This window comes from Trachurus japonicus, chromosome 11 (genome assembly GCF_045865225.1).
Source record: "Trachurus japonicus isolate A0001 chromosome 11, Traja_1.0".
Classification (NCBI taxonomy): Eukaryota; Metazoa; Chordata; class Actinopteri; order Carangiformes; family Carangidae; genus Trachurus; species Trachurus japonicus.
In genome coordinates, this window is record NC_140917.1 from 9,677,488 (window position 1) to 9,749,576 (window position 72,089).

Genomic DNA, 72,089 nt, shown 5'->3' on the forward strand with positions numbered 1-72,089 from the left:
GGCTTTTGAAATTGTAAATTACAGCTTCAAGTCACGACTTACGACTTTGTAGCGTTCCAGGCAACCCACTCGTGTTTTTCCGACCTGTTTTACCTGTGAAAGTCACTATAACGGCCACTCGTAACTTCCGACCGGTGAACTCGTACCAGATCGAACTGGTACGACTTCACAGGTCGGAAAAACGCGAATTACGGGTTGCCTTGAACGCACCATAACTTCTTGTCAGCCGATGGAGTTAGCAGCCCCCGCCCTCGTCATGGATCTATTGGTCCTCGTCCCTATCGTCACCACATTCACGGCGTCCCTTGGCTGCACACACAGCCCTTCATGCCGTTCTCTCTCCTCATTGGATAAAACTTGTAGGATACGAGAAAAGTTTTCTCCTCGGCTCAGAGCAGAGCAGAGGGACTGACAGACCCGTGTTTCGGTCCAAACACTCTATGTAAGTGATTGCTGTCGGAAGATATAACTATTTAAGACTTATATTAACACAAAAATATTGCTTACTTCTGCTTTAATGTAATACATTGTTATTGTTTATTTGTGAAGTGTGCTGGCTGGGTTGTGTTTTACTACTGTTGCAAATCATATTTCCTTTATAGGCTAATAAAGCCTTTCTTATCTAATCTAATTCAGACTGCTTTTCACAAACCAGACTTCAGAAAGACAACTGTAACTAAACTAATCCACACTTCAGAATCTAAAACCTGGCTATGGTGCAATAAATCAATTACTAAATGAATCACATCCAACCACTCAGTTGAGTTTTCCTCCAGCAGAAAATGTAGTTCCATTTACAGAAGATATTTCTCAGACAGATCTGATTAGAATAAAATAAAATATTTTTCTGTTCTGAGTGATGTTTTCCTGTTCCTAATGTTTTTGATGTAGTTTTGTTAACTAACAATACAATATGTGAATCTTGGGTAAAGGAGCAGAACAGACTCAGAATCAACAAAACGTCCATCAGCAGTAGACGTTGACTTCAGTCCGAAACCTTTTCAGCTTTACAACTGTGGGAAACTCCCGACCTTCACTGTTAATGATCCACCTTTTAATCCATTATCAACATGTTCAGTGGTGACGCCATTGCTTGGTTATCATTGTGCAATTACTGCCTGACAAAATTACAGTAAATTACCGGGAAGACTTTTATTAGTTATTACGCTAGCCTGTTTTTCCTGTCTTTTTGTTTTGTCTTGTTGATTGCTTAATCATTTGACATCTGCAAGTTGATAATTTAATTAAAACATAATTATCTAGACAAAAACAAATTGAAATGTCAGAAGAGAAGATTAATTGCTGCGGTTGAATTGATCAGAAACAAAGATAATGTGACAGGTGCTACTGTAGATCAGCAGCCAAAGAGGTGCAAAAATAGTGTTCATGTGTCATGTCAAGTTTTTGAATTTCCTGAATTTTTGCTGCACTTTGCTGCACTTATGTTTATTTTCTCAGAGCATGTCAGTGGGTTCTTTTGACAAAAAAGTTGGGTTTTTTTTGTTTGTTTTTAGCCAAATTGATAACAGTTTTGTCTCTGTTTTGAATCTGAAGGTCTGGAGAAAGCTTCACAGTAGGTAGTATTTTTGAGAGTAAGACTGCATTTGTTTAAATGATTTAAAGCTCCCATATTACTGACCAACACCGAAAGTTCCCTTTAAGTTTAAGGAAAATTTACGGGAAATCACGCTTTGGCTGCCAGACTCATCACTAATCAATCCAAATCATGAATGAACTTTTAAACAGCACTGGCCCCGGGGAGAGTATTTGCGGGAGTGTTTTCAAAGTAATTGTTTTCCTCATTTTAACTTTGGCGCAGACAATACAGAGTAAATATTCTGCAGAACAAAGGCAACTACAGTGGAAATACAGTAATGAGGGACTTTTTAAAAAAAATTTTTTACTTTGTATGGGCTCTGGCTCTGATTCACAGTTCTGTTGTAAAAGAGGCCATTAGTGCTTTCCTGTTTACAAGCATTATGTTACGTCCAGGTTAGAGTCAGGTTCAGTGCATTTGCTTTATTTCCCAGCAGCTCAGAAATGTTTTTTAAAAAAACAATGAAAACATGAAGACATAGGTTACACTCCATGTGAGGTGTCACGTACGGGTGTGTGTGTGTGTGTGTGTGTGGCGGAAGGGATTTCGTAAAGTGACCTGGATATCGGGTTGTATTGACGCAATGGCTGGCGGCCACTGTTGCCAAACAAGGCTGTGACTGATTGAGACCTGTTTAAGAGTGGATGATGAAGGAAATATAAAACAAAGAATAGTATGTATAAGGTGAGTCAGGAGAATATGTCACATCTTAACTGGCCTAATTCATAGGGGCATTGGTGCATTTGCACAGTGGTTCTCAGGACAGCATGCACTTGCGTAAAATGCATTTACTGATTACTCTTGCGGTGAATTCCACCTAAAATGACTGTATAGCATATCACATGTCTGTGTTTCATTATTCACAAATGGTCAAGTCATTCTTGATCCCCAATTGCACAACTGAACACAACGACTACAGTATCTGCCGAGTGGTGTGTCCTACAGTATTTCTAACGTCCCCCAAAGCATTGAGATGAACCACTCACTGATTGTTTCGAGTGTGTCAAAGTAGGGGTACGGTATCTTTTTGTTTATGTTTTCTGACATTATTACTGTAGTTGTATGTAAATCAATCACAGTTTATTTTTCTCTTATTAAAGGTGGTTCAAAATGTATTTTCTACAACCTTGTTAAACTGTCAGGTTTCTGTTGATGGGGAAAAACTCAATTTTTTTCTCTTTTTTGCATGCATTGCCTTATTATATTGTGATGATTGTAGTGTAGGGATTAATGGTCTGCCCTCTACCCAGCAGCAGAGGTTACCTCAACTGTTGACTTCCATTGTAGTTCCTTGTTGTGAATAAAATCCTCACCTGTTTTGGTTGGCTCCTTGGTAATTGTGCATTGTTCTTTTATTTGTCACTTCCCAGCATCTGTAGATGCCTTCAGGGAGCGAGGGAACACTGGAATTTTTACATTAGCAAGAGGGTTTGTAATTATATCCAAAGCTGTGAGACTCGGTGAGAGCTTTGCATATTTGCCCCAAGAATGTTTAAACATGACAATACAAACCGTTAAATGATGCAACTAATGACGTGATGAACGGTAAACAGAGTCAGCCATAGTGAATGAGCTGACCTCTTTAATTTGAGTGACTCAAAATGTACAGTGTTTAAACAGTGATGTAAGTGATCGTGACATGTTGAAGAAATGTTTTTGATTACGCTCACAGATAAAACGCTTCTCACGTTCAAAGTCACCTCCTTAGAAAGTGCTCAGGACCCAGTGACATCAACGCGACTGTATGTTTACAATGTCGGTCATTCCAAAAGCATTTACTCTGCTAGAAAAAACAACAAATACCTGTGTGCAAAGCCAAAACAGCAGCGTGCGTCAGTGACGAGCTGCATGTGTAAACACCTTGTAGGAACTCAAAACGTAATAACGGCCAATAATGCAATAACTGTCAATAACGTAATAATGTTGGCCATTTTAAATGTAGTAAAGCCAATAATGTAATAACTTGCCAATAATGTAATAAAATGTTACACACAAAAAGTTATTGTTAACACTGTGTGGGAACTGTATTATTTTTTGTTTACTGTTGTATATGTTTCTCTTTGAATTGTAATTTTGTGAAGCACTTTCTGAATTTTCTGTGAAAGGCACTATTATAAATGTATTACTATTATTATTATTATTATTATTATTACTATTATTACGTTATTGACTCAAGCATCTTATTAACATTGAATGTTACATTATTGGCCGTTAGTACATTTTGGGTTGCTATTCACCTGACACCTGACGCAACAGGGAGTTAGAAGCCAGGCAAATCACTGCTGCTGCAATTTGCTTAACAAGTATAGGAAAAATAAATTACTTCCAGTCAATGTTCTTCAGTTCTCTGTGGCTTTTATTTGCAAGACAATAAATTGAAACAAGGCTTTGATGTACATCTTGGAAACCTCCACTGTTGTTTCATTGCTTAGTTTTATTTAGTCTGCTGATTATCACAACAGCTATTATCATCTAGGAGGTAAATACCAAATTCCGGTGTGGTTTTTATTTATACAAAGTGTAAAATGAGCAAGACAAATTGGGAGATTAGGCGGCGGTGGTGGAAAAGGTTTGAAAATTGGTTTCCCATAAGGATGCAGTTAGAGCTTTACCCTTAACACGTGTGGTGAAATCCTACAGTAAGTCTCTTTTATACAAGTCAGCACCTCTAAAACAATTGTGCTTTTCCATCAGCATTTAATGACCTTCTTCTCACAGTTAGGCACCTACAGCACACAGATTTGCAGAGACACAAATGATTATGTTAGACATTTTAGGAATATTAAGCACAAGTTTCACTTCCAAATAGCGTGAGTGGTCGTGGGTTTAAAAGTTAAAATGTTTTGTAAGCCTGCCTCGGACTAATAAGCCTCTCCACAACAACTTTGTTGAGGAAAATGTTTTCATGCCGAGGGTATAAAAATTTCAAGCTAAATCATTTCCCTTTACAGCAGAATCACTAGGAGGGAGAAGAAAGCACAACATCCGTCATCTGTTTCTATTGTATTACAAAAGAACAGGGACTGATTTGTTACATTGACACTAGGTGCTGTTATTATTATGATGCTACATAATAAATATGAAAAATTGTATAAAAATATACACCTAGATGATCAGCTGAGACAGAAGGAGAGCAACAGAGATGTGAAAACTTGAGAAAAGTATTGCTGTGCATGTGTGTGTGTGTGTGTGTGTGTGTGTGTGCACCAGGGTTAGAAATTTACAGTTTTTCTTTTAAGGAGTCATTTCTGTTCTTTATGGGAAAGCATTTCTCTTTTTTGTTTATAATTTGTGACATTAATATATTAGTCTGTTTTTGTTCGTTGACATTTCCCAGCATGTTTGGTTTTTACCAAGTTGCTATTGACGCATTCTTTTGTATTGGTGAATATTTCATTCAGTCCAATGCGTCACATGCACGTTCTATCCCGTTTCAGGTCAAACCGCCAGATCACGTTAACATTTAATACCTCACTGGAATCGTTTAAGTTGTCTTGAAGTCTTGTGAAACCTAGTAAACACTAAAACATTTCCAGAAAGTTTCGCAAAAAAATGCTCTGATTTTCAGTTCTGTGACAAGATTTTTCTGGACACTGGTGTTCAAATGGATGTTGTCTTAGAGGAATCTTTCTTTTTTGTTATTTGTTTCTTGCCCAGAGAGGTGTAAATACCAAGCACCAAGCTGTGTGTGCATGTGTTATAGATTAAGCTAGGAGCTAAGGAGATGTTGAGCACAGCACAAACACTGAAAACTGAGGGAAACCGATGTGGTTCTGTCTGAGGGCAAAGACATCTCTACCTACAGTATACCAGCACGGCTAAAGCCAAACATTTTGTTGCCTTTGCCTTTGGACCGAACCAAGCTAGCTGTTTCCTTATGTTTCCAGTCTTTATGCTGAGCTAACTATCGACCAGTGGCTGCTGACTGACTGAGAATGGTCTCAAACTCATCTTACTAAGGAGAGCTGAGTGTTTTTCCCAAACTTCCAAACTGTTTACAGAACCTTAACAGAACTTAAAATAAAGTGTGTTTTAACATTTTAAGTACAAATGACTAAACATTTCTTTTCAGGCAGCAACTGACTTCTAATTGTTTCCACACGGCATGAAAATGTCATTTAAAGGCTGGATTGGAAAGTCATCACTGTGGATCTTCTATCTATCATAATCCTCGAGATCTATGAAGCAAGTTTCAACGGGTGACTAATTGATCTTTATGAGTAAGAAAGGGCATATTATTTTTCACTCCACAAGGCAGGGTCAGTAAGGATAGGATGTACATGTCATTTATATTTATGGAGCAAAAACACTGGTATAGTTCTTTATGTGTGCATGAAAATGTACTGCATATACTATAAAACTGTGGTGGCAGCTGTTAGAAAAGTCCCACATCCTGCATCATTCCTGTTGTAACTTATTCTTTCTCAGATTTCTTGGATAGTATTGGATATTCCTATGTTAATCTTTAGACTACTACTTGCCGCTAGTAAACCACTCTTTCAATCTTTTCAAATTTCAAAAATGCACTCCCCTTCCCAAGCGCTTCCCAGCAGTTCCTCAGGAGTGGAACGATGCGCTGGCTGTCCAGCGGGCATGTGGTGAAAATGCAGGACTTCTATAAAAACAAAAAAACGGCTATGTCTTGTAGGTGTGTTTGTCTCTCTCTATGTGCGTCTAGTCGTCACTCTCAAAGGGGTCCAGGCGGGTTTTGAGGCTCAGGGTGCTGGTGTAGGTGAGGTTGGTGGATCGGTACAGGTCCAGGCCCGTCAGGATCTCCACATCTCTGACTCTGGCCGTGTGGAGCTTCAGCAGGTCTTCAACCCACTGTGACTCATCCTCAGCGCTCTGCGGAGACACAGACAGGATGTGGTTATTCACTGTGGATTCAATCATTGAGCTTTAATTGATAGAGACATGACAAGGGGCATACAGCACAATGACTCTCTGAGAACTTTGTTAAAAAGGCCCAGATGGACCAGCGCCACTGAAATGTTTGTGACTGCTTCAGCGAACACTCTCCAAACTGTTTCTAAGAATCTAAATAACTCGGAAAACCAGAATGTTTTGGAATTGACAAACATCACGTACAGTGCCACATGCTGCACGTCACAGCTCTGGAAACACTGTTATAAGTGACAGAGTTGTGTTAGAGGCAAATTCATGCAAAACCGCTGATACGCGTTCCTGTCAGGGGCAGTTTTTCAGAAAGCGGTCTCTGCATTTGCCTCTAAAACAACTCTGTCTGGTAACGTTCTGTTATTATCTCATAGCGTGGTGAATGTGCAGGTCACAACTTGTCCACCAGAGCGTTTTGGAGTTGTTGGATTGTGTATTTGATGAGTTTGATGAGGGAAACCAAGAAATCCCATTAGCCTCCATATAGCGTAGCTCTGAGCAGCTTGCAGCTCGCAGCCCCAAGGACAGCTGAATAACCTCTATAACAATTAGTCACTCCCCCAAGTGAATCATAACAAGAAAAACAAACCATTCTTCAGTGCAATACCTCAATGCAGATTTTACTTCATTCAAGACCAGTTTGTCGGTCTGTACAGTTTCATAATCAAGTAAAAGAGATGTCATCTTGTTGACAGATCTCTGCTACAGTTTCACCTTAGGGATAGGATGACACTGTGGAAGCACTGGAGTTGTGCATGAAATCCGAGAAGCTGCAAGAAACTTCGCCATTTACTGTTCATCAAAATGTTAATTAGTCTAATAAATCATGTGGTCAGATCAAAGACCACTGGCGGATATTCATAAGAGTTCCCCGTCAACAAGATCTGCTCTGGTGTGATTCAAATTAATTCAAGAATGAGCACAAAAGCATCAACAAAGGTGACGTGATCATCTGTACAGCTGCAAATAATCATTCATCCACCAAACCATCTCCTTGTGTATCTGAGACATGAGCAGATAATTATTAGATACTTATAACATACCGGCGGTAGATGAATAAACATATTTTAATTTGGTGCTCTGAATGATAGTCATTCATCTGCAGTAAATTCATCCACTGCGAATATTGAGGTTTGGCCCGTCTGTCTTGTCTATGAGGTAGGCCTTGTTAACTCTCCCAACCTAAATACCTGATGACTGACGAAATCCTCTCTGCGGTACATTTCCATCAGGTCTTAAAAGCTCTGACTTCAAATCACTGTTGGCAAAACGCCATTTTTACACCTTGTTTATTGTCTTTTCTCTTATTTGATGCCATTGGTCCACAGGCACCAGCTCAGCAATCTCAACCAGTTTTAAAACCTGCAGTGCAACCCTCTTTGGCACTGGCAGTATCGCACGGTTGCATCATTTGGCAAATGTAGCAAAATACTAATACACAAAAGAATTCATCAAGTTACGACAGAAAGTATGTTGATGAATACGTATCTGGGTGAAGGTCACTGGAAATAAAATGGCATACTCCAGTATGTCATATGCCAATTATTTATCTGGGAATTACCAAAATGAAAGAAAAAAAAGTCACATAAAAGGTCATTCTGTAAGCCACCCTGCCTTAGAGGTGAAAACATACAGGAGCAACCCACTTATATGTCCGTCCTGGGTGAGGGATCCCTCCTCTGTTGCTCACCCTGAGGTTTCTCCGATTTTTCCCTGTTAAAAGGGTTTTCCATGGAGTTTTTCCTCAGTCGATGTGAGGGTCTAAGGACAGAGGATGTTGTTACGATGCCATGTAAAGCCCTTTGAGACAAACTGTTTGTAAAAACGGGCTATACAAATAAAATTGCCTTGAATGGAAAAAATCACATACATTATAGAAAGAAGTGTTTATAGAAAGATGGTTACATCAATGGAGTTGGTGGGGGAACAAATGGGCTGATTACTCAAAGAGTTTCTCGTCTTTGTTTGTTTTTTCAAGATAAGAGCTGGATACCCAGATTTATGTGCTGATATAATGAACTGAACTGAAGTGTATTTATGCAAAGGAAATTTTTAAACAATGACTAGTTTTATTTTTGATACATTGGTATTATTTCTATTTCATTCAATATTCTCTACGGGTGTAAGTAGCTGAGTGGTTAATCAGCCTGCCATTGTATTTTTTTATTATTATTTTGAAAGATTTATCCAGAAATAATTTGTAGCACATTTGTAGTAAAGGCAACCAAGAAGATGAGTTCATTGTGCAACTGATGAACGTCAATATATCTATCTAGCCTGAGTATCTTATATATAAGCCAGAGTCAAACAAGCCCACTATTCATTACAGCACTGTAACAGCCTGTGTTTTGCACCAGTTATGTTCCTTTGTCCCTGCTTGACCACCTTTCTGCTCAGCTGCCTCTTTTTCAAGGCTCATTGAAACACCTTCATCCCAAAAGTCAGCATTACGTATTATAAGACCACAGGCCCAGACCGATATGATCCACGATGATAATAGATTAAGCTTCAGGGGAATTTGTCTTTGTTCTTCTTGCCATTTGGAGACATAATATTATGACTATAACAAAGGTTGCATCACAAGCGAAAGACTAATATTAATTGCCTGTGAAAATGAGTCATTCAATAATGTGCTCATAAACAAAGGTGTCAGTGTCCCTGAGTGACACATATGCAGGTATATTTTCGATAGTTAATGATCAGTTGTTTCAAATGTTTTTCCTTTCCAAAACCCTAACCCTAGTGATCAACCAGCAGTGCTCTGTCTCCTTACACATGCATTTTGCAAACTGGAGCACGTTGACTTCCACTGCACTGGCCTTGTACAGTGGCAAATGGTGAGTGTACGCCACACAGGACTTGTCCCAACCTCTGGTCAAGGTCTGGGAAACTATTTTGTGTTGACATTTCAATAAAATGTCTCAATCCTCAAGTTACTGTTGGCTTTTTTCAATATTTAACCAAGGTGATAATGTTCTCTAACCCCACAGCCCCCTCCCACAACTCTCATAAATGTTTCAGTTGGTTTTCACATCCATCTGTTCTGTGCTGTGAATTTTTATTAGTCTGGAAAGATGACAAGTCATGATGGTCCAATATGAAGCCTACAGCGCATGTACATTGATGATGACCATGTAGTGAAGAAGCCATCATGAATATCAATATCTCAAACTCATCAAATACACAATCCAACAATTCCGAAACGCATAGTGGACAAGTTGTGACCTGCACATTCACCACGTTACGGAACATTACGAGACGGAGTTGTTTTCGAGGCAAATTCATGCAAACAGCTGATGGGCGTTCCCGTCAGCGGCAGTTTTTCTGCATTTGCCTCGAAAACAACTCTGTCTCATAACGTTCTGTTATGATCTCATAGCGTGGTGAATGTGTAGGTCACAACTTGTCCACCAGAGCGTTTTGGAGTTGTTGGATTGTGTATTTGATGAGTTTGATGAGGGAAACCAAGAAATCCCATTAGCCTCCGTAGTGTAGCTCTGAGCAGCTCGCAGCTCTGCTCCACCGTTCTAAAAAATAGCTTGCACCGACAATTAAAGGTAATGAACCTACTCCTAAGACTATAGGGATTATGGCAATGGGCCAATTTGCCAAAATGTTGAACTATCCCTTTAACTAGTACAAGTTATTATTCTGTTGATATTCAATTTCTCTGTCATTGCTAATAAAACCGTGAGACACACTTCGGTGAAGGTTTGGAGACACATAAACACTGACTGCTGTTCAGCGCATGACTGACAGCTGATCAGTGTCAATTGACACTCAGAAGATTTATGACAGTTTGTACAGTTCACACAGTAGTGAGAGCAAAAGGTCATGGTCTGGTGAGCAATAAACAGGATCAATCATTTGAAGATTAGTGTCAGGTTGAGGAGAGGTCAGTGACGATAGCTACTGGTATCAGAATATTTCAGCCTTTTCTATAAGGTTTTACAGTTGAGTCTTTTTCCCTGTGCAACTTTCTAATATATAAAATGCAGAAAATTGGAGTCCACAGGAAAGAAAAGGCTGTACATCCTCCTGATTTTAGGAAGTAAATAGCCATGATTGCTGCAGACACTGTAAAGGTGGATTTCCTGTGGTCGTTGCCACTCAGAAAACACACTGCAATTCATCAGCTCATCAAGCCCAACAGAATGTACTTACTAATCTTACAGCAACATTTTGACTGATTGTCATTTTCAGTTTGGTAAATTTTATAGGTTCTATGTTACAGCTCAGTCAACACCGTGTCTTATTCCCAGTGGTTTAAAGATGTCATAAAAGAAATGCTCTTTTTTCAAAAAATATCCATCGAGAGTGGAAAACTGGATGACACAGAAAGGAAAAAAAAAAGTTGGAACTAGTTGGAACTATTGGCAATGGAACAGGTCACTATGTGCTGCAACTGGTTTTGCACAAGTCTAAAAAATAAAAATAGGCTGTTGTAGGCTGAATTAATTAATAATTGGCTTCCTTGGCAACTGATTAATTTCACAGATTTCCTCCACAATTCTCAAGAAACCTAAACCAAACAGCACCGTCATTTCGGTTTTTATCACAGTTGTTTAGAGGCCTGACTTGAAGGCTCTTTTAAGTGGTAATTGTAACAAGGGCTACATTTGAAACCCATTACAGATGTAGTAGGCTATAAACATTAGTTGGTTCCAAGGGCCGTAATCAAAGGCTTACATTATGTCAAATACTCACGAACTTCAGTATTACAGGGAATCTGATACGATGCCTTTGCACTTACACAGAACTATCCCACAATGTTTGAAGTAGGGTTTAATCCAGGATTCCCAGGAAATCTGATCAAAATTATTTCTCGATTCCCGGGAAAGATTATGACGGGAAACCGGGGAAATAGCCAAATAAAAGATGTTTATCTGTTTCAGAAGGGTCAAATGATTGGCATCAAGCAAATAAATCATCTAAGGAGATTGCTGAAACTACTAAAATTTGGTTAGGAACTGTCCAACGCATTATTAAAAACTGGGAGGATAGTGGGGAACCATCTTATTCAAGGAAGAAATGTGGTCCGATGTGACCACAGAGTCCAGACCTTAACCCCAATGAGAATGAGAAAAATGAATGCAACTCTGGATGGACATAGCAGAAGTGGTCCAATGAAATGTTAGAGTGTGTGACTTTTTTGGGGGGGGACAGGCAGTGTATATAAAATGTATAGCAATGGAAACAGACCACACTCTTGTGGAGAGCTGGTGGACGAGAGCTTCTTTGTAGACAAGGCACAATTTGGTTCCGAGTTGTTTTAGACGACGTTAGCCTTAGCTTAGTGTACCTATAGCTAGCTTGTTTTCTGTGTTGCAATCATGTAATGAACATTTGGAACAAGATGTTGTTGTAGGCTACACTCCTCCCACTGATGTTATTTCAAATTGCAAGATGCAGGATAAGATTTAAAGATGATTTGATGCAACAAACAGACCATTACATTCTTCAACTTTGCCAGAGATTACATCATAGGACTCCCACAATAAAACTAAAAGACAGACGGGATCAACGAGTGCATCAACAAATGGTGAGACTGCGACTGGCATCTATGCAACTCGCATGCTGGCTGCTCGCACGCACAATACAAATAGTCTGGTGGTCAAATGCTTATTGTGAGGCAAAAAAATATGCTTCCACACATTAGCCATAGTGTTAGCATGCTAACACTTAAACTACAAAGTATAGCCGAGTCCGACTGGAATGTCATCAGTTTTACAGGCATAATATAGTTAACTTTGACCCTAGTATGTCGCTAGTCGACGGATCAGTAAAATTTCAAGTTTTTGGGGGTAACATGACAATGTCAACCAAATTACATAGTATCCTACCAAGTAACTGTTGTGAGTGGCTGTGAGGGTCTAAGGAGGATGTTGTTGTTATGCTTACTGTGTAAAAGCCCTTCAAGACAAACTGTTTGTAAAAATGGCCTATACAAATAAACTTATCTTGTGCTACTGTACTTCAAAAACACAGCTTAGTCGGCAAAAACCCATGCAATATTAGTGTGACCTGTTATACTCTGTGGAGACAGTTGTTTTCACTACTACACTTTTTATATTGTGATAACTGTGATGAGAGGAGGATGGCTTCCTGCTTCCTGTCCTCATGGCAGTATTATGCTACTCCCTAATAACACCAGTTCTGGTGAACACACTGTTCCATTTGCCCTTTCCTGTTAAAAAGGAAATCTGTGGGTTGCAACTGGGCTCAGAGGTTTGACATTACAGGCAGTGAACTACTGTAACAACACAGGAGACAATGGCATAATTTAATTTTCTTAATTTCATTTACCAATCCCAGATTTCCAGACATTTGAATGATTTAATTTTCATAAGAAAAAGGCAAACAAATAAAAACTAAAGTATTTCTATATACTAAATAACATACTAGTAATGACCCCATCTAATCACAATACAAAATAATCATCTGTTTTTATTTATTTTGTAGTTCAAAGTTTATACCTTTAGTTTTAACTTGTAATCTCTCACCTACAGAGGCAAGAATTGCTGGAGTGTATGAAACTTAAACTGAACTCAAAACTGGTCTACTGTAGTAGGAAGCTGTGGCTGGTGAGCAAAAACTCATTTACTAATTTGTGTGCCTCTTTTAGGCCACACTTTCTATTTGTACTGTCGGGGTAGGGGGTGGGAGGGTCTTTAAAGGGATAGTTCAACGTTTTGCCAAATTGGCCCATTGCCATAATCCCTATAGTCATAGCAGTAGGTTCGATACCTTTAATTGTCGGTGCAAGCTATTTTTAGAATGGCGGAGCAGAGCCGCGAGCTGCTCAGAGCTACGCTATGGAGGCTCATGGGATTTTTTGGTTTCCCTCATCCAACTCATCAAATAGCTACACAATCCAACAACTCCAAAATGCTCTGGTGGACAAGTTGTGACCTGCACATTCACCACGCTATGAGATAATAATGGAACGGAGATGGAGACAGAGTTGTTTTGAGGTAAATGCAGAGACTGCTTGCCGAAAAACTTCCCTCGATGGGAACGCACATCAGCGGTTTTGCACGAATTTACCTCGAAAACAACTCCGCCTCGTAATGTTTAACATGTTTTTTGTTAGCGTAGCTCTGAGCAGCCTGCAGCTCGGCTCCGCCGTTCTAAAATAGCTTGCACTGACAATTAAAGGTTAAAGGTTAAAATGTTGAACTATCCCTTTAATATGCCACAAGTAAATCTGTAGCAAATGTTGCAAACCAGAACATCTGTGCCCAAGGTCCAATATCTGGGCCAAGATGATTCCCCCGTGTTTGAGAAGTGCCTTCACAGCTCAATAATATGGAGTTATTTTTGTCTCATAAATATCTGTAAACGCACAGAAGGTGATCTACAAATGTTCCTTGGTTTGCACACGTGTTTTGCTATCCACAAATACAAATTTCTAATTTGTAACTTGTATTTTGGTTTTTACAAATAAATGTGTATTTGTAAATATATTGTGTATTTGTAAATGTATAATTTTCCATTTGTAAAAACAAAAAAGCCATTTGTAAAACCGAAAATTCTGTTTGTGAAGTGTGACTCTGCATTTGTGGATCACCAATCACACACACGCATCTCTTTCCGCAATGACGTATTTCTGAGACATTCCTGCCGAGATCCACACAGATCCACAAACTCACAGCTGCTGATTCACAAAGGGCCGCTCTCCTCACCAGGAGGGGCAGTGTTGGCGAGGAGCTGAATGAAAACTAACGAAGAAGACTGCTACTGGCTTATCTCGAGAAATTATTTTAATTCCCACTGTTAATGCGTCACTTTATTAAGTTTTAATGTTTTTTCATGCGATAAAGTAACTGTTTAGATCCCCAATATGCGGTTAGTTTATCCAAATGACGCCTGTTTGGAAGTTTGCTCCGCCGTTCGCGGAGCAGTGAAGCTCCACCTGTGGAGCAGCTAACTAGCTAGGCTACCACCGGACGAGCGGTCTATCACAGAGGCTGCAGCCGGGCTGGTCGGGCGGCTAAGCCGCGGTCTCCTCCCAGGGGAGAAAACGACCTGCATTGTTAATGTCAACTGACTGACCGTTTCATTGTAAAACATTTATTTATTGATGTAGCGGTGGTGATTGTACATAGCCCATTATAGACTAAATAGTTTTGTTTGTTGATATAGCCTACAGACTACTACACCACTGAATGAGACAACATTTATCTCCTAAAAATAATTCATCCAGCCGGCGGTAAACCTCTAAAAAACTGCCGGTAGATTGATGGGCTCCTTTTCTCCCCTGGGAGGACGACGCAGATTAGCCGACCGACCACCTCAGCAGCCCGGCTGTTGCTTCTGTGATGATCCGCTCATCCAGAGGCAGCAACCGGGTTGGGGCTTGGTTTCTCCCCTGGAATGACGCCGTGGCTTAGCCGGCCGACCACCACAGCAGCCCCGGCTGCTTCCTCTGTGATGATCTGCTCATCCAGAGGCAGCAACCGGTTTACTGAAGTGCTCGTTTTCTCCCCCGAGAAGACGCCGTGGCTTCGCCAGCCGACCACCACAGCAGCTCGGCTGTAGCCTCTGTGATAGACCGCTCGTCTGGTGGTAGCCTAGTTAGCTGCTCCGGCGTCATTTGGATAAAAATAACCACATATTGGGGATCTAAACAGTCTAACATCTAAACATCTAATCAGATCTAAACAGCAGCCGGGCTGCTGCGGTGGGCTGGCTAACCAGCGTCGTCGTTCCGGGGGAAAAAACGAGCCGGGTGAGACCTGGATGACAGCGGAGGTTAGCCGCCCGACCACCACAGCAGCCCGGCGGTAGCCTCTGTGATAGACCGCTCGTCCGGTGGTAGCCTAGTAAGCTTAGCTGCTCCACAGATGGAGCTTCACTGCTCCGCGAACGGCGGAGCAAACTTCCAAACAGGCGTCATTTGGATAAACTAACCGCTTATTGGGGATCTAAACAGTTACTTTATCGCATGAAAAAACATTAAAACTTAATAAAGTGACGCATTAACAGTGGGAATTAAAATAATTTCGAGATTAGCCAGTAGCAGTCTTCTTCGTTAGTTTTCATTCAGCTCCTCGCCAACACTGCCCCTCCTGGTGAGGAGAGCGGCCCTTTGTGAATCAGCAGCTGTGAGTTTGTGGATCTGTGTGGATCTCGGCAGGATTGTCTCAGAAATACGTCATTGCGGAAAGAGATGCGTGTGTGTGATTGGTGATCCACAAATGCAGAGTCACACTTCACAAACAGAATTTTCGGTTTTACAAATGGCTTTTTTGTTTTTACTAATGGAAAATTATACATTTACAAATACACAATATATTTACAAATACACATTTATTTGTAAAAACCAAAATACAAGTTACAAATTAGAAATTTGTATTTGTGGATAGCAAAACACGTGTGCAAACCAAGGAACATTTGTAGATCACCTTCTGTGCGTTTACAGATATTTATGAGACAAAAATAACTCCATACAATAATGACTTGATGCCTTGAACATAAACATAAGTTTATTTGTGAAGCTGTGGAAATGAAACCTCAACCTCACTCAAGATCTTTAAGTATCCCAAACACCCTTTTATTTGAGTAACACAAAACTTGATTTATTATCACATGCACATGCTGTCAAGAACAAGCAAATACTACAGTATATGGCAACACAAAACTAGTTCCATTTGATGGATCAAAACTATGCAAAATCTTTCAATAGATGAAATAAAATTTCCCTAAGTAAGGCAAACAAACACTGCTCGCTGAGGATATGTGAAGATCTGAGTCAGAGCACAGTGGAGGGGCACTGCACAGCTGTAACAGTGTGTGTGTGTGTGTGTGTGTGTGTGTGTGTGTGTGTGTGTGTGTGTGTGTGTGTGTGTGTGTGTGTGTGTGTGTGTTTGCGTAACGGCAAAGGAGAGGGGGCCTCCACATGGTGTGTGTGTATACTAAACACTCGTGATACTCATCAGACCAGACCACACATGCCCACGCACACGATGAGGATTCCCCACTGTAGGGAAACACGTAGGCTGTCGTTTCAAAACAACTGATTTTGCAACTGACATGGCAAGAATACAAGTCAAGCTATGAATTGAGATCCAGATCAAGTCATAAATTACCCAGAATGAACTTGCACGTCTGTCCGTCCTGGGTGAGGGATCCCTCCTCTGTTGCTCACCCTGAGGTTTCTCCAATTTTTCCCTGTTTAAAGGGTTCTCTTTGGAGTTTTTCCTCAGTCGATGTGAGGGTCAAAGGGCAGAGGATGTTGTTGTGATGCCATGTAAAGCCCTTTGAGACAAACTGTTTGTCTATATACAGAATATACTCCAGTAAAGATAGAGATTGCCCAGATAGAGAGTTGCACTGATTCGAAACCGTGCTGAGTTGCGCTGTTACATATCTGAGAGGCATGACGACTGTTTATTCCATGGGATGACTCAGAGTCTACCTTAACATGAAACTCATTCCATAATGTCAATCACGAGTCACCAGCAGAAAGAAAATGTCATGGCTGTTTTTGTGATTGCACACTGTTATACCTAATTAACCCCTTGATTCAACCCTCTCTTTATTCGCTTTGCTTATTCATAACATTGCTTTGAAACAAGATTAGTAGTTAGTGAAGGAACTTAAGGTTTAACTTTAACATTCCACCAGTGTATCCGACTGTAGAGTAGGTTAGTTCACTTTATATGGAGCATCATGAATCGTTTCTTGCTGACAGATTTAATATCTATTTCTGCCAAATTATGGGTAATCTCCTTCTTGTATAAAAGGTCTCTTGAATAAAAAATATATACTGTACATATGCGTATATATGTACATACAAATACTCTCGGTCATACATCCTTCTTAAAAGCCGTTTTAGACACAGAGCAGTCCCTGCGGAGAACATTAAATCATCTTTCCAGTAGGGCATTATGAGTGTAGTACAGAGTGCTGTTTAATCCACTCATTTCGCAAATGGATCTAGCAACCTCTCACAGCCTTCCTGGCAGACTACAGTCTTCAGGAGGTGTCTGGTTCAATGGTGCATTGCTTGAAAGCTCCAGCAGAGTATTTCCTTGTGGTGGTTGCTTTTTTTCAGGAGGATTTTAGTGGACTGAAATTTTCCACGGATGAAGTAAAAAATACCCTTATTTCACTGTGACATTTCTCCAGCAACCGCTGTCTCACCTCCTACAAGTTTCCATTTGAAACAAGTTCCTTTTACTCAGGTGGTCATGTGTTTTGTCAAATACTGTTTCTTTTAATACCAGATGTGAACAGCACAAGTGTAAAATCAAGTCTAAAGTTATGACACATGGTGAATTTGAAACTAAAGTGCAAGGAATCCAGTGAAGGAGGGTTTAACTCCCCAACTCCAACTCAATAGCATTTCTACTCCGATAAGAGATAATATCAGCAGTAGTTATGTGTCTGTGAATGTATTTGACAGCAGAGCTTTGATTCTCAGAGCTGCAGCTGTGTGATGGAAAAACCTCCCACACTTCAAACTGCTGTCATGATACCAATCAGAGCTGCTACTCACCATGAATTGACAAAAAGACAAAGTGCACCTCTGTTGGAAAAATGAGGTGGGAAGAAAGTGGCTCAGATTTCTTTCTAACTGGGCAGTTTGGGAATTTTCGTTATTTATGCTTTGCTTCATATTGCAAAGGTGAAACATGTGTCTCTTCTCCCCCTCGATGCTGACACCTCCAGTAGAACAGGTTCATGGACTTAAGACACTGAAATGAACAAGAATAGGCTGAAAATACTAAAATTGATAAATTGAACTCAACCATAATTATACTGTTATGTCAGAATATTTCTACCTTTGGTACGTAAATAGCACTAATAGTAAGAGTAATAGTACTTCTTTTTTTTTTACATTGGTGTACTATTGTATTTTCATTATACTTGAGTTATATTGTGTGCAGCTGCTGTGTTGTGGCATGAAGTCATATTGACCTCATTGGTTTGTCAGGTCCTCTTCTTGGAGCTCTGAAATTAACTAAAAAAAACAGATATGACACCTTTGTTTTCTATGACCTACAAAAAAGTTCAACCGACAGTGACCTCTGGAGGCCGAGGTGCAGGTGGATGAAACATATACTTGCACTGTCTCAAATTTTACAGGTAAAATGCCTCCATTCAGGGGCAGTCTGGAGCCCTGCTACATAATAAAAAGCATGGCAATAAAAAGGCAAGACATGACTATATAGAAATCTAATGTTCCTGAGCTCCTGTGATTCAATTGTGAAGAAAAATTACCAGAAATGCTGTAAATACATTGCATGCAAAGTGAAAAGGGAAGAGCCCCCCGATTTCTCTTCTACAGTAGTTGTGTGGGAGTCGAATTCCTGCAAACCGCTGTGTGTGACACACCAAATCATTTTTGCAATTTTGCACAAATTAATGTATGAAACTATGTCTGACTCATCTTTCCATAGTTACATATAGCTACAAAAGAGAGAATAAGTCCCTGGGAGTTATTTTTGAGCCCTGTGTTTGCACAATACTTGTCCAGCTGTAGTGTAGTGTTTTGGCAACAGCAAGGAGATTCCCCCTCAGCTCGCATGTCGTGACCTCAAAAAAGACAGAAGCTCTTGTAAATAATGAGCTTAAAGGTTTTAAACTGAATTTTAGGTGGTTTTGGAGAAACGACCTTCCAAGGAAGGAAACTGTCACCCTGACTTTTGACCGGCAAATCGAATCCGCTCATCCTTGAGTCGCAGTGAAAGTTTGTGCCAAATTTGAAGAAGTTCTGTCTGAATGTTATTGAGCTGCTGTAATGTAAGAATGGGATAGGCCCATGGACAACAAAACAAACTTGCTGTCATTTTGAAGCTTCTCTTCAACCAAATGGGCTCTATGCACAGCTCCACTACTTCCTGAACTTAAGGCAGCTCCTTTATTTCCTGTCTTACATTATTGGACAAACTGATTAATCCAGGTGTGTCTGAGTAGTCAGACAGCAGGAGCTGCCTTAAATTCAGGAAGTAGTCGAGCTGTGCATAGAGCCCATTCAGCCCAGTTTTAGGGGGAAAAAATAGCCAGTAATGGGAAACATAAGAGAACCAAAAAGGCACCGTCATTGCACATTAAAGCCAACAAGGACAACACTCAACAGCCCCTGCTTCTTTCCAAAACATCACATTTAATTTACTTGGGGAACAAAAACATGTCATGCTCAAAGTGGCGCACGTAATGAATGAGCAGAAGTCACAGCTTAATCATATGTTATTTCCATTTACTGACTTTCCCACAGACACGCCACTCCCGACTATCCTGGAATATCTCAGCTTTCCACAGCACCTGATTCCCACACACTCTTACTCACCTACCTCTTGTCCTCATTAGTCCTAATGTGATTATCCTCCTCGCCCAGTTTTAATGATAACTTTGCCTGCCTTTTGTCAGCAGTGCCTTTTCAATCTATTTGCTAATCTTCCTCCTCCCTTGCCGTTTCCCCTTTGCTTTCTATTGCCCTCCAAGCTTTCATCAAATTTAAACAGCTTTATTTTCCTGCCTATGGCGGTTGCCGTGATTGGAGTGTCTGTGTCCGTAGCGGTGCCCAGGCAGTGCGCTGTTTTTTTTTCCCACGGCACACAGAAAAATCTAAACTTTTTTGGAGGCAGCCAGTTCACCACATGTGATAACAATGTGTCACAACATGCTACCTGGCTTTCAGTGCTTGTTGGTTTTTTGTCAAATCTCGGTTCCTTATCCAGCTGTTTTCTCCCCCACTGTTTCCTCGTGGCTTAAATCAATCAATCAAAACATGAATATGTGTAAAATGTCTTTGTACAAATTGAAGAGACAACATGTATGAGGGAGGGGGTATACTCATTAAACCAGGATTAAATGGACTTTCAGCTGACCTAACACAACTTCTACATTGTTGTACAATTATCACAGGGGAGATTCAGTAAGTATCAGAATCAGATTTCCTTCATCTTCAGCTTCCCACCCAGAAACATTAGGTAATTTTCACTCCTTTTTTTTTCTTTTTTTTTACCGCAAATTCCGTGGTGAAATGTATCCATCTTTCATTTCAGCCACCTTTTAAATACATCCCAACCATTATTGGTCTTATAAACATCTGCTATGACTGACCTATTAAAAGCATCCGTAATATTAACCAAGTCCATAAGAATTTACAATAAATCACACTGATAATAGCATCCAGCAATGTCTTCCTCTGCCAAGGCCAAACAATCCACATTAATCAGACACCATCCACCAAATTGCACAACCATCTCAACACCAAATACAGTATGTAAAACATTTTCACCACCACCACTATTTCCAGAGAAACAAAACTGCTGTGTTGAAAACACAGACGCAATCGGCACCAATACTTGAAGGGAAAATTCACCCATTGCTATAATCGCTATAGTCGTAGGAGTAGGTTAATTACCTTTATTTGTCGGTGCATGTTGTTTTGAGATCCACGGGGCAGAGATGCAAGCGGCCCAGCGTACACAATGGCCTGCACATTCACCACGCTATGAAATAATCATGTAACATTACGAAACAGAGTAGTTTTCAATGCAAATGCGTAGCCGGAACTACATTCCAGACACGGCTGCTGGGCGGGGTGATTTCAAAAGCTCAAGCAGTTCCGAGTATTTGCTTCGTGTGTCGTAATGTAACATGTAACATGATTATTTCATAGCGTGGTGAATGTGAAGGTCACAACTTGTCCACGAGAGCGTATTTGATGAGTTTGATGAGGGACAGGGGAGGGGACCTGTACCATTCATCGGATCTTAAAGCACCGATAATTAAAACCCTACTACAGACTACAGGGATTATGGCAATGGGTGAATTTGCCAAAAATGTTGAACTATCCCTTTAAAGGGTTTGTCTCTTATCACCAGAAAGTTGGGTGGAAATTAGTTTGGTGCTTTGGCGAGGGTAAACAGTTATACTGTATGAACAGTCAAGCTTTTACTGTCAGTTAATTGTCAGTTTTTAGCACTTTACTATACTTGTAGCCTCATCCTCAGTCAGTGTCATCTCTACCAAGAAGGGTTGCTATGCAAAATGGAGAGAGATGTGACTCACAGAGACCTGGATTTCTATAAACAACGAGCCAAACTCTTGAGAGCTTAACTTTCCAGAGCGATTCTGACGGCAGCAGAGTTTATACTCTAAAAGGGGAAACATATTTACTTCAGAATGAAGCCAAAGCTCTTTCTCTTTGCACTTTGCGGAGAGTGCAGGTCAGTCTCTCTATGCTAATCACATAAACACTTCATTCACACTGAAGTGAGTTATAAGTGATGTCTGGACAAACACTTTCATTTGCCAATATCGCACAATATGACTCTTTCTGCGTCACTTCAATTTGTACTGACTGGTCTATATCCTCGGTGTGACTCAAAGGACGTTTCATGCAGAAAATATCTGGTGATGAATCTTCCCTGAAACCAAACAAGGCCTCTCAATACAAAGCACTGATTTTACGGGGAACATGCACACAGCCCAGGACTTCATTTGATTCAACTGTTTGTACTTGGGGCCTATTGTAACTGGAATGTATTATTGGGCAGTTACAAAGGAGTCAAACCTGTGATCACTGCTTCAGACTATACTGTATACCAGATGTGCTCTAAACACTCGACCAAAATTACCCTATTTATCTTCATCTTTTTCTTAGTCATTTTAACACAAGTAGACTAGACAATAGAAACAAGGACAGACTGTTTAAAAAATTGTTTTTATGCAAACATAATGGCGGCCCTAAATAATGACTAAATGCACTTTTTTCAGTGAAATAAGGGTTATTTATTGTGAATGGGATTCTTTTTTTTTCTTACTGTTATCTTATTCACCTATGTTTTAAAGCTTCTTCTTTTTTAACTGTCTTATAGCTCTCTATAGCTTTTATCCTTCTACACTGCAGAGAGCACCTCTTTTTCATTGCTGTGGAAATGGCACTGACAATGTATCTATTGCATTCAATATAATGTATTCATCCATCTGAAATCCACTCTATAGTTAGCATGCACGGTGAATGGAACATGTTGCACAGAGATGGAAGCTCAAACATGGCTGATATCGTTGATTTTTTTCATTGTCAAGTCAAACGACTTGACAATAAAAAAAAATTGAATGTTAAATAACTGCCGCAACAAATGTGGATTAATCCACCACTGAAAATAGTCCCTAACAAATGCACTCCTACAGTTAGCAGCTGATTGAGAAATTACTGATGTAATGAAACCAAATACTGTACTTGTAGGGTGTTTGTTAGACCACAGTCATGTTTTATTGGTATGTGAACTAAAGTGCTAATGGAAGTTATGACAGTGCTAAAGGAAGTTAAGTGACATCGGTTTATGCATCAACAAAACTGATGACTCATTAGAGCAAAAGGAGAAAAACACAAGTGTGGTTTCTGTTTGGGTTTCAATCACCCATCCTTTCGTGCCATTTACATCGTAGTCCAGATAGTCTAGATTGCAGTGTATACAGATGTAAAGGATGTTTATCACGCTAGACCAGTTGAGCACTTGCAGAGCCTCATTGAGGCCCCTGAAAATACGGAACCGTGTCTAAAGTTTCCATTTCCTATAAACAGCAGCCGTTTGGAGTGGAGCATGGCATTTTCATTCAAGAGTTCAATTAAATGACCTGTAAACCATCGAAGACTGACAAAGATTAATGATTATACCCATTCCATAACTGCACTCACATGGAACTGGTACTTACATACTGTACAGTACAGGCCAAAAGTTTGGACACACTCAATGCATTTCCTTTATTTTCCATGACTATTTACATTGTAGATTCTCACTGAAATTCCACTAATGAACCCTGACAAGGCACACATGTGAAGTGAAAACCATTTTGGTCAGGTTCACCTCTTGAACCTCATCAAGAGAATGCCAAGAGTCTGCAAAGCAGTAATCAGAGCAAAGGGTGGCTACTTTGAAAAAAATAGAATTGGTGGGGGCAGAGATAGAGAAGGAGGAGAAAGAAGGAGAGGAAGAAGAAAAGAAGAAAGAGAAGACAAAGAAGAAAAGACATGTTTTCAGTTATTTCACACTTTTTTTGTTAATTCCACATGTGTTCATTCATAGTTTTGGTGCCTTCAGTGAGAATAAAGCAAACACATTGAATGAGAAGGTGTGTCCAAACTTTTGGCCTGTACTGTATATAGCATCCATGATGGTTTTAATCAGGGATAAAAATTTTAAAAAGCATTAAAGCTATAGAGGTATTATTGTTACTTTATTATTTGAAAATGTGTATCTTAATCTGTGTTTGTATGATGATGTGATCTATAAATGTGTACTGACATTGGTGTGTATGTACATGAATGTGAAAATGTGTGTTCAGAATCTGTGCGTAATAAGATTTGTAAATGTGTCAGTCAAATCCTTGTCTGTACTGTATTCAGATTTGCAAGTGAAGACAAATCTGCAAATGCGTGCAAAGATCTGTGTACAGTACAGGCCAAAAGTTTGGACACACTCAATGCATTTCCTTTATTTTCATGACTATTTACATTGTAGATTCCACAAATCCACAAATGCGTCACCCGTCTTTGATCCCTCTGGTCAGTGGTCAGAGCGTTTTGATCCGTGTGTCCCACCTGAGCTCTCTATTAATCCACTGGATCATGGGCGGCACACACACACACATATTACAGGTGTGTGATTGTCGCTGCAGCTGCTGCCTGTTCGTCACTATATGACGAGTTGGGCCCTGTAGCGATTTGTGTTTATTTATCTAAACAGAGCGCGAGAGAGATGAACACACATGCTGTCTTTGTCTGCATCGGATCAAATGTCATTCTGTCCCTTCGTCCGTCCAGCTCTCTGTCCACTCTCTCCATGGCAGAAACTCTTACCACGCGCAAAACCCTCATTTACATATTGCGGTTTGCACGTGTTTTCATTTAGCGGGTTACTCTTAGTAGATCACCTATTTTGCATGCACTAACCAAACTCGCAATATTATAGCGGGCGCAAACAATATAGCGCCCGCTATCTGGGATCTTAGTAAATCCGGCCCTAAATGCGTTAACTCCACTATTATCCTCAGCCCAGCAAAGACACGGGATGCTATACTGCAGACTGAGCCTGTGAGCCTGAGCTCAGGGCAAAGGGAAAGTTACATTTGCCGTACGCATTTGTGGATGTGTACCAAAGTGTACCAAAATTTCTTTTTACACGTTTACAGATTTATGCTCACTTACAGATCTTTGCACGCATTTGCAGATTTGTCTTCACTTACAAATCTGATTACGCACAAAGATTCTTTTGCAGATTCATATAGACCCTTTCAGAGAGTATAAACAAAGACAGGTGTGGCTCATTAGAAAACGCTCTGCTACACTAAATGGAATGGAGCCTTAATTAGTATCCTTGGTAACACCTGTATTTGTTTATACTCTCTGAAAGGGTCTATACACACACACAAATGTCAGTACACATTTACAGATCTCACATCTCATCACACAAACACAGATTGAGATATTTGCAAACAATAAAGTAACAATAATGCCTCCATATAAAGCGTTGTCTGGAAAAACACTTTCTGCGTCAGTTCTGACTGTTCTATGACGATCTCCTCGGTATGACTCAGAGGACGTTTCATGCAGAAAACAAGAACCAATCAATTCTACAGCCCTCTCAAAACAAAGCACTGATTTTGTGTCCACAATGATCTGGAGGGGTAATACCACACAGCCCTGGATTCAACTGTCTGCACTTGGCCGACTTGCTACAGTTGTTTAGCCTTGAAGTTTGTTTTTAGAGCTTTCTCCCTTCTCATCTGTTTGGCTTCAGTTACCGATGAAGAACAAAGAACGTTTCTTTTTTGTTCAAACTACAGAGAATATAAATTTTCTCACTGGTTTTTGTCGAGTCCATAGTTAATGAGTCATAATAGGTGGGAGTTTGGCATAATTCTATCTCGTGAAAGGTTTTTTTGGGATATTTGAAATGTATCAGAAATTCACTCATGACTCATTGCAGCAACACATGGTGCAAGTTCGCATTAGTCATGCAATAAATGTACCAAAAAAATTCAAGAACTATAAAAAAAATTCGACAAACTGAAATTCACCCTCAAATATATCTGATTTTACTTTTGTCTTTGTCAGTTTTTTTTTGTTTTTGATACACCATATTGATATAGATTTTTGATATTTAGCAATACTCTTTCTTGTGTTCATGTATTTTGTGCATGTTCCTCTTTTCTGAGGAGGCCCCAGGGAAGACCCAGGACTATGTGACTCTGCTGGACTGGGAACGCCTTTGGGATCCCCCCGTAGGAGATGGATGAAGTGTCCAGTCAGAGGGAAGTCTGGGTGTCCCTGCTCAGACTGCTACCCCAGATAATCGGAAGACGATGGATGAACGGAACTGTAACTAACTGGAATTTATTATATGAGGGAATCTCCCCCAAAGGATTCAACCATATTTCATCTATCTGTTCGGATGACTCAACAGGCTGATGCTGATGCTGATGCAGCTGCAGCGGCAGATGGGACGGCGCTGCCCCCTGGTGGAATTCGTTTGAACTTACATTACACGCCTCGCTGTTGTCCGGTCTGTTAGGAAGCAGAAAGGAGAAGACCTTGAGGGCTCCGTCACACTCCTCCAGCGTCTGGTTCAGCTCCTGACAGCTCGTCACAACAGTGTAGAAGTGGGTGGGGACGGGGAAAGCGTCGGGGGAAAACCTGGAGGGAATAACGCACTGAGAGTTACTAACCAGATGACTGATAGAGTTGTTTTTTTAGGGGTTTTGTTGGACTTACATTTCAGATTCAGCAACTGCAAACCACTTTTCAGAGGCTTTAATTGTGTAAATACATGTGTTATTTAATAGTGCACTCGTTGAGCAGTGCAGGAAAACTCTGAACTAAAAGCAAAAATCAGTAAACCAGTGATAGAATAATCCAGCGAGGACCTCTAGTGGTTGAGTGCGGCCCTTACTCTTTTGTCTTCTCTGTGGTGTCACGCAGGCCGTCGTAGTTATAATCAAAGACGGGCCCAGCGAGCACGTTGATACCGTTGTTTTCCTCTGCATAACGCCTCAGCAGCGTCCCCTGCAGGTAACTCCACAGTCCTGCACAAGGGGAAACAAAACAGTGTCATCAAACATGACAACTTGACAACATCAAAAAGTTTCCATGGGCATTAAGTGAATTGTTTATCAATGTAAAACAAAAAAGTTTTTAAAAGACAGAGACTGTCTCCATTAGAGACAGTCTCCATCTCTAACTTTATAGTTCTCTAGGGACCTTAATAGTTCCCTACCACCCAAATAAGACTCTGCGATCCCAAAATGCAGGCTTGCTGGCTGTGCCTACAGTAGAGTATTAAAAAGTAGTGTGGGAGCCAATTCTCTGAAATCAACTTCCAATTCAAATTTGTGGGGCAGATACCCTCTCTATTTTCAAAAATCGACTTAAAACATCCCTTTTTAATAGAGCATATAGTTAGGGATCTGAGTATAGCATATTTTTCTTCTTTTTTTTAATTTATCTTCCTAAAATTGATTTGTTTTTAACTTGGCCTTATTAGCTACACAATAATTTTACTCGTATGATTGTTTTTGTTTTATCACTGCTATTGTTTTATATATATTATATATATTATAAAATGGTTTTCAAGTTAAAGTAAAACAATCTTTGTCATTTATTTGGCACAAAAATAACCTTTTCAAAAAAGGCAGACTACCGGTATGTTTCTAAGTATTATTATTCTGTCCACTATACCGCAGAAACTGATTCATCACTAACAATGATGAATACTGTGTATCTGCATTTGTCCTGACAAGTCCTCTCTCCCTCTGCAGAGACAATGGGTGTCAGGCTGTCCTCTCTCAGACCTGACATCACGTTTACTGGCCCTTTGTCTCGTGTGAAACCCCAGAAAATAACACTTTTGTTCACATATCAGAGGCATCGGTTCAACTGCTTAGAGGCTGGAGCTCGTAGTCACGTTATAATCAAGCTCCTTGATTTTTATTATCGTTCCAAAAGATGCACAAATGCTTTTATTTGCTCCAAGACCACCAATTGAAAGCTCAGTGAAATAACTCCCCTATAACGTCAAGGTCATTGAAAGTTTATCGCTTTTTCCCACTTGAATAAAACAAGATTATAATCAGATGGATTATTAAATTATGTCATTCTTGTTTGTTTTTTCGGTAGCTTAGTCACAGGACGTATCTGAACAAAACACTGACAGACTCACACCTTTTTCACCAAATCTCTAAAATCAGGAGTCATGTTGTGATCACAGATGTCGTATCTACTAGCAACCGTCACTTGAGACTTATTTTCCCCATCCAACTGAAACACAGTATACGCCGCATTTCCACCGAAAGTTCCTGGTACTTTTAGTATCTGGAAATGCGTCTGTGTTTCCGACGGGGCCCAAATCCCCTTTCACCAATAAGGGATAACATTAGAGTTATGTGATCAATATCATGTCTATCAACTCACTCCCTGACATGTGAATTTGCATGGCTGTGTCAATAAGTGTGTAGGTTTTTACAGCCAGAAAAAAACATTTTAAGGTCAGAAACTAATATTTGTGACCTAAAAGCCTACATTTTGACTAGTATTGATACCATTGGAGATGAAAGAGCAGGTTAATAGGTGAAGTATGAGTCATCAATGTTTATTTCAAACCACCATGCTGGTACAGGTAGTGACTGACAGGGGTGGGGATGGTTCTTCTAACACCTTTTTATCTTTGTTGTTTTGTTTTATTAAGTGTTATTGTGTCAACCATCTTTCCTGGAATTTTACATGAACTATGAGTTGCTGAAGGTTTCCATTCATACATCGACACCATTCAATCACTGGTATTATCAGAAGATGTTCTTTAAAGGGATAGTTCACCCAAAATTCAAATTTCACTCATTATCTACTCACCCTCATGTCAACTAAGAGCTGTGAGAATTTTCAGAGTCCTCTGTCCCTTCTCTGAGTTACGGGGGCATTTGTCCATATAATGGTTGCCAATGGATACCAACTTTCTTCGTCCAAAAAGACACACCAAAAAACATCCAAATACCTCCATACTGCTCGTCTGTAATGTCCCTCTTGTATTGAAGCCCCGACATGAGAAATTGTTCCAAAACAAATTAAATAAGTCTATATTTTAAGCTTGTTTGTAGCGGAAGCTCCCAGTGTCTCGGTTCACTGCTCTTCCTGTGTCAGTGCAAATCTCTCGTGATTTGCACTGACCGGCGGAACAATTTCTCATGTCGGGGCTTCAATACAAGAGGGACATTACAGACGAGCACTATGGAGGTATTTGGATGTTTTTTGGTGTGTCTTTTTGGACAAAAAAAAGTTGGTATCCATTGACAACCATTATATGGACAAATACTACTGCGCGGACCCCCCCGCTGTAACTCAGAGAAGGGACGGAGGACTCTGAAAATTCTCACTGCTCTTAGTCGACATGAGGGTGAGTAGATAATGAGTGAAATTTGAATTTTGGGTGAACTATCCCTTTAAGACAGCTTTCTAATGTTAGGATTCACACCACTGACACTGTTCTTCAATTAGCCGTCAATGATGAGTTCTTTTTGTTCATACTGAACCACAGAAATGTGCTTTAGTGTTGGAACATGCACAATAAACTAACATAGATGCATGTTTTTTTTGGTTTGGTCTCAGTTTTTAATCTCACTGTTACTGTCACTGTGTTGTACCAGTGGCACTCCTTGCATTTAAAGAAAAAGAAAAAGAGGAAAGGCCAGCAGCACTCGTGTCCTTTTCATTGTTTTTTATTGCAAACTGCAATATTCAACAGGAAGTGATGTATTTAAATACTCACAGCTGTGGTCAATCACTTGATCGACAAGTAACAGTACTCGAGAAGAATAACAACTTCACAATGCAAAATTATTAGAAAAATAGAAACATATAGAAACATTTAAAAATGTAACAAATATCCAAAAACCCAGACATCTAAAGTATCATAGGTAAATACATATAAAAAGGTAAATATAACAATTAAAAAAGTGCGGTCAACCATTATAATAATCACTGTGCTGATTTGCTCTGTCTCCTTTTATTATAATGCTGCTGCTGGCCTTTCTTCTTTTTCTTTAAGTGCAACTTTTGGCCGTGCACCTCTTCAGTTTGTTCCTGAAAGTTTTTTGGAAAGTGCGTGTTTTTCTTTGTTTTGAACTCCTTGCATTTGACATCAAATAGTGAATTCTGTGATACTGTATAGTCTGGGGAGTTTAAGGCATTGCTATTTGTAGAGGACAAATGAGGGGACTTTGTGTCAAAATTTGGGAGCCCTACCATGAACACGCTGCAAGTTATGGGAGCTGAGACAAAAAAAAGTGTAACACAACCATTACCGGGCGCCCGTATTATGAGTGACTCACTTTTGAAAGCCGGATACATGGGAACGGTGTTGGTGATGAGAGAAGCGTCATATCTGGACTCAGGAGATGATGCCAGCTCTGCCAGGAGAGAATCACAACAAATCCTCTTAATAACCAGGATCACATTACAGTGTTGTCAAGGAAACATCACATAGAGGAAAAGTCATAGCAGTTTTCCCTTTGATTGGCATCACATCTGGTTCCAACCTGTTCAATGCTACACTTGAATTTATTTAGTTTTTCTTTGCTTCAAAATGTCAAACATTGGTCTGAAATTACAAACTATGACTACTTTATAGTCACAGCTTGGTCATAGCTTACAAAAACTAACATGACCTTTTAGTTCAGCCTGTCTTCCGCTGGAACTAATTGTGTTATTATTGCAAAAGCCCACAAGACACAATCAGCAATAACCAAGAAGTTTGATCTCTCTCCCAGGGCTGCAAGAAAACAATGATGTCATTGTTTTCTTGCAGCAAAGTTGTTGACACTATGGGCCCTAGTTTCTTAGACCGGGTGAAGTCTAACCTCAGCGCAGCTTCGCCACGCGAACGAGGCGTGTCTAGGTCCATTTCGCAAGTTTGGTGGGCCACGCAGTCAGACTTAGACCAGCGCAAGCCCTCCCCTCGTCCCTCCCACCGGCGCAAACGGCAAAGAGGGAGGAGAGAGGGCGGGAGGGAGACAGGAGGAGGAGAAGTGGGATTAACACAGCCGATTCGGATCTTCACCAATCAAAGGAGCTCCTCTCCTCACCTTTAACTGCGCCGCGGGTGATGCGCACTGCAAGTTTGTCATTTTATACTTTGACATGGACGGAGGAGACAGCGACGCCAGAGGCCGAACCTCTCCCAGGAGGAAACAGCTGTTTTGGTCCGGAGGTCCGAGCTCAGAGTGACCAATAATGAGTTTACTAATATCCTTAATCAGGTTTGATCTGATACACTGAGAACCGCTGCCCAGTGTAAGAAACAACAACTAATAAACTAATAAAGAAACTCACATTTATTCAAACCCTGTGTAAGCAAGATGAGAGGTGCAATCACAACATAAACAAACACCATGAAATCAGCGTAAAGGACGCTCTCTCTCTCTCTCTCTCTCTCTCTCTCTCTGTCCGTCTCTTTTTTTCTCTTTTTTTTCTGTGATAGAGATGCTGAGTATACTGTAGTAGGCTATATACTGACTATCTGATACCGAGGCTGTTGTGGTGGACTAAGAGAGATGAAGATTTGTGTTTTGTTTTTCATTACGGCTGCGTGATGCGGTAGCTCGCGCTAATGAATTAATAAGTAAATAAATAAATAAAGCGATCATCACAAGGGCAGAGTGCATATCTCAACATGGCAGCATGCAGTCATCCACCCTCAGTCCTGCTTGGGACATCCACAGCTGCTTTTCAGTGCCAGTTCATCCCTGCTGTGTTAATTCAGGTGGAGTTTCCTTTGATCTCTGCTTTGATCTGACGTCAGATGTGACGGGACAATCTATATAGATATAAATTCACGTGTTGATTCCGTTAGTTGCATTAAATAGTGGTTATTGTGGATATTTATTGCATTGAAATGTGCCTGGAACTGTGGAGATCTGCCTGTGAGGTCTTGGTGACGTGTGTGCACTGCAGGTCAGTCAGCCAAACTTCCACTGCACCTGCTGCGCTTCGCCCTGCGCTGAGACTAGACCTGGTTGGAGGTGGCGAGCTTTCAGCGCAACCTCGGCGGGACATTTTCGCACAAAACTTCCACTGCACCAAGCTGAATCTGTGACGCCTCCCCCTGCTGCGCGGCCACGCCTATCTCAGCGCAGCGCGATCTACCAATCTTCCAATCTGACTTTGCACTAGGCTGCGCTGGTCGAAACTTGCATTAGACCAGCTGCGTTACCTTGCGCCACCTGCGCTGCGCCAGCAAACTAGGGCCCATCGTGTTGTGTAGTGATCCAGGACAGTTTCAGCTGCTACACTCTGACAGACATGTTATTAATACACTAATACTACAGTACATGCCCCGTCCCATTCATGCTATGTTTATCCCTCTCCCACTCCCAGACGTCTGATTAAAAGATGTGCTGTCTATGGCTCCAACTTATCAACGAAATAATCTCTTACATGCTTAGAAATGATGACTAATCAATGATAGATAGACCAAAACAAACATGGGGGGTTTTTTGGTGGGGCGGGGGGAGTTAACAAGTTAACAAGGAACTTCTTCGGGAAAAAAATCCTGGTAGCTGATGTCACGATGTGTCTATGAATAATTTTCCAGGATAACTCAGACTTTTCCACAACATTTGACTTTTCCATGTGTTCTCCATGACTGGAACATTGGTCAACCTGGTAATTTTCCAGGTTTTCCAGGTTTTCCAGGACACATGAAAGTATGAAACGTCCTGGTCAGAACGAACTTGGTTCTTTTACCACCTTGAGAAAACGAACAAATTTCTCTGTTCTTGTGGAGTATGTACAGGCCTTAAAGGAGAATTCCGGCCATTTTTGACCCCTAAATCGTTTTCCTGATGGTCGCCCAGTTTTGGGGGGAGCAAAAAAACACGATTAAATTGATGCAGGCAAACCGGAGTTACAACATGGCTAGACGGCGCTATGGATAGCGACAACGCTAACATATGGGGGCAATTCTTTCAACCACAGCAAACACTCAAAAAACAATCAAATATCTATGGTACATGACTCGAATCCTTATGACACACCACTGATCTCATATAGTGTACAGTATAAACAGTATAAACTTTGTGTTTTTGCATGTAGTCACTCACCTCAGAAACATTCTGGAAAGACATTACTATCTGATCGCAGAGCGCCTGCTCTCCCCGCCACAGAAACAAACACTTTTTCCTTGTTGTGATGATTTCTTTACAAAAATAAACAGTCAGAGATATTTTGGACATTACCACTGCACTGCTCGACCGTTTATTTTTTAAAAGAAATCATCACAACAAGGAAAAAGTGTTTGTTTCTGTGGCGGGGAGAGCAGGCGCTCTGCGATCGCTTAGTAATGTCTTTCCAGGATGTTTCAGAGTTAGGCTGTCTGAGGTGAGTGACTACATGCAAAAACACAAAGTTTATACTGTTTATACTGTACACTATATGAGTTCAGTGGTGTCTCGTAAGGATTTGAGTCATGTACCATAGATATTTGATTGTTTTTTGAGTGTTTGTTGCAGTTGAAAGAATTTCCCTCATAGGTTAGTGTTGTGATGGGGATTTAGGGGTCAAAAATGACCGGAATTCTCCTTTAAAGATCTTAAACTTATATTATATCTTTCAAATAAATAAAAGAAAGACAATCTGGAGAGTCCCCTGGTCCTGCTGTAGCCGGCCTGCAGGTTTACCTGGGGGAAAGAGGAAGCCTGAGGCGATGTGGCTGTTCTGGTTGTAATTGGTGCAGCTCTGACTGTGATCGGCTGGAACTCTGGAGTCGACCCGGATGCACTGAACCCCCGGGGAGACGTCTGGTACGGGGGTCATGTCCTCCTGATATGAGAGAAGGAGACATGGACACAGTTCAACACAAATACATGTGAGATCCAATCTGCAAAAAGAGGCAAAAGATCATGAAGCAAAGCGAACAAAAAGGGCACAGTAGGTATTCATTTATGATGTGTGTGTGTGACGCCAGAGCAGCTGCATCTTGTCAACCTGCAGCTCACACTTTTCTGTAAACATGCAGCCAAACATGTATGTTCACAGCAACAAACACAGGTTGTGTTTGTGTTTACTGGCGTTGCTGGACTTCGTGTCGATGTTTACATGCTTGTGTAGCTCCGTCATGCTCCGCTCCAAATACAAACGCACTTTCACTCTCAGCGGACAACAACACGTCCCGTCCTGATGTGGACTGCAAGGACTTTTACGACCTGAGACCCACAGTTTAACTGAACGCACAAAGACAACCTGTGTGAGGAAACAGATCATCATGTTGCAGCCAGGCACGCCAACGTGCGCAACGCAGAGCAACATGTGAGGGTTCAAACCAAATAACATAGAAAGCTTTTCAAGAAAGTCAGTTAACTTTTTCCAGCACATTGCAACATCAGTTTGGAGACACTTAAAACTTGCTGCAGCGAGGTAATCCATCCAAGCAGAAAACTCATTTTGTTTTAATCGATAAGTAATGTGGAATCAAGCTCCCTCCTGGTGCATTCAAAGACTCTCTGATGTAATAAAACCAAGTCCTGAAAACTGACACATTCTTCAGCTTAAATGAGATATTAATTGATGTTGCTTTGAAAAGTTTAGCTGGCCCACCTTGAGAAAATATTTTGAGTGTCTTAATAGCATAATGTAACCTTTACATTAAATGGATAGTTCAACATTTTTGGCAAATTGCCATAATCCCTATAGTCATAGCAGTAGGTTCGTTACCTTTAATTGTCGGTGCAAGCTATTTTTAGAACGGCTGTCTCTCGAACACTTGAAGTCAATTCATTTTCAATGAGAGCCCGGCGACCTGAACGACCAAAGCGTCAACTGCCGTCAGCCACGCTTCCAAAGCGTCCAAAGCGTCACGAGACGAGAAGTTGAGCCTTGGTTAACTTTAGGGTAATTATAACTATGACGCAGTTCGCCGGCAACCTGTCAGAATAGAGACGTCCTTCGGCTCCCTTTTGTTTTTTCTTTTTTGTTGTCCTTCGGCTCCCCAATGACCAGCGTGATCGAAATTTGCCGCTTTGGAATCTGTCTTGTCTGAAGCCCATCATCAAGCGTTTTTGACACTTTGGAAGCTTTTGGTGTGAACGCACAGTTACAGTCTCTGCAGCGGATGTGATGGATTTTTGGCCTGCTACAAAAATGTAATCTAATCTTTAAACCACTGACAGTAAGAAAATAAACCAGCATGCCTATACTGTAGGTAGGCTAATGGTGTCATTCATTATCTTACTGTTTGACCTAAGCAAAAATTGTGTTTCAGTTACATTACATGTTACAAAAAAGAGTCATGTAATGTGTATTAAAGTTAGACTGTATAGTAATTAGGGTCAATGAGTATGTGTGTGTGTGTGTGTGTGTGTGTGTGTGTGTGTGTGTGTGTGTGTGTGTGGTCACCTGTCGTGGCAGCGTGTATGACGTCCACAGCGGCATGGCCAGCTCTTTGCTGTATCCACTGATGAACTCCACGTGATGAAGCAAACTGTACTGAGTATCAAACATCACTGCAGGACGGCCAAACGGCAGGTGGGTGCTGTCTGCAGAAACAAACACAGTCAGTCGTTTTAAGGGACAGTGACTAAACAGCCCGACACACTGACTGAGAAAAGAACGAAGTTTCAGCAAACTGCACCACTGACTCCTAACCTAATGTTTTTACTAAAGGCTTGCTACTTGGAAACCCACAGAAAGCTTCTTCAGCAGTTTCTGCTGAATAGCTGACCTGTGGTTCACTGGTCCTGTTGCAACACACTCTTTATTCATTCTTAGAAAACCACTGGAGTGTTAAGAAACCTACTATAACTGTAGAGTCCATCTGGTGCCGGACTGAAGGCTTCAAGGATCTCCTCAACTTTGTTCTGTAAGAGATAAACACAGATGTGTCAGCTTCTTTTTTTATGCTTTTCTGCCCCCTAATGGAAGAATATTGATTAATGCAACTCTTATGTTTTTTACCTCAGCCAAGAAGGGTCTGTTTTCACTATTTGTTTGTCAGCAGGATACACAAAAAGCAGTAACTTTCTTTGACTTTGAGTTTTAAAGGGATAGTTCACCCAAAATTAAAATTTCACTCATTATCTACTCACCCTCATGTCGACTAAGAGCTGTGAGAATTTTCAGAGTCCTCTGTGGCTTCTCTGAGTTACGGGGGGGGGGTCCGCGCAGCAGTATTTGTCCATATAATGATTGTCAATGGATACCACTTTTCTTCGTCCAAAAAGACACACCAAAAAACATCCAAACACCTCCATACTGCTCGTCTGTAATGTCCCTCTTGTATTGAAGCCCCAACATGAGAATTTGAATTTTGGGTGAACTATCCCTTTAAGTGCATTGTTCTTGACACATTTTTCAGTTTCTCAGAAGATAATGTTGGATTCTTGGTGTTAAAAACGTCAAACATATTTAAAGTGTCAGGATTTAATATGTCTTTGTATCGCTCTGGCTGTTGAATATTATTTGATGTGAGACATGATTTCTTGTGACGTCACAGTCCTCCACTGACCTCATCGTCACAGCTGCAGCCGAGGTCGTGTGTCACAATGACCTCAGAGTCAGACGCCAGCGATGGTGGCGTCACTTCCTCAGGCATGTCGGGCTGGTACGGCGGATCTTTCAGCATGTCGTTCAGGCTGCCGTGGGTCCCGTTGTTCGGGGCCGGCTTCAACCCCAACAGGTCTGACACGGATAAAACAGAAGAGAAGAGGGGGTAAGTCAGTCGATGAAAATTTGAATCTGACATTTTGGAGAATAACTGAGCAGCAAAGGAAAATGTAAAAATATTCTCACCACACATGATGTTGTATAACTCTATATTCTCAAACTCTGGCACTCGTTTCTGGAACTTGAAGTTCGGCCCGTGTCCCATGAAGATCGTCTGTACGAAACAAAAAAACATGAGAAAAGTGAAACTTGCGGCAGCGGTCCCATTAAACTTAGGAAAGACAACTTAAAGGGACAGTATGTAGCTTATTTGGCTTTTTATTAGCAAAAATCAAATATTGCTCTCATAAATACGTATTTACCGAAGTCTAATCACAACCCCATCACGGTTCTACAGCTACAGTAAGTAGCATTAGCAGCTAGATCTTACAATGTTGAACTGTTCTTATACAAAGAACGCTGGATCTCACATACTGAGGCTTTAAAGAATACAGGACTGAAAACACAGCAGCTCACCCTCATGCTGGTGATCTTGTTGTCGAAGCCGTGATCGCCAGAGAAGCCGCAGCGAGTCCTCAGTTTTTCTGGCATTTTTCTGAAACAAAAATTTTTCCAATAGTGAATTCTTTATCATTTGATTAGAACTGACTGAAAATGGAACTAGTTTGGATGCTAGAGCTAATGTAGGGACCAAGTGGGAAGAAATCCTGTCAGTGAATAAGGGAATTCAGGCTCATACAACTTGATCTTGAAACATCGAACCTTTGATTCAGATCGATTTGGATTCTTGAATCACCTCAAAGACAAAGTTAAGACTATTTCCTATTGATGAGGGGATCAATTATTTTTATTAAAACATCCCATATGGCCTTACGCTACCTGGCAATGTGCCACTTCCTCTCCATCAGCAGGTGGACGTCCTCAATCCTGCGGTTGTTGGCGTAGTGAAGCCTCTTGGGTAAATGCTGCTTCAGGTACGGCTTGAAATGCTGAGTTGGCATTTTACACTGAAACAACAAATAAAGTAGGTGAACGACCCGTCCTCTCTCTCGTTCTCCCTACAGTCAACAACAGGCAGTAAAACCGCACAATGTACGAGAAACTGCAGGAAAAACAGGGGTTTGTTTGTGGTTTTGCTGTGGTACTTACCGTCAGGTTTGCAACCACTACTTTTGGGTCATCTAGGGGGGAAAAAAATAAATGTATGTTTATATGGGGCCTGTTGCATGAAATCAAAAAGAAAACACTTTATCCTTGTGGCTCACATGTGGTGGATTTGGGGTCGCGTGGTCGTATTCTGCCCAGGGAGCCCGGGATCAGCTGGATCTCATCTATGTTGAGCGGGTAGCTGCTGAGAAACTCTGTCCTGTCACAGTGGGCCTCGTCCATTCCTGAGACACAGAGAAGACGCTTGTGGTTTCTGGCTATAAAGGCTCAGTTTATATTCATGCTGTTAGTTTTGGTTTTGTAGACAGTGATGGCTCTGCTTAGTAAACCCAATACTTCAGGCTGGAGGAAACACTGCCTTCAAAATGATAACATCAAAACATAAACATTCATGTTTGGTTGGTCTCATATCATTATAATAAATAAACGATTTCAGTTTTAAAGGGACAACGAGGAGTTTCTATTTGGTTATAAAAAAGTCTCACGTTAATGTGGATGAATCTCCGCTACCCACACTTGTTAATGGGCCCATTTTCGATAAATATATCGATCTGTATCTATCGTTATTTTGTTATTATTAGTGGTGGCGGAAATGCTGGTCGAGCCGACCAGCGTTTCTTTACTTTCAGTTTCGTGGCGAGTTATGAGAATAACGCTGCAGAATCGCCGTTTATGGTCGGAACTACGACGGTATGTGATCGTCTTTGAACCTCTGACTTTAATTCTTGATGAATGAAAACATGAGTCCGTCTTGCGCCGGTCAAAGAATTTCACGGTGCGCACGGAGGCTCATAAATGTAGTGTGAAAACGCTTCGCTTTTCCAAAACTCCTCGTTGTCCCTTTAAATATATTTTAATATATATATGTCTATTATATTTGCAGCTTAATAGTTGTTGTTGTACTTGTATAACATCATGTATAAAAGGGTAATGAATGCAAGAGTACCCGTATGCAGGGACAACGGCCCTGGAACTCCCAATCGGAAGTTGCTATTCATGTAGATACAGTACAAAGCAACTCAGTAACTCAAACAGTCCATGAAAAAAAATACTTTTTTTTCCAGCAGATATTTAAGTTACAACATTATTGAGCTAACTGTGGTATTTATTCAATTTTGAGGAATCACGATGTCTAAGAGCATCAGTGGCTGCAGCTGACAGCTACAACTAACAGCAGCAAAGCTAATCAGGACGTTATTTGTTAAAACCTGTTGTCAGACACGTCATTAAACTACTGCTCAATCATGTTGTTGTAACTAAGATATCCGCTGGAAAAAAAAAAATGTTGTTGTTATTTTGTATCTACATCGAAATAATATATACGAAGAATAGCAACTTTCGGTTGGGAGTTCCGGTATGGAGGAGCAATTTATGTAAATCGGCGCCCTTGTCCCTGCATCCGCGTCCCTCTCGGGTGTGTTTAGCCTATAGCTTAGCATCAGGACAGTGAAGCCGGTTCCTCTCCCCTACAGGTGTCAGAGGTCACACAAAGGGTCGTACCGTGGTCTCCTACGATGATGACGTTGACGCAGCGATGCAGGTTCATCTGCTTCAGACCGTTCATCAGTTGACCAATGATGTTGTCCAGTTCCCTCAGAGGGTTGTCCAGCTGTAAAAAACAAGATGTAATGAAGCCACTGACACACACACACACACACACACACACACACACACACACACACACACCCCGGGTCCCACACTCACCTCACTGCTGAGTGGTCCCAGTCGATGTCCGTACGTATCGGGCTGCTCTGAGTGGACGGCGTAGACGTACGGCCTGGACAGAGACAGTACACACGGTTTCACCTTAAAGATTACTCAGGTGTGACGACTACACACATTCACACTCTTCACTGAGCTTGTTGCTTCACCACACATCAATGAAGAAACACAAAAACTCCTCAAAACACAGTAACAACCCTAATCAGCCACCCGTCACGACCCCTTCAGTGACGCAGCATCTGCTCACCTGTGCTTTTCCACAAAAATCCACAACGTAAACTCCACGTACTGTAGTAAAAAAAGTTTTTTTTTTTGGTCATGATGTAGTGGAAGGACTCACCTCTCATTATCAGGCAAATGCAGCCAATGCAGGATCGTCAAAATCCTCCTCTCCAAAGGAATCACCCTGTCGATCAAACATGGTGGACGATGGTTAAGAAGCAGGATTTTGAAGTGTAAAACCAGTACACAACAAAACACATACAGTATAATACACAGTGGCTCACAGTTCAGTTGTTCCGACAAAAGAAAACAAAAAATCTAAATTACCAACTGAATCAAAATCAGTCCCACCGCATTCATAAACCGGTCTAGTATCTCTTATTCTCTCTTATTTTATTTAAAATATAAAATCTGTCACTGGTTATATATGACGCAGTTGTGCCTTTATGTAAAGCAGCTTTCAGTTGTCAATGGCCTCCGTTGTGACTGAGTGTGTTGCTTTATTGTCCTGTGTCTCAGGCCATTGTTCACCAGTCAGTCTCAGGATGTGACGAGCGCTCAGCCATTCCCGCCCTCGTGATCGTTAGGTCATGGATATGTCTGCAATGCTCAGTTTGTTTTCATTTCTCCTCATCTGTCAATGAAAACTAACTCTGTTCTTGTAAATGCAGCCTGAGAAGCCACTTAGCTCCTATAATGAATGTTTTGTTGGTATAATATTAGATATTTTGTACAATTTTATATATAATCAAGGACCAAGATTCATCATATATCGTATTATAGGTTGTAATTTCTACATTTTTAAAGAGAATGTAACGTTTAACTTTGATCCTCCCACATCGGTCTCGAAGGTTTTGTACGTTACCAGTTCAGTTTCTGAAGCTATTGAAAAATATTCCAGTACTAACTTAAGTACCAAGGCCAGAAGAAAGTGCCTGCTTTAACTCCTTGTTCCTCCGCTGTGATCCAGATCTGTAACACAGGAAAGACAAATTACAGTGTTTAATTGGCACCATGTGAACATTTATCCCTGTCCCAATTCTACGCTACACCGTCTGCTCACTGGAAATAGCTCATGTCGAAGCGTGAATCACATTTCCACAGGAATAATGAGATGCACAGACATAATATCGTCCAAACCCGCTTAGCATCATATGGCATCATATTGATCGCGATAATTGATGCTGTAAGCTGTGTCCCAAAACAGAGGCTGCATTTGAAGATGTATTATGATTGATTAGACTGTCCTACTTTGGAAAGCCATCAAGCAACGGTTCCAATGGATGGATCGTTTGTTGCCCAGCTTATCCCAAGATTAATTGTGCACCCGTAATGAAAGCAAACAACACTGACATCGAGCCACTTTTAAATAAGATTGACACTCTCATTCCTCCTGGACAAACCACCTCACTCCTGTGTGCATCTGCCTTGCGGAGCACTGAGTAGCTATTGTCTCTATAGGTAGCTATAAAGGTTTGAATTAAAAATAGGTTTAGTGAGTTTTAACTCAGTCCAACACTGAAGGTACAACTGTTAAAACCACGGACACATTAGTGCAAAAAGTCGCATGCTGTCAATATTTCTAGACAACAGGAGCTGCTCTTTGCAATGGAATAGTAATGGCAGACACAGCTGGTGACACACAACATATTTGAACCAGACCGTCTCATTTCAGTTTGGCTACAAAGCTACACAAATGCTATTAACAGACTCTCACACAGCACTACTTTGTTTGTATAAAGTAAAAGGTGATTACAGGTGTTAATCAACAGCTAATGTATATAAAACAGTGTTTTTCAACCTTGGGGTCGGGACCCCACGTGAGGTCGCCTGGAAATCAAATGAGGTCGCTTGAAATGTCTAGTAATTGATAAAAAGAAATTACTGATAAAAAATTTTTTTTGACTAATTGTTATTCTTTTTAAAATTATGATTAAAAACACCACACACAATCTTAAACAACTGTATTCTAAACTTTCACATAAATCGAGTTCAAATAAAATGCAGCATATAAAAATATCTGAGCTGGCGCATCTTGAATGACAGCCGCCAGAAGAGAGAGTCGCCAGAAATTTGTGAAGTCAAAATGGGGTCACGAGCCAAAAAAGGTTGGGAACCACTGATATAAAATATTAAAGCTGTCACGTAATACATGAATATTGTAGTGACTCTGGAACATCTACAAAAGCTAGCTTAGCAGAGATAAGCTGCTAGCTTACCACCTTTGGTATCATGTTAGCTAACAAGCTTGTCATCATACTTTTAAGAGCTGCCTGGGTTTTGTAAGGACAGTGGTCAAACTCCAGGAGTTTTGAGAAACCATCTGTCGACGTCAACTCCAATTCGTAATGAACGTATCCAATAAACACTAACATCAGCTTTTGTTTTTTTCTTACAGGTAAAACACAAAAGGTACAGAATGTGACATTTTCACATACTTTTGACATATTTTACATAATTTTAGTGTTCCCAAAAGCAGAGAGAATATGTTGTTGGATGTGACACCAGAGCTAGTGACTATGAGCTTTACAGAGTTCGGCTGTGTCAACATGTAATGAGAGAGTTTATTTAGTCAGCTTGTGAGTTTGAACTGATTGATCATGGAGTTTACTCACTGGCTGGCCGCCCCACCACCGGTGGTTCAGCTTCTCCCTGGTGCGCAGGCTGAAGGTTGCATTAAACACTGGGTCGTGCATGGTGTTACCCACAATCCCATGGGACTCTGGGTAAAGACCCTGCAGAGAGACCCCACAGAACAGAGTTCAGTTGACATATTAAAAAAGTCAGTCCTGCATTTTTAGGGAACATGCTGTAAGGACATTTTGAACGTCGCTGTTGGCAAACAAGTGTATTTACTCAGCCTACAAACATAAGAGTACATATTAACAGCACTGCTATACTGTACCTGTGGGACTGACAAAGACATATGATTCATATACAATCCAGTCTCACTTACTGTGGCCAGGGTGTATAAATTCGGGAAGGTCTTTGATGGGTAGACTGGTCGCATGTAGGGTGCTGATGTACCACACTCTCCTGAGGGGAAACAAGCAAACACATTTGTCTCTAATGCTGCGTTCATAACAACTCGGAGGTCGGAAATCCCAACTCGAAAATTTCTGACTTCCGACATCATTGCGTTCACGCTGCAGGAACTCGGGAGAAAAAAAACATGGATACCTGAAGGAAGTTTGGCATATTGTGGCTCATAGCTGAATACGAAAAATAAATGCAGCAGTAAATTATGTTTATTTTGGAGGAGAGGAGACGCTGCAGATGAGTGCACATATAATGTTATAGCCTTGATAACAGTTAAACGTTATTTCCGTCACATACGAGGACCGCAATTTCACACCATACAACAATCACAGCTTAATATAAACGTATTTCATATAGGCTACAGCAACAATACACAAAAATATGCATTCAAACCTCAACAAATAACTTAAAATGTCTAAATTCTAACCGTTTAAGACGAGAGCTGCCATGTTTTGATGTTGTCGTGACGTCAAGTCGGAAAGTCGAGTTTCCGACCTGTAATTTCCGAGTTCGACACCGTTCAATTCATTTTTTACAACTCAGAGCTCGTTTTTTTCCGACTTCCGAGTTGTCTTGAACGCAGCATATCTCCATAAGATACATAATAACAAGCATGACTTAAGGACCCCTGAAGCATTTGGATAAAAAACAATAAGTAAAAAAAAGGACACGTACTGAGCTTCTGTAAGTTGGGGATGACGGATTTGCTCTTCTTCATGTAGGAGGCTCTGAACCCATCGACAGACAACATGATGAGGGGAGGACGGATGAAGCTGCAGGAAGTTGAGAAAACAATTCAGTTCACCTTCAACTCATTTTTGGAGTATTTAAATGTAATTTCAGATTTCTTGAAACTTATGGCTCAGTTGGTGCCAAGACTTGCACAAACCAACCATAACCTTTTTCAGATATATAGCTTGTTTTGTTTCAAATCCTTTAAAGCTGCAAAGCCCAAAAAATTTCAGAAACATAAAGGTTCCTGTGGCCAGTTGTGTGCATTTCATTCACGGCCCTAAAGTCCTGAGAAGATTACGTCAATCAGGCCAATGATATATAGAAAAGCAATGGAGGTAAATGCACTACACCTCCAATCAAGTGGTCAGTGGTACGAAGAAGACAGAGGGTCGCTTTACAACAGTGGCTGTCATTCATGCAGTGGCATCATTCATGCAATGCACAATGCTACAGTCAGTCTGTTAAAATGGAGGAAATTCAAGTTGTTCTGCTGCTGATCATGCTTTATGGCAGACTCAGAACAGCACTGGACCGAGGAGAAGGTCTCTGATTGCAATTACTGCTGGAAATCTTCTTCCGCCTCACCGCTGAGTAAGGCCATAACTCCTCATTGGTCCTCCTGTCATGAGATTATCAGAAAACAGATGCTTTGGAGCTGCAGCTTTTAAACCAATCAGACCAATCGGAAATGTTCAGCACAGCAGACCACATCCCTCAAGGTTCCTGAACCTTTGGACCATTTCTATTTCTCTACTACCCCCATGACCAAGGACTTTGTTGGGGGGTTAGATCAGATCTCCAAATGAACTGTTAGTTATTAAAACTTCCCTATTCATCAAGGCGAGACAGCACCCCGAAGATGCCATCTTCCCTTTTTTTGGTCGATTTTGAGATTTTGTGATATTTTGCTTCCTAAACATGTCTTCTTTCAAACTAGTGACAATAAAATGTCAATAACACACAATTAGTTGTTTATTTTACATCATTTTGCCTGATTGCGTGACAGTCGATACTGTGTTACAGTGCAGTAATCAGTTGCGTTTAGATTATTGTTACTACACTGTATGTGTGTAGTTCTGTTCATTTCATATGAATAACTTCATGCTGTGTTGTTCAGTTATCAGTCATGTGTTTAGGATGTCTATTACCAATGGTTTGATTAGGTGTTGTGTTTGTAAATAGCAGTTTTGAAATAATAATGTATGGAATTTTACAATACAGAACTTTCATGCTGTTTTCTTACACACCAAGATATGAAATACCCATTTCCCTAGTACCTACACCCACCAAACTTTCCACATTTCTTCCTATCTATATACCGCTTCTTTTTACAGAAGGGTTTGTTGATATATCATTCATAGTCGGGTTTAAAGTACATTTTATATCAAAAACATGGTGAAAATTGATTTGTTTTTTATGACTGTAGACTGTATTTCCTGATGTATGAGCTGATTAGAGGACATAACTACAATCCCGTCTGTAAAAAGTTTCTTGTGGAATGTACCAACAAAATGAAACCAAGCTTTTGAATCTGGCATCATCCAATGTTGGTGATTCTGTTCTTGGCGATACAGTATATGCAAATCAGTGCATATTTAATGAGTTTGCGACTCATTTGCATATATAAACATAAAATTCTGAAAACTTGCAATACATTTTTTTCCTTAGTTTTTATGTACATAATTAAAGTCTATCATTATTCCCTCGGTGTCAGACTCACCCTGCAGGGCATTCAGCACCCCTGATATCCTCACACTCTTCTTGCACCCATGAAGTCTCACCTCAGAGGGAAACAAGAGGACACAGTTACCACCAGTTTTTAACCACAGTCCTCTTCCAGTGTATAAATACAGTAAACAAGACGAATACCTTTGCAGAGCGACTTGTAGTTGGAGCAGCAGTCCCCCCTCTCCAGACAGTCCTCCGAGCAGTGGCAGGCATGGTCGTTGTTCCTCTCCTCACCACAGCGATCCTGCGAGCACTCGAACCCTCCGGCTGCCACACAGAGAGAAGGAGGGTTCAGTACGTATCGCTTTTACTTTACCGCAGTCACCTCAATGCTGCAAAACAACTCACAACAAGGCTAAAAAAAACAAAACAATGAATCAATACAAGGCAGTAACAAATTAAATGAGCCGCCAGTCTGTTACCAATTACCCTGCAAAAAGCAGAGACTCACAAGAAGCCCTCAACTGTTTATTTCATTTTGTATGTTGGAAAACGTCCCAGTGTTGTGTGCTTAATGTTTTCAAGATGAAACTCTGGCCGGCTGCACTCTCTTCACCGGGCCAAGCTCGCTAAATCAAAATCAGACGACAGTTAACACTAATAATAAATCTTTTGTTTGAGGTTAACTCAGATGGAAAACTTTATGATGTTATGAACCCAGAGCTCCCTGAGACCTGGAGCTACTGTGATACCGCCGTATACTGTGACTCTGCTCTAACTGCTGCTTATCGTTGTTGTTATTCTCAGGATATGAATCAGCAGGTGTCATTATAAAATTTAACTTCTGCTTGTGTAAGACTCAAGGTCCCATGTTTAATGTGATTTAAAGGTTCTATATCAAACAAAGAAAGCTAAATGCTTGTTTGATCGAATCCCTATGGTATAACTCAGACCATGTAGTCTAAAAGTTGCCTTGTTGAATTTGTTTTTGGTTTGATTGTTTTTTTGTTTTGTTTTTTCTCTCTCTTTATCTCTTTTCTCATTTGTTTTGGTAAAAATGGTAGGCATAATAAGCATGAGCTTCAGCCTACACCTTTTCGATTAGCACTCCTCATTGTATTACTAATTTGTGTATATTAAGTGAATTCCATCTGTTGAGAAGGGGGGGAGATAAAATGCTAATCGAATAAACTGAACTGAACTAAACTGAACTATATTAATGCAGTGATTGTATCAAACCAGCCGTAAAGAGTCAGAAACTTTTGATGTGCAGTTAACAAGCCCCGCCTACCGGAGCCCCCTCTATGAACTTTTGCTGGATTTGGTTTCTTTGAGTGTTTCACCTGAAATCTGCTATATTTTCTTTTTTTTTTTACACTCAGAAAACATTCGGCCAATGATGACGAGACAATGTCAGAGCCCCCTCTCCTCTGATTGGCTGAAATCGACCTGTTGTTACCAGGGCTCCAGAGAGAAGCTGAGAGAGGAGATCTGAAACTACACTGAGATGATTTCTGGTTCCTAAAACCACAAATATTTCTTCTTATTGATCAGGAAAAGCTGTTGTGTAAAACTACTGAGCTTTTTTTAAGAAGATATGAACCAACAGGTTTGATGCGGAGAGCAACATCCTGGTGAGAGACGTCAGAGATGAACCAACACAGTTCGATTTTCATCTCCAGACCGCTCCATCAGCGTATGAGTGCGTGTATTGGTGTGATACTGCATCGGTAAGACCAGAAATTCACTGTATATGTGCAAGTCCATTCACCATCCATATATTCTCCATCCAAGAAGCAGGAGAGCCGATGTCCTCCTGTCAGACTCACCTGTCTTCAGGCAGTGCTCGTCAAAGTCCGAGCAGCAGCTGTAGTAGGTTTTACACAGATTGTCACATCTGCATCCTGGAGGTTTGGCCTCCTCCAGCTCAAAGCACCTCCCCTTACAGGAGCCGGCTGAGCTGACCCACTCCGAGACGACTGGAGGGAGGAGAGGAGCGTTTAGACACGACTGCTGCAAAACACACTCATCTGCAAAGCTTAAAACTGAAAGTCAAAAATAGACCATAAGATTTGTGTGATGACATCAGCAGGGAGAAGTGGTCAAACTGTCATTTTGTTTTACAAGGTTTTTGTGTGAAATAGTTTGGAAAATTATTTAGTCTCTTTTTATTTGTAAAAATGTATTTCATTCATAAAATAACTATTATCTTGTTTTGCTGAAGAGTAACATGAATTCACAAATGTCCAAGCATCCTTGAATGCACCAAAACGATCCAAAGAAATGCCCAAAGAGCAAAAGGCTCAGATTTTCAGGCATCTCCTGTTTGTTCATTTAAAACCAAGATCATGAATTAAATCTACACAACAGCGTACTAGGGCTATCGTGGGTTATACATGTAAACCAAAGGGGCTGGAGGAGAAGGTGGTAAATGTATTCATATTTAATTGTATTGCAAATTTACAAGAAATTTGTTTTGTTTTGTTTTGTTTTTATCAAGGAAGGGAATGTGTTTCCTCATAAGGTTGGAGAAGCACAGGGAGAGCATCATGTTCTGGTGATTCTTGGCTAATAACAATTATTTCTTTATTTCTAAATCCAAATGAAAAGCATAGTTTGATAAGACCTTGCACAGAGAAGAAGATCTCAAATTTGCAAAATAAAACGTGTAAATTCACTTTTTAAACTCCACACCCATCCACTACATGCCTTTTTTTTTTAAATATATCATGACCCTAATACACCTTTGAGTATTTATAACATTGCTCTGGACATATGTACAGTGGGGAAAAAAAGTATTTGATCCCCTGCTGTTTTTGTAAGTTTGCTTCCCCACAAAGAAATAGACGGTCTATAGTTTTTATAGTAAGTTTATTTTAACGAAAAGAGACGGAATATCAACCAAGCATCCAGAAATAATATCATTGTATAAAAGTTATAGATTGATTTACATTTGATCAAGTGAAATAAGGGCAAAAATCAGCAGGGGATCAAATACTTATTTTCCCCATGTAGAAATAGATTAATTAATCAAACATGTTTGCATTAACGTGGCTGCAAATGAAGGCGGATCTCACCTTTAGTGTGAGGTGGTGGGTTGTCTCCGCCCTCTGTAGGCCCACTTGCTTGAAACACATAAGCTCTGCTGACATCAGAACCCCACAGGCAGATCACAACCACTACCTGCAGGAGACCAGACCACACATCACAGTCACATGACCACGCAACGACACGACGTCCACACTCCGCCGCTGCTGTTTATACCAAATCAGGACTGGAAAGGTGGAAGCTTCCCTTTGCACTCAGACACATTCATGGTCACTGCATCTCAGCAGAGGAGGTCAGAGGTCAACGGGCAGCCAGGAATGGCAACCTCTGGAGGAGCTGAAGCTGAGTGTTGTGTGATTGTGCTGCTTTGTATAGCTCAGGGGATTGTCTGACTGACACTATCTTGCTACTGATAACAGCTCAGACGCCTTCATAGCCACACACACACACGCACTCACACACTTACACATCAGTCTAGCTCATGAGGAAGCAGTAGCACACACAGTAAGAGTGAAAGCAGCTTCATCTGCATGTTAATGACAAACTTTCTCAGAAATAACAAGCTGACAAAACCACAGATGATGTGTTGAAAACTGAGGAAAGACCCGTGTGAGTGAGGTGCACGACCCCCAACACCCCCGCAACATTTATTAGAGACAACACAACTATTTAGAAACCACAAAAAACACACAAACATAGACATTTTAGTTTAGTTTTGAAAACCTGCCCAGATTTCTACAGTCTATGGTTTCTACTGACTCTACTGGCCAGCGGTTCACACAGATCTCAGATCAACGTGCACTCCACTTGCATCCATCCTCAAACAGTTTAAGGGATTTCCAGAAAGATTTAACTTGTGGCAGCTGTTTCCTCAGGTTGGGAGTTTTTATTATTATTCTGAAGAAAGCTCGTGCAAAAACGCTGCAGTTACTTGCAAAACAAACGAGAACCAGAGCCTCAAAATCCAGCAGGAAACAGTATGAGCTCATGTTCCCCACACATCACATTACATCACATCACTCAGCCAGAGCCGGAGCTTTGGCTTAACTTCATTATCACCTCAGCAGGAACACGTGGTGCAGTCACCATTATAATTTGTGAGCGTACTAATCAATTGTCACACAGGGATATTGCATCTTTATTACTTCAGTTACACAGATGCTTTTAATCCTCGGTCCAAGTCTGGGTCATGTACAGTTCTAACATCTGGACAGAGTCTGGCTGATGTGTGACAGCTGTAAGACACCCATGTTGAGCCTGAAGAGCAACAAGCATGTGGTCCAAGTAAAGGCCCGGCCTGCTACAGTACTCCTATATTATAGCAAAGGTGATGATGATGAAGAAGATGAAGAAGATGAAACTCACGCCCTCGCACACCGGAAACAGCCCACAGGTTTCACCATCAGCCTATACCTACAGCTTTATCTCCCCCAGGTAAACAAACCTGTGTGTGTCACTGTTGACAATGAGCTGTTCCGGACAACCCATCATCATCATCATCATCATCATCATCATCATCATCATCATCATCAATCAATCAATCATCGAACATCAAACATCTGACCATAATGAGGCAGAATGAATTGGGCTGTTATATAATTAAAATCCTGCTCAAAACTTCTGTGATTTGCGCCCTGTTGCATCGATGTGAGGCAAAGTGCAGTTCTCTCACCCACAGGTCGATTCTGCAAGAGAGCAATCTCTCTCTTTTTACCCCCCCCTCTAACTAGGGGGAGGAGGAGGTGGGGAAGGGGGAGGAGGAGGGGGAGGTTGTTGGACTGGGAGACAAATCACCCGTCCACATTGAAGAAAGAAAGGGGGAAAAAAGTGAAATAAAGAAAAACAAGACACAATAATCAAAGACAGCGGAACTGCCCCGGTCTTACCGTACCAAATAGCCCAGTAGCATGTTGCAAACAGCGGATTCTCTCCTGGCATTCCCCCCTGGAAAGAACCGAAAGCTCAGGAACTGTGGCCAACGTCCGATAGAAGCTCCTCTGTGCGCCTCTGCAGATCGATGCAGCGCAGGGGTCCAACTCTCTCTCTCTCTCCCTCTCTCGTTGTTTGCCCTTTGCTTTCCCTCTGCCTCTCTCTCTCTCTCTCTCTCTCTCTCTCTCTCTCTCTCTGCTATGACGTAATGTGGACAGCTGTGGTGGGACACGAGGACGTCAGGTCGAGGTGACGCTCCGGAGTCCAACAGAGTCCGCAGCAGCGCCCAGAGAGGACGAGAGAGGCACTGAGGGGGAGAACATTACATTTAGGGGCCTGACTAATCTCTGGTCCTCCTGCATAAAGAAATATGGATTCTGGGTTTTTTGTTTTTTTTTTATTAATAGATCAATAGATAGCCTACAAACCAGGCTTGAACTTCAACTGGTAAGCAACAGGTCAAGCACTTCCCTTATAACAGAGGAGGATGTCACAAAATGTACACTGTATTTTTTTAAAGTCCCAATCTTGCCCAATGTCTTCCAGTAAAATTGCAGCAGCTCAAAATGACTCTGAGCTGAATCTGCAAAAAAAAAATAAGGCGACACCGAGAGTCTGAGCTGTTTTTAAGATAGCCTATCATGCAACATTGCTCTGAAAACACGCCACCAAAGAAAATCTGATCTAAATCTGAACCCAGACAGAAACCGACTCGTCCAACAACCAGGAGAGTGACTCCAGCAGTTAACCAGCCCCCATGGACTCCCATGTTACAGTGCAGGGGTGTTTCTAGACACTCTGGAGGCCCCAGGCAAGATGCCGCTTGAGGCCCCTTCCCCAGCTATGGGCCACAAAATTTAACTGTTAATAAATCGAAAAATCCCAAACCATTGATGATTCGATTTTGCATAGCCTACTATGCACAGTGTTTTGTGTACACAGCCATTGGTAACATCAGGTTATCATTGATATGGACCAATGTCAGCCGTGTCTGGGGCCCCCCTTCCAGCATGGGGGACCCCAGGCAATTGCCTAGATTGCCTCCCCTGTTGCAACGCCTCTGTTACAGTGCAGATATTAACATGTTTACAGCCTGGTACAAACAGTTTGGGTCTTTTTTTCCCCCCCTCATGACAACTGTATGCAGGGTAAATTACTACATAATACTCGTTTCTATATCTTTATTGGTTTACACATATGTTGATAATACAGATTAACATACATATAGACAATGAAAACTGTGATAGAGAGATGCAGTAAGCCCTCAGACAGATTTAATCTGGTCACTCTCCAGAGCAAAGATTACATCACTTTAATCTGTTAACCTGCTAAAAACGAGAGAGAAATAAAAACTAGACAAAGAGGAGATGAAAAAAGAAAAACAGAGAGGGGAAAAATATGAGTAGATTAACATAATGTACGTAATAATATGGATTAATAGGTTTTTTATGTAAAATTGTAAAGACAAAAACAAACCTATAAATTCTGTATACATTTTCCACAACTCTACATGTACCAAACTTTTGGATCCACTGGAGCTTGGTGCCTTAATCCACTTTAAAGCAGAGTCATAAAAGCGTTGGAAAGTCCAGATTGTTGTAAAAGTCATCCAGGTTCATCTTCTGGGGAACCGTGCAAAACTTGAAAGCAAACCACTTCAAGGTTGTGGAGATATTTGAGTCTAGACTAAAGTGCATGAGACTGTTACGTGGCCCTGTTAATGTACAGGATGTTAATTCTGCTGATGGGTTGTGATTAGATTAGTTTGATCTGTAACAGGTTTGAACTTGACGGCATCATCTCCACTGATTGGTCTCACAAGCTTTGATCTGTGGAAGAGGAAGCAATCACTGATACACAATAAAAGCATCAAACCGTAGAACATGTGCTCCTGATCTCCACGTCCTCCAGCTGCTCACAGCAACAACAACAACAGATTACTCACGAAGATCGAGCACATTAACAAACAACCCACATGGCAAATCCTGTCCCTGTCCCATCGTCGTAGATAACAATCACAGGTGTGTGAGTTTGTGTTTAACACACATGAGGGACCACGGACACGACCAGGTTCACCTGCTGCACGTAACTGAAAATATCGCTCTTCAGTTTCATCACATAGTCAGAAGTCAGGTGCAAGACACTGTAAAGTACTGTATGCAACCGATTTAAACCCATTAATAGATGGAAGTATATTTCAAGAGATAGTTCAATATTCTGGCAAATGGGTCCATTGCCATAATCCCTATAGTTTTAGCAGTAGGTTTGTTACCTTTCATTGTCAGTGCAAGCTATTTTTAGAACGGCAGAGCGGAGCCGCAAGCTGCTCACAGCTACACTACGGAGGCTAATGGGATTTCTTGGTTTCCCTCAAACTCATCAAATACACAATCCAACAACTCCAAAACGCTCTGGTGGACAAGTTGTGACCTGCACATACACCACGCTATGAGATAATAACAGAACGTTACCAGACAGAGTTGTTTTAGAGGTGAATGCAGAGACTGCTTGCCGAAAAACTGCCAACGCGCATCAGCGGTTTTGCATGAATTTACCTCTAAAACAACTCTGTCTCGTAATGTTCTGTTATTATCTCATAGCGTGGTGAATGTGCAGGTCACAACTTGTCCACCAGAGCGTTTTGGAGTTGTCGGATTGAGTATTTGATGAGTTTGATGAGGGAAACCAAGAAATCCCATTAGCCTCCGTAGTGTAGCTCTGAGCAGCTCACGGCTCTGCTCCACCGTTCTAAAAATAGCTTGCACCGACAATTAAAGGTAACGAACCTACTCCGAAAACTATAGGGATTATGGCAATGGGCCAATTTGCCAAAATGCTGAACTATATTCATGGAGAGAAATTGGTTCAGCATGTTCCCTAGAGGAGCTGGGGATCGAACCATCAACCTTCTGAACCACAGCTTCTGATTTGTAACTTCCACCTCAGGTACAGCAGATGGTGCAGAGGCAGAAGTTACTCTGAAGGTACGAATCAGTGGTTTGAGTTTGATCCTGGAGGCCAGTGTACCGTAGGTCCATGTGTAGCAGAGTCATGAACCTTTTTGGGGCTGACTGAAGACCAGACGGACTGTTTCTGGGCCTTCTAGGGCGAGAGCGAAACCACGACCTCGATGAAGATCTGGGCGTCATATTGAGTCAAGTGCAACATGAGCTATCTGAAGATGAAACAGAAAGACACATCAAAGGTTTGGCTTTGACGCCCTCATGGTCATTATCACGTGTCGCCCTCTTGGAAAACTAAAATCAGGACCCAGAGTGTTGAGCTGCGTTTTCTGAAGAAATGGAGCAAAATCATGAAATCAACTGTTTTCTTTTTTTGAGGTGATGTAAGAGCTGGATGAAACCTGAACTGAGCCGAGAGGGACGTGAAACATCTCACCAGTTTTCCTCCTGTAAACATGGAGACAAAGCCGCCACACTGTGAGCAGAACAGCTCCTCCATTCAAAGCCGCATGATGGGTTATCGGCCTTCGTGAGATGTTGATCTGAGAAAAAAAACACACAAAGCCGCAGCATAGCGCTTCTCTTCACAAAACACTGGGAGTCTGATGTGTGCTGGGAACAACGGGGCTCGCGGCGAGGTGGGGGAGATCTCTGAGCTTTGAAAGTGATCTGTACGTACATCCAGCACCTTGGGGGAAACATCCTCACTTTACAAAGACCACACATGCATAAATAGTCACACATGCATGCATGCACACAAACACGCACACACACATGGAGGTACGCCTGCATGCACAGACACACACATAAACAAGGACTTTCAGAAACATGGACACGATTACAAAACATTTGAAACAATGAAGTCTGTGTCCATGTGTGTGTCCGTGTGTCCATGTCTGTGTGTGTGTGTGTGTCTCAGAGGCGGATGACAAAGCACAAAAACACAAACACACACACACACACATTCTCTGCCCCCGGCACAGATTACCTTCCACAGACCACGGGACGACGTGATTGGCCGGTGTGCCCTCCATCACCTGAGGCCACGATTAGCCGCTTGATCTCGGCAGGAAGTGAGACTGCAGCTTGAGTTTCAGTGCACACCTGGACTCCTCCAGAGCTCCAGATGTGTCGCTTTACATCTGTACAGGGTCGGGTCATTCTGTAGCGTTTTTAATAACTATAAATGTGACTTTAAATTCAGACTTTTGTCATTCATTTTGTTTTTTTCATTAAGTTTAGTTCTTTTAAACTTAAAACTTAAACTTAAACAGCCTTTTAATACAGACTGACAACAACCTGCTTTCTTTGTCATGGTGTCAAATGGTCTTAAACTTCTTAAAGGAAGAATTAAGCAGCTGGACTATCCTATTCCTGGAAACAGGTTTAAATGCAACCAGTAATTAAAGTTAAAAGGTCAGAGACGATGTTTTTGTGTGTTACCCAAACAGGACGACCTGTGCCTGTTTGTTTCATAAAATGTTAAGCTCTTCTGGGTTAATTCCACGTTTCATGAGAATCCTTTTATTCATTTTCTCGTTAATCCGTGATTCACTATCTCCAGATGAAGCCAAACCCTCTGCCTTATTTGAACTCTTTCTGGGAAAGCGGCCCTTAAAGGGATAGTTCACTCAAAATTGAAATTTCACTCATTATCTACTCACCTTCATGTCGACTAAGGGTTGGGAGAAGTTTCAGAGTCATCCGTGCCTTCTCTGAGTTACAGGGGGTCTCGGCGTAGCAGTGCATGTCCATATGATGGTAGCAAACGGGGCTCACTTTTCTTCATCCAAAAAGACACCAAAAAACATTCAAATACCTCCATAGTGCTCGTCTGTAATGTCCCTCTTGTATTGAAGCCCCAACAGGAGAAATTGTTCCGAAAAAAATTTAATAGGCAAAGCAGTGAACTGAGACACTGGGAGCTTCCGCTACAAACCTATACTTAAAACATATACTTATTTAATTTTTTTCGGAACAATTTCTCATGTTGGGGCTTCAATACAAGAGGGACATTACAGACGAGCAGTATGGAGGTATTTGGATGTTTTTTGGTGTGTCTTTTTGGACGAAGAAAAGTGAGCCCCGTTTGCTACCATCATATGGCAGTGCAGTGCTGCGCCGAGCCCCGCTGTAACTCAGAGAAGTCACAGAGGACTCTGAAACTTCTCCCAGCCCTTAGTCGACATGAGGGTGAGTAGATAATGAGTGAAATTTCAATTTTGAGTGAACTATCCCTTTAATCTTTGTACTTTAGATGTGCAGCTCCCCACAAAAGTGCAAAAAGGTCACGTTTGTTGCTTTGTCTAGCAGCAGCAGCAGCACTGAGAGGCTTTGGCGCCTGAGGACAAGCTTACAGAGACACCGGGATCCTGTGGCTGGAGATGGACTCAGTCACCTCCAGAACATACAGAGGAGATTTTAGGAATCCTGATTGATTGTTGGTTTGGAAAACAGGATCTCTGGGTTACGAACATGTCGTTCCCTGGTTGAGCAAAAGAACCTCCACTCTCTGTGTCTCCTCAAATTAAATTAATCTGCAGCTGAATAAATGTGGTGGCCGAGATTTTAACAAATATACATCTTCCAACTCTGACTCATCAGGCTGCGCAGATTTAGCCAACTCATCAGTTGACGCTTCCTTCGCCGGCGACTGGAAAGTGCCACTGTCAGCTCGGCTCAGTCATCGCTAACTTCCTGGTTTGAGGCCGAGGGGACGGAGAGAAGCAGGAACAAAAATGATGCAATAACACACAGACAAATGCAATGCTGAACTATTAACTTTATTGATGCTTTTTGCAGTAGTATTTTTGGGCGTGCATTGATCCAAATGGAGGATTACTTGGTGCACTGGTTCTGGTTTTCTCTTGAATGCAGAGAACTTCTATAAAATGAGTTTCTGTTTCCATTAGCACTTAGCATGTTAGCTGCACAGTAGCTAGCATGAGGTGGATAGTACTTAGCTATGCTCCATCTCATATGTGCAGAGACATAAAAATAATTATAACCCACTATATTCAAATTATATAAGATGAACCCTGTCAATAATAAACAAAACACAAATAGTTGGTACAGACATTCAGTGAGTCATTTACAGGGAATTAGGTTCTGAGTTTGATGGGATTATTGCACGTAACTACCCAGGAATAAATCATTTGACAGACTGATTGATGGATTAAAGTTGTATTTGTTGCATTAGAACAACACAACGAGCTTAAAACAAACACACACACACACACACACCTCTGATCTATCACCGCCTCATTAAGCTGCAAGTTCAGTCCTATTTCTGATGAATCCCTGCTTTGTGCTGCACAGTCTGTCACACACAACCGTGATGAATGTGTTTGGTGAAATGAAATGTGGCTGTAAGGACGGCGGCCGTATACAGACTGAAGGTCGGAGCTGGCACTCAAATACATTAACTCTGCTGACATTTGTGCATCGTAATTCAGGAACAGTAATGTACTTTGGTCAAAGTTAATATTTGCCCCCACTATGCTCAAACACACACCCACACTCACACACACAAACAGCCTGTTCCAATGTTCACATGTCTCAATTAACATGAAAGTGTTAGAGGCTATCGCACACATTTACACACTCACTCCGACACACAAGGTGCATTTACTGTAGAAGCTTTGATTTTTTTTTTTTTTTGTGCCATGTAGGTTTTTGTTGTGTTTTTGCTTCAGGACATTTTACCGGTCATGAAGGAGGAGCTGAGTGTGTGAGTTTGAGTGTGAGTGTGAAGTGTGTATGTAGGCCTATATATTTAAACATTAATACACAGCTGAATAAAATACCAACAGTGGAGGCTTGATATTGAACTGTTTAGTCACAGGAGGAGATTATAATAGTTGAATTTGATCAGAACATGGTCACTGATACTACTATTTTTCATACTTTCTCAAAAATAACTGTGACATTTTACATTTTCCTCTTCAAATTGTGGATTATTCCTCTTCAGATTTCCCTTATTTTTTACATTTTCAGAAAAGTCCCTGTGTCTCTTCTCCTCATCTCACAGTCAGAAATCTCACCAGACTCTGAGGAAACCAGACAGGAAGAGGGAGCAGCAATGGCGCTCTCTGTTGGTAACCACAAGTATAGAGCCTCTCAGTGAGCAATCATAATAATGAACTCCAGACTCTCTTCATGTAATTCCTGTGATTTTTTTTAAATTTTAATGTCATTTTCAAACCCCTGTTTTCAATTTGCAGATACCTTGGTGTTTACTGCACAGACATTGACCCACCATATTTATAGCTTTAATAGAGGAAGAAAAGAGAGAAACCACAGAGAAAACATGAATGACTGAGACAAGCTGCAAAACAAGACCACAAAAAGAGGAACGTTAAGTTGAGGTTTTGCACAAGTTACTGTAATAATAAAAAAAGGAGAAGCTTTGATTGTGTCAAAGGCTTTTGTCCAGCAGGGGGCAGCATTAACCTGGTAACGGTCGACAGGGAGCGGGAGATTAGGCGAGAAGACAGAGGTGTAAAATAGACATAAAGGATCACTGAGATGATTTTAAAGGAGCTGCAGAAGTTCAAACATCACAAAAGCTCCATGCATTATCTGTCTGTACATAAAGCAGTGCAATGATCAGAGCAGTTTTAATACATCTAAATCATTACGTGCAAACACTTTCACCAGGTGTGGGGCACTTAAACACCCACAGTGCATCAATAATAAGTGTTAAAGGTTCTTTATAACACTCTGTAAATCGACTGCGAGGCCGTCGATCCTGCAGGCGCTGCATGAGCGGATCGATCCGTCAGATCAATGAGTCTCTCTCTGCCGCATCGGAGCGTTAAGCTGCTGTTGAATTCACAGGGACAATGTCACATCGTCAATGAGGGGAGTAGATAGAGCAAGTCTTTTTAAATGTTAATGTTTGATAGGAACGTCCAGCAGCTCATCGTCTGGGATAATCCAGAGAAGTTGCTGAACCTGAACTGGCATTTTCCAAACGTTAACCAACTATTTATGTTTCCTAATTTAGTAATGCACAAAAGCCAGGATTAGTTTCCTGTATCGGGTGTGATTGATAAAGCAGATTGCATAGGTCACCTGCCTCCTGATATTGTACCAGATTATACCATTTACAATTACATCTTCATGCTTTTGTCTATTGGAAACATCCCAGATGAGTTGTATGACGAACTTTATTTTAGTTTATTTGCATCTCTTCTGTTAAACTGCAATGCATTGAGCTATCAAGGCCACCGTACCAACCGGAAAAGATGACATTATTGAACTGATAGTTAAACCTTTTGTTTATGAACCGCAGGACTGTTATAAAGTCATACACTTTACAACTGCTGCTGCTCTTTATTGAATTCATTCGCACGCTGACAAGTTGGTGTCTTATCACGGACTCGGAGGTCACTGTGTAAAAGGTCAAGAAGACGCCGCTCAGATTGTTTTTGTTTGACGGTCCAGTCAGATATGTGGACGAATGACCTGACAAAGACCCGCTCTGACAGAGACAGGCTCTTTGTTTGATACGATATGATGTCGTCAAACATTTCTTTGTCAGTTTCCTGCAGGTTTAAAACTCCTTTTCCAATGAACTTCTTTGCAAGATAAATGTGTAAAAAAAAATGTTAGTTTTCTGATTAACAGTTATTACAAGGTGTATTTGAAAACACCATGGTAATGACTCACTCTAAAAGAGAAAAGTTCCTCTATGATCAAACTGAGTCACTGACCTTTAGAAAACGTCCGGAGCTTCAAGGAATTCCAATACTTTTGATCAGAGTTGAAGTGGAAAAGATTCAAGAGAAATGATTGATTCCTTCAACAGAAAAATGAGGTCAAACAAAATAAGGACGACAAACGTGCAATTTGACATCGATAACTTGAGTCATAATAACAGTGAGTGATAACAGCCCAACAGACAGAGGGCTTGGACTGATGGATCTCTGGAGAACTTACAAGGCTGAATGTGTGAACTACTGTTGTGAATGTTTCTGCAGATACAGATTCATAAAAAGAAGTCGACAGTGACGTATAAACCAACGCTAGGTCAAGCTTTGCCCAGTTTTACACTCTGTACTAATTAAAGAGGAACTAAACTAGATTTGTGCATTAAAGGTGTTCAGAAATGGCCGTTTGTCCTTTGTCCCGCCTCCTTCCACGAGTTTCTGCACGAGTTTACACAAGGAAGGAAAATAAATTTGATTTAGCATTTATCGAGCGGGCAGGATATTCAGTGTTTTGGGTGGGACTGAGCTAGCCAGGCTAGCGCCGCCTACTGGTTCCGGCAAATTTCATTTGCCTCAACAATGTAGTCAGGACACTAGCAATGCGTTTCGGTTTGCTCCGTCCGCCAGAGCGGACGGACCAATCAGCGAACAGACGGGTAAGTGAAGGCGATGACGTTGAACTCAAGCGCTCAAGATTAACCTATGAGCTTAACCGGTGTATAGCACACGTGACCACCAAGCAGCAGCGATTAGTTGAAGCAAATGTAAGCAACCGCCTCCCGGAAGCAAACGAATCCCTATGGCTCAGGTTCAGACGCTTTTTGAAATGTAATGAAATAAGCGGCTGATGCATCAGGCTAGGACTGAGCTAGGCGAGTGTACGACGGGCGACAATGCAAACCGCTGTGCCAATGTAGCCGACATCATATCTGGCCCTCTGCGTTGTGTTTCTCACGGGCTGCCCTAGGTGGGGTTCGAACCCTGGTCTCCTGAACAGCAGGCGATGATGCTAACTGATTGGCTATCTGGTTAGCATGTCCTTTATGGGTGAGTGAGTGCACATCCGTTACACCAAGAGGTCAATGACCGCTTGGCAATTAGGTTTGCTCGTTCTTTATGGGTGAGTGAGTGCACCCGGACCCTCCGTTATGTGTGTGTGTGTGTGTGTGTGTGTGTGTTAGCTACATTATAGCTTGCTAACTTAGCTAGCTAGGCTAAGTAATGGACCGCAGGGATCTGGAGGAGGAGAGTGGAGTAGGGACGGAGGAGAGTTTTGTGTCGGTGCTGGTGGACGAGTCTTCTCTATCATACATCCTCGTTTTTCTCAGACGTTTGATTGATGGATGACAGATCCTAATATCATTGATGAATCGTGAGCAACGTGACGCATAATTCGTGCGTCTGCATTAGCTATCCATTGCGAAAAAAAACTAACCCACTTTGACCCCGGATTTAGGCCTACTCGATAATAGAATTTTGCACAAAGTTTAAGCCTCAGCAGCTGCTAATCAAGCTGCCAAATTACTGTCACTTTTAACTTGATGCTGGTTGACAAAGGTCTGATCCAATTTCTACCCCTCAGAGAAGCCCAGTGGCATCATGTCTGATACAGAAGATGAAGTCTGAAATTGAACTAAAGCAAATTAGTTGAACTTTTTTTTTTTTTTATCGCTTGTCTGATATCAATGCATTATGACGTGGGGGGATAGAGGTGAGAGTAGGTGAAGGGGTATGGATCAGAAATTGGACTTAGCCAAAGTATGAGTATATTGTCGTTTTTTATGTCCAACATGCTGATGCAGCATGTCTTTGAAATAAAGTAACCAAACACTGGCATAGTTGACATTATTACCTTCATCTCACTCTGAAATCCATGTGTTGTAATCTTGAGTTCAAGAAACCACGTTGACTGACCACAGATCAGCTGTGATCTGACGGATCAGGAATGTGCTGCAGACAGAGGAGAATGTGGATCAATCAGAAATGTGTTTACTCTGTCTGCAACATGTCGCTGTTGTTGTTGTTGTTGTTGTTGCTGCTGCTGCCACCTGCATATCAGCTCATTGCTGTCACTCTTCGGCCACGTCGCCCGGTGACTCAGCTGCTGTCACAGGTTCATGTTGTTTTAGCTGGAACATGTCCTGTCATGTTCATATCTGTGTATTCAGAGCAGTTTGACTCCACATATATCCACCTGTGTCTCATAAGATCAACCCTTCGAATTTCCTCATTTGTTTCTCATCCATTTTTAATTGGTCTTGACAGCCTGTGGTTTGAGGGTGGGGATGTTGTTTCTTCGCAGTGTGAGATAAACGCCTGACAACCATCTAATTACTTCCTCTGTAAACTTGGTGCCGGCAGTGTTTTAATTTCTTACCTCGTTTTGCATGATTTTAATCCCACACATCTGTCTACCAGATGTGCGTCAGATGATTTTCACTGCAGGCTTCCTTATAAAAGAATTTTTTTTTTAAACAAAGAAGAAAAAAAACAACAATCCCTACAAGAAACAATGACACGACAGCTCAGAAAGTGTTGATTGAATTTCTTAAAGATGTTACACTTTATACTGTATTTTAGTTGTATAACACCCCTTTTATATAGAAACCAAATGTGATGAGTTCATGGTTTGTTATAAAAATCTGTGTTTTTTTGCTGTTTCATAATGTTTTCTTCTATTGATTTTACCAGCAGATTAAATAACTTTCTAATAATAGTAATAATATGTTTCATTTGTAAGCACTCTACACTCTACAGTTTAAAGCAATACTAACCCTCTAGGCGCCAGAGTTTATTTAGGGAAATATTAAGTTTGGATTTCAAGATTTCACAAGGCTGTAGCTTGCAAGTGGTGAGAGATAAATCTATGGTGTAAATGAGAAAAATATTCATAATGACTTCAAGTTTGTGATAGGAGTAAATTGACTCATCTAATTTGCATATTGTGACGTCACCAGGTGGCAGCCACATTGGATTATGTGACTTTCAGTAAAACTGAATTTGAAACATATTTACACTGAAAAAGTATTTCTTTCTGTGCATTTAGTCTACAGTCTGCCACACACACGGTGTTTCTCAACACCTGAAGATCCCTTCCTGTTCAGCTTCGAGCTGCGGGAGCCCCAACAGTGAAAGAAGAGTGGCTACGCCCCAGTCAAGCTCTTTTTTCTCAGATATTTTGCTTAAAAACACACCCACAAATGACGTCAGGATTTAAACTGAACATGTTCGCCAACTAGTGGTACCAAGCAGTAACAATAGAAGTGAACCACCGTTGAAGTACAGAAAACCCAGAGAGAGAACCCTGAAGTTACCTCGATAAGCTCAAATCCTGCTTCATAGTAGCTACAGGCCCCTGGTTGGCCCCCTGTGACAAACATTGAAATACAAACACACACATACAAACATGTACACTTGTATTTTTATTGTGTTTGAATATGCTGGCTCCTGTCCAAAGCTCACAGCTTGACTTGAACATTAATGTTATTAGCAGGAGATGCGAGATGCACAAACAGAGGGTTGTGTAACAGAACAAGTGTGATCGTTCCATCTCCCCACACCATGGTTGGTGTGGCCACAGTGCTCAGCCTCAGCTCCATTACTTGGCTGTCCTGGACTCCAAGCTTCAAACTTCACAGCAGAGCCATCAGACCACATCCACCTGCCCTCTTTGTGGAGATCACTGAGTCCAATCCAGGTGAATCCCTCAGCATGGTCAAAGTTCTTGATCAAGGTTTTGATGAAATTATTTTCATCCAGACTGTGGACGGACACCAGGTTGGCTCCCTCTGACACACAGTGGAGCTCTGCATCCGCCCAGGTCATACGTGTGGCAACGTACTTGTAGCAGCGTCCGTTGAAGCTGTACCAGAACATGGGACAGTTTCCACGCTGGAGCTTCACTACAGGTTCACCCGAAGGAGTCTCAGCACCCAGAGCCAGACCAAACAGGAGGAGGAGCAGGATCATGATGCCGTCTCTTTGGAGCCAATCGAGGAGTTGATGTGTTGGTTGGAGCTGATCTGCACCACTGACAGGCTAGTTTCTTTTATATGCTTTTTCGAGGGGGTGTCTGACATTTTGCTGTGATATTATTGGTCAAATGCTTGCCAAACACTGACATCTGTGCAGAACCACACGATATCAGAATATACGATAACGTGTTGATACCAACTTGTTCCTCTGCTCACCTCAAATGGCCTCTGTCATAATCTTGCTTGTGGCAAGAAATTCAACTAGGTTTTGTATGTGAGCAGGTCTGTAGTATTGGAAATGTCACTGTGAGTGTGTCATTCCATAAAGTTAGAGCACTAATCACTAATAATTTGGCCTGGGAAGAGGCCCAACTGTTTGTGATTATTAGGTTGCCAACCTCAGGGACTGGACACATTCGAACAGGTTTCATAGACTGATCTGGCTTTCCTGTTTATTCAACAATAAACGGGGACTGTGAACACCTGGCTTTGAGGACATCAGGAGGATATAGAGTTGGACTATTTGTCAAGTATTTCTAAACGTCTGACTATTTAAAGGGATAGTTCACCCAAAATTCAAATTGCACTCATTATCTACTCAACCTCATGTCGACTAAGAGCTGTGAGAATTGTCAGAGTCCTCCGTGCCTTCTCTGAGTTACGGGGGGTGGCCGCGTAGCAGTATTTGTCCATATAATGGTTGTCAATGGATACCAACTTTCTTTGTCCAAAAAGACACACCAAAAAACATCCAAATACCTCCATACTGCTCGTCTGTAATGTCCCTCTTGTATTGAAGCCCCGACATGAGAAATTGTTCCGCCGGTTGACACAGGAAGAGTAGTGAACCGAGACACTGGGAGCTTCCGCTACAAACAAGCTTAAAATATAGACTTATTTAATTTTTTTCAGAACAATTTCTCATGTTGGGGCTTCAATACAAGAGGGACATTACACACGAGCAGTATGGAGGTATTTGGATGTTTTTTGGTGTGTCTTTTTGGACGAAGAAAGTTGGTATCCATTGACAACCATTATATGGACAAATACTGCTGCGTGGACCCCCCCGTAACTCCGAGAAGGCACGGAGGACTCTGAAAATTCTCACAGCTCTTAGTCGACATGAGGGTGAGTAGAAAATGAGTGAAATTTGAATTTTGGGTGAACTATCCCTTTAAAAACAAACCCACAAATGACGTCAGGATTGAAACTGAACATGTTTGCCAACTAGTGGTACCAAGCAGTAACAATAGAAGTGAACCACCGTTGAAGTACAGAAAACCCAGAGTTAACCCTGAAGTTACCTCGATAAGCTGCTTCGTAATACAGGCCCCAGCTTGGCCCCCTGTGACAAACAGTTGAAATATAAACACACACATACAAACATGTACACTTGTATTTTTTATTGTGTTTGAATATGCTGGTTCCTTTCCAAAGCTCACAGCTTGACTTGAACATTACATAATGTTATTAGCAGGAGATGCGAGATGCACAAACAGAGGGAAATTTAAGAGAACAAGTGTTATCGTTCCATGTCCCCACGTTGATATAGTTGGTGTGGACACAGTGCTCAGCTCCATCATTATTTGGCTCATCTGGACTCCAAAATTCAAACTTCACAGCACAGCCATCAGACCACATCCACTTGCCCTCTTTGTGGAGATCATTGAGTCCAATCCAGGTGGGTCCCTCAGCATGGTCAAAGTTCTTGATCAAGGTTTGGATGAAATTATTTTCATCCGGACTGTGGATGGACACCAGGTTGGCTCCCTCTGACACACAGTGGAGCTCTGCATCAGCCCAGGTCATAGGTGTGGCAATGTACTTGTAGAAGCGTCCGTTGAAGTTGTACCAGAGCATGGGACAGTTTTCACACTGGAGCTTCACTACAGGTTCACCCGAAGGAGACTCAGCACCCAGAGCCAGACCAAACAGGAGGAGGAGCAGGATCATGATGCCGTCGTCTCTTTGGAGCCAATCGAGGAGTTGACGTGTTGGTTGGAGCTGATCTGCACCACTGGACAGGCCACTTTCTTTTATATGCTTTTTCGAGAGGGTGTCTGACATTTTGCTGTGATATTATTGGTCAAATGCTTGCCAAACACTGACATCTGTGCAGAACCACACGATATACGATAACGTGTTGATACCAACTTGCTCCTTTGCTCCCCTCAAATGGCCTCTGTCATAATCTTGCTCAAAGGTGCATGCAGAAATTCAACTAGGTTTTGTATGTGAGCAGGTCAGTAGTATTGGAAATGTCAAGATGAGTGTGTCATTCCATAAAGTTAGAGGACTAATCATTAAAAATTTGATTATTGTGATTATTGGGTTGCCAACCTCAGGGACTGGACACATTCAAACAGGTTTCATAGACTGATCTGGCTTTCCTGTTTATTCAACAATAAATGGGGACTGTGAACCTGGCTTTGAGGACCTCTGGAGGATAGAGTTGGGCTATTTGTCAAGTATTTCTAAACGTCTGACAATTTAAAGGGATAGTTCACCCAAAATTCAAATTGCACTCATTATCTACTCAACCTCATGTCGACTAAGGCCTGGGAGAGGTTTCAGAGTCCTCCGTGGCTTCTCTGAGTTACAGGGGGTCTCGGCATAGCAGTGCATGTCCATATAACGGTTGCAAATGGATACCACTTTTCTTCGTAACAAAAAGACACACCAAAAAACATCCAAATACCTCCATGCTGCTCGTATGTAATGTCTGTCTTGTATTGAAGCCCCGAAATGCGAAATTGTTCCGAAAAAATTAAATAAGTCTATAGCAAATCGCACGAGATTTGGACGGACCAGGAAGAGGAGCTTCCACTACAAACAAGCTTGAAATATAGACTTATTTAATTTTTCTCTGAACAATTTCGCATTTCGGGGCTTCAATACAAGACGGACATTACGAGCAGCATGGAGGTATTTGGATGTTTTTTGGTGTGTCTTTTTGTTACAAAGACAGTTGGTGTCCATTTGCAACCGTTATATGGACATGCACTGCTACGCCGAGACCCCCTGTAACTCAGAGAAGCCACGGAGGACTCTGAAACTTCTCCCAGCCCTTAGTCGACATGAGGGTGAGTAGATGAGTGCAATTTGAATTTTGGGTGAACTATCCCTTTAATATCTACTATAACCATTTCTCTGTGATCTCTACAGTACTTGTTCAGCACTCCTGACTGTCAGTCTGTTAGTCCCACTCCTACCTCCCCTATCAGCCTACATCAGACTAACCTAAACTACCAATGCCCATAATTCCCCATCCGTCCACAAACACACTCACACAGACAAGCACATGGCAGAGTCTTCATCTATTCTGTACCCAGTACCAGCTCGATTCAGCTGAGCTGAGACAGAGGCAGCTGATGGTGAACCATAGAGGATGCTGTTGCAATAGTCCAGTCTGGATGTGATGAATGCATGGATGAAGGTTTCTGCAGTTTCTCGCTGTTAAAGATGATGCCAAGGTGTGTGTTGAGGGAGATGGAGTGCAGTTATCTAAGGTGAGGTAGAAGTTGTGGGAGGCTTTGGTGCCGGATGTGGGGTCAATGATGATTATGTCTGATCTGTCACTGTTCAGTTGCATGATATTGCACTGTACAAGTAAATCTACACAACACTAAACTAAATGTATTGCAGTTATATTTAATGTCTGATTAGTGACACATTCCAGTTATAAATTCTGTGGCTTTTGGTTCTGAAAATGAAACTTGTTGATGTTTTTCTTTGTATTTGTATTCATGAGGAACGATGGGGAAGCAGAGGAAGTCACACACAAGCCGAGCGGAGTAAGAGCCAATTATGTTGGCTACAAAAACACATTCAAGTACACAAACATGCTGTGAGAGTTCAGAAAACGAGTTGTTTCCAGGGACACAAAAAAGGGACGGACTGTGGGGGGAAATGTTGTTCAGTTTTGTTTTTTTCCAATTTAGAGGTTGTGAAGACGATTAATTGTTAGTTTATTTGGTTTATTATAACATAAATATCACATGATTTACATATTATTTCAAATGGCAAATATGCATTGTTAGCTATAGCTTAGTCTTTAGCTTGGTCCGTCACTTTTATTCATCCCCCAGAAACACTCATGAGTTTTTACAGCTCCTGTGTTGTCACATTGATGAAGTTGTTTTCTGAATTTGTAGTGTGTTTATGTGTTTGTCTTTTCCTAAGCTGCACAGAGCCACTTTAGTTTCCCATATTGATTAAAAAACGTAGCTGTTAGGGCATTATCCAGTTCTGCAGACTAGGTATCCTATAGGATCTGGAGTAGGATCACTAGCTGATGGTGAATGAATAAAATGTATATAGCATTTACAGACTGATCCGACTTTTCTCATTTGGAAATCTCTTTTTGTAACAGTGTAAAAATGATCACAGTATCAATCTGCAGAGCAACCACACCATAGCTGAGCTGCATCATAAGCAGCGACTCTACGTGTCCCGGTTCTTTCTTTCTTTTCTTTGTACGAGAGAAGTTTTTTAAAGTTGCACAATGTCAGACTTTGATGGAGAAATCCACCGGCAGCATCTTATCAGCAGGAATCACAAACTGCAGCCTGCAGCGACTGATGGAGCAAAAGGTTAAACACAGATATTTTTCATATTATTTTCCTGGGAACAGTCAGTTCTGGTTCAGCTGCTGAAAAGTACAAACTAAAGTCTTGCTCAACAAGCTGCTGCTGCTGTTGCTGCTGAGGAAATCGTTCACAGGTTAGTCTGAAATGAAACCAACAACCTTAGGGATTGCAATTTATTCTTTACTATCTTCCATTTTGTGCAGTTTCATCTTTAAAATCCTTCTCTAACAGCTCAGTCTGTCTGTTCAGATCTTCCTGTTCTATCTCCGATGTGTGCTTTAATTCTTGTTTAAAAGATTAAATGTTATTTAATTTTTTTTCTTTTGCAGAAGATTTCCATTTTGTTAAGCTTTTTTGTAATTTCACGAGGCATTCGCTCTCCTCTGCACAGAGATGCTTTTCTGTGTTTTAAAGCTTCAGGTCACATTAAACTTTAAGTTTCTCTCTTCACACGCAGCATCTTCAGGCTCAGCGAGGAGAAGCAGCAGCTGGTTGTTCACTTATCTCACATCTGAATAAAGAACATTTTAAATATTTGTTTCACCTGCGGTCCTCGGCTTTATTTTTTAACTTTATTTTGAGAACTAACTCATATCTTTTAATTCAGTATGACTTTATTATTTCAGACAGAGGGAAAATTCCACTGAATGTGAGTCTCCTCCTCCCGCCTGCTGAGGCTCACTTTGTTTGTTCACTGGTTTAATATTTAGCTCACACTCACACACCACACACACATTTTCTCCCTTTACTGGATGACTACCCTCGCTTTCAGATCTGTAAACACACACACAGAGATTTAAGTGAGCAGCTGATTATCAGCTGTCATCAGGCCTGTGCTGAGGCTCAGACAACTGACTGACGTCCTCCTCCTCGTCTCTCTGGGTTCATCCTCTGAAACTTCTCCTGGACGAAGCTCTGAGCAGACATGGGACCTCGTACGGCAGGTAAGAGCTGCTTCACTTCACACACAATTCAGATTTCAGCCCCACATCATCATCATCAGTAGCAAACACAAGGGAGGGCGAGAAGAAGTCAGAGGTCACAGTCTTTGGTGAATTCATTTTCTTCCATCATATAAAAGCTGCTCAGTCTTTCTCCTCTGTAACCAGACCATGCTGTGTGGTTGATATTTTCACACTGCAAAAACTCAAAATCTTACCAAGAATATTTGTCTTATTTCTAGTCAAAATGTAATTTCTAGTCAAAACAAATCTAATTCTACTTAAAATAAGACTCATCACATGAAAAAGAAGCTTGTTTTAGACACTTTTTTACTTCTTTCAAGCATATTTTCTCTTGAAATAAGTAGAAAAATCTGATAGTGGAGCAAGTTTTTCTTTCTTATTACAAGCACAAAAAACTAGCTTTCACTGGCAGATTTTTCTACTTATTTCAATTGAAATCTTTTTTGAAACAAGTAGAAATTATCTGAAAACAAGTCAATTTTTAGGTGATGAGTCTTATTTTAAGTGGAGAGAGATTCGTTTTGACTAGAAATTCGACATTTTGACAAGAAATAAGACAAAAATTCTTGAAAAGATTTTGAGTTTTTGCAGTGCAACCTCTTACAGCAACTCATTAGTCAACGTCTTTAAAACATCGACTACTTTCTTTCTTTTTTTTGCTTCCACACTTCCACTTTGTTGTGAGGGTAAATAAATCGCAACAATATCTGATGTCAGAGTGTGTGAGGAGAAACAAACTCTGTGTTTCACTGCTCACACTAAATGTCTTTGTTAAAATCTCACTGATCATTTTAATGCTCGACTAATGTTCAGCAATGTAAACACGAATAATCAACCAGCCTTTAGTGAACCATTTATCATAGTTAATCAAACATCCCAGTCTCAACTAAGAACCCACTGATGCATAACAAACAGTCTCTGTAGCTGGATTACACAAATAAAATATGAGTTTTCTTATGTTTTCATCATGTTAACAGACACTCGAGTATTTATTTATCATGTCATCGTGTAGTGTGCTCTTATTTAATTGTAATAAAATACTACGAACAGTAGAAATTGATGTTTAAAACTTATACAGTAGTATATAAATGGTAGTAGTCACCATATGGAAGGTAATTAGAGCAATAATCGGATATAAAATCATAAAAAAATATGTAAATAAATATTCAATTAACTGAATTAACTAAAAGTAAAACTATAAAAAGAGGTTTTTAGTTGATTGACATCTTATTATTGACACAGGTCGTTTTTCTGATCTATAGCCGCATCATCCTCCACATATTTAATGCACAACTACAAAAATCTTCCTCACCAAACTTCTCACATTTAATCTGTGGGACATTTAACATTAAGTGACCTGAGTGGACGGTTTTGACTCAAACTGCATCAAGTGACCTGGAAGATCAGAGGGCGACGGATCATTTTGTGCTTTTAAAACAAGTCAAAGAGTTTTGATGGCGGTGACTCATGCAGTTAAACAGCATGAATATGGATGAGTGGGTTATTATATTAACATAAACATACGCAGCTGTTTGCAAACATGTCATTATTGATGTCATTTAACTTAATTTTTCCATTAGTCAGCCATGTTATTAAAAACACATTTTTGATTATGTTATGTGTATAATTACTGTAGCCATGGAAACAAGAGGAAGTATAGGGAGTAAATAATTATCCTGAACAGGAACTGTTGGTTATGATAAGACCAAGGTTTTATGATATGGTTTTTATCATCTTTTTTATATTGTTATTATCTGGCTGTGTGAGGTCACTGTGCCATCCTATCATAAAATGACCCAATTAAAAACGTGTGGGTTCAGTTAAAATTCAACAAGAGGAACATAAACAGAGCTAATTAGGATATTTTAAAGCAACATCACCGGGTTCCTTTTGGGTTTTTACGAGGGATTTAGTGAATTTTAAAAAATGCAACATGATACAATTTGTTTCTTTATTTATATTTTGTTATTAAAATGTTGTAATTTAAATGAATGTGCACACAGTGGTGTACATAGTCAGTTAGCAAAGCATAAAGTCAAACCATCAAGTACCATATCATCACAGAGAGAAACAATATTAGAAAAAAAAATTAATTGAAATCATAAACACAAATGGACCTGCAGGACGGACAATAAACGCAGAGTTATAATAGAGCCTGGAAGCCACATATTTACATTTTCCTCTTTAGCCTTGTTTATACGAGCCATTGATAACTCCATTTAAACAACATCAGGGAGGATGAGTCACCACAGACTCAGTGTGTGGATGTTTCCAACATGTTGTTGTCATTTTCTAAGCAGTTTTGGTAATTTCATATTGATTATCTGCCCAATATCACTGAGGAATCTCACACCCAACTCAAAGCCTCAAGCTGTAAAAGATGGACAGAGGTCAAGGTCACAACTGAGCTGCACCAGAACTTCATTCAACACATTTGTCCACATGAGAAATGTGGATTTGAACAGGCAACACTGAAATTACACAATGCACATAACAGATGCTGGCATGGTGTAACCTACCTTTACATACACATGCAGATGTCACAGTTTTTGCAGATTTGTCAGTGACAGATGTTTTGAGCTTTGCAGCTGATGTGAACAATATCAAACATCAGCTTCAGCGCGATATGAAGGTTTAAACTGCTCATTTGACAGAACAATCTGCATATTATAATGTTACCTCACGTTTGTTTGAGCACATTGAGCTGTGTGACCACAGACGGCTCTGAAACTGCAGATTGTCAGTTTTTGGGTGTTTTTTTTCAGCCGTCGCTGTTTTCCTTGTCAACGGTTAATGACCCAGTCTGCTCTCATTGTCCAGAGGCAGCCGTGCTGTTCACATTTACTGTTGTTGAAATCAAATTTAATCACCTTATCGTCATTCATTTCTGTGTTGACACTGTGGAGATGAAACTGTTCCAGCTCTGTTTGGGCACAAAGAGGTTTTTTTTTTCTCTGATGGTCAGTGGCCTGAATCCTTGGAGCTTGTAACCACAATGCAAATACTTTCAAATATGAGGGAAAAACTAGACAATATCTACAATTTAACACATTGAAAATGGAGAAAGAGTGTGTTTTTTACATGGGATCATAGGGACATTGGACCGTTGAGGCGTCTGAGGACAGAAGCAGCTCTTCCACCCAACACTGTGACCTGTTTGTCTTTCTTATCTCTGCTATTTAAGGAAGCTCTGTTCATTATCAAAGCATGTTTGAACAGAAACAGAATTGTTGGAAGTTGATATTGAGGAAGTCAAACACAGAACTAGGTCAGTTTTTTAGTCTGATTGCTGAAATCCGCCCAATCACCTCGGAGAGCGTGACGATCTCCTCTGGTCTCTCCTGCAGTGACTCCATCCAAGGAGGTGAAGGCGATGGCGGGCGGAGGATGTGGAGGTCAGGGCAGAGGTCGACTGAGGAGCAGCAGCGATGGGAGCAGATACAGCAGGAGAGACGTTGGGCTCCCCCACTCTTCCTCATCCTCCTCTTCCTCATCCTCCTCCTCTCTCCCAATGCTCTCCAACCCCAAATCAGGTAACAGATAAACACCTGTTTCTTAACAAACAGTACAATGCCATGCCTTTTAATTGTTTAAAAGTTTGAATAAAAAGTCATGTAAACATGTTAAAGTTTACAATATAGTCTGAGTGAACAGGATTTGTAGTGATTGATTCTCATTTGTTGCGATAATCAAAACAAAATTAGGGATTTTAGGAAAGTGAGATTTTAAATGCATGAGAACAGATACAGTGATGTCCCATCAAAAATGGTCATGTGCAACATGTACTGATGTTTTACACTGGTGTATCTGCTTCATCTGTTGATGTTGTCGTCATGTTCAGTCCTGAAGAGACCGGTGAGCACTGAGGAGCTGCAAAAACCAGGAGGACCCTACATCAGGAAAACATTCACAGTACATAAACGGCTCAACACTTGACACAATGGAAATGGATGTTATATACAAACAAAAAGATGAAAGCATAACTTTTTCATACTTTAGGTCAGATTGGTTGTTAATTGACTGATCCATGGTTTTCCTGACGGAGCTCTGTGTGTCTGCAGATCGTGGGCGATGCCGTCGGTTGGGGGTTTGTGGTGAGAGGGAACAGGCCGTGCCACATCCAGGCTGTGGAGCCATGTGGACCAGCTGATGCTGCAGGGATGAAGGTAGGGGCATCATGGGAAATGTAGTGACTA

General features: G+C 41.1%; 2 protein-coding genes and 2 pseudogenes across 2 annotated transcripts in view; 1 reads left to right on the forward strand and 3 right to left on the reverse strand.

The window, feature by feature from the left end:
• Positions 1–5,904: 5,904 nt before the first annotated feature.
• On the reverse strand, positions 5,905–49,728 carry LOC146978216 (autotaxin-like). Its single transcript, XM_085790899.1, has 25 exons — positions 49,651–49,728; positions 47,789–47,894; positions 46,541–46,690; positions 44,913–45,038; positions 44,764–44,824; positions 42,984–43,081; positions 42,226–42,305; positions 41,885–42,004; positions 40,186–40,241; positions 39,388–39,453; positions 39,030–39,102; positions 38,826–38,934; positions 37,424–37,549; positions 37,308–37,339; positions 37,038–37,165; positions 36,675–36,753; positions 36,285–36,372; positions 36,001–36,173; positions 35,293–35,353; positions 34,893–35,032; positions 33,179–33,320; positions 29,834–29,911; positions 26,407–26,539; positions 25,997–26,150; positions 5,905–6,442 (listed from the first exon to the last, which is right to left on the reverse strand). The coding sequence occupies exons 1-25, from the start codon at positions 49,666–49,668 to the stop codon at positions 6,272–6,274; spliced, it is 2,568 nt and encodes an 855-aa protein (XP_085647025.1). The 5' UTR covers positions 49,669–49,728; the 3' UTR covers positions 5,905–6,271.
• Positions 49,729–61,774: 12,046 nt separating this feature from the next.
• Positions 61,775–62,369, reverse strand: LOC146978217 (lactose-binding lectin l-2 pseudogene; annotated as a pseudogene).
• A 1,440-nt stretch (positions 62,370–63,809) lies between these two features.
• LOC146978218 (lactose-binding lectin l-2 pseudogene) lies at positions 63,810–64,295 on the reverse strand (annotated as a pseudogene).
• Positions 64,296–67,759: 3,464 nt separating this feature from the next.
• LOC146978219 (DEP domain-containing mTOR-interacting protein-like) overlaps positions 67,760–72,089 on the forward strand; it is a 6,779-nt gene continuing 2,449 nt past the window's right edge. Inside the window, exons 1-4 of the mRNA XM_085790346.1 lie at positions 67,760–67,872; positions 71,241–71,426; positions 71,735–71,805; positions 71,955–72,059. Of these exons, the coding sequence (XP_085646472.1) occupies positions 67,854–67,872; positions 71,241–71,426; positions 71,735–71,805; positions 71,955–72,059 (381 nt within the window). The 5' untranslated portion in view covers positions 67,760–67,853. The remainder of the gene's footprint in view (positions 67,873–71,240; positions 71,427–71,734; positions 71,806–71,954; positions 72,060–72,089) is intronic.

Bases quoted from the DNA above. Each gene is read 5' to 3' on its own strand.
- LOC146978216 (XM_085790899.1), bottom strand. The intron at 46,691-47,788 runs GTGAGATCCGCC...TCCTCCCTCCAG, and splicing joins CCCACCACCTCACACTAAAG to TCGTCTCGGAGTGGGTCAGC. The intron at 36,754-37,037 runs GTAGCGTAAGGC...TTTTTGTTTCAG, and splicing joins AGGAAGTGGCACATTGCCAG to AAAAATGCCAGAAAAACTGA.